At 42.0% G+C, this 72089-nt stretch overlaps 2 protein-coding genes across 5 annotated transcripts; both read left to right on the top strand.

Moving 5' to 3' along the window:
• Positions 1-24860: 24860 nt before the first annotated feature.
• Positions 24861-43424, top strand: CCDC122 (coiled-coil domain containing 122). Of its 3 annotated transcripts, none has more exons than XM_069972302.1 (5): positions 24861-24927; positions 27301-27421; positions 34992-35390; positions 40794-40910; positions 42984-43424. In XM_069972302.1, the coding sequence occupies exons 1-5, from the start codon at positions 24869-24871 to the stop codon at positions 43131-43133; spliced, it is 846 nt and encodes a 281-aa protein (XP_069828403.1). In that variant the 5' UTR covers positions 24861-24868; the 3' UTR covers positions 43134-43424. The 3 variants fall into 3 exon arrangements, with proteins under 3 accessions (XP_069828403.1, XP_069828404.1, XP_069828405.1); XM_069972303.1 differs by lacking the exon at positions 24861-24927 and adding an exon at positions 25420-25476; XM_069972304.1 differs by lacking the exon at positions 24861-24927 and adding an exon at positions 25653-25679.
• A 3774-nt stretch (positions 43425-47198) lies between these two features.
• Positions 47199-65132, top strand: LACC1 (laccase domain containing 1). 2 transcript variants are annotated; one of them, XM_069972301.1, is made up of 6 exons: positions 47199-47242; positions 55508-56118; positions 59387-59568; positions 59823-59988; positions 62935-63160; positions 64870-65132. In XM_069972301.1, exons 2-6 carry the CDS (start codon positions 55524-55526, stop codon positions 65039-65041), a joined length of 1341 nt encoding a protein of 446 aa, XP_069828402.1. In that variant the 5' UTR covers positions 47199-47242; positions 55508-55523; the 3' UTR covers positions 65042-65132. The 2 variants fall into 2 exon arrangements, with proteins under 2 accessions (XP_069828402.1, XP_069828401.1); XM_069972300.1 differs by lacking the exon at positions 47199-47242 and adding an exon at positions 54128-54457.
• Positions 65133-72089: the final 6957 nt, after the last annotated feature.

Here is a 72089-nt window from a genome sequence, read left to right as displayed (position 1 = left end):
GATGCAGGGGCACATGGATGCACCCGCATCCTAATGCAACAGAAATGAAGTTCATCGGGCCAGTACTGCAGTACGATGAACTTCACTGACACAGGCCATTCTGTGACATGGTCAGGTCACAGAACGTCCGGAGCGTGTGAAACCGGCCCTAAAATGTAACCAATTAGCAGTCCCACATTTCACACAGTGGTAACAGGGTAACACTGGTGTTGTTACCAGAGTCAGCAAAAAGGGTTACATTAAATTAGGTATGAAAATACACAGGCTGTTAATATAAACCACAATATTTAAAAGAAATGTCTTAAAAATGGAGGGAAATTTGCCATTGCTTTATAGATGGGGCTATCACAATAAGTTATCGATGGGGAAAATGATAGTAATTTACTTTTATTAACTGAGACCTTATTCTTGGATCCACACTGGGCACTTTGGTTCATTGCTCAACTAAACTACTGTAGTACATTTTCATTTTCGACTATATGGAAAAACACCTACACAATCTTATCAAGTTATAAAGCATCAACAAGAACCTGAGAGAAGATTCTTTTCAGCATTGCTAGGTTTCTATGTTGCAAATGTTAAGAAAGTCCCGAAATAATAACTGCCAACATATAGATATGGTCTACAGCATAGATATGGTGCCACAATGTTTATATAACTTTGACAGATATCTTGAAGCCAGATGTAATAGAATATATTGAGAATAAATCTCCAGGGATGTCAGTTTCAGGGGGAATCACATTTCATTCTGCAGCTCAGCAGAATTTTGTTACATTTTATTTATTCATAAAGGAAATAGTTTGTTGCAATTTAAAGCAAAACTGGTTGAACTTTAAGTGCCCTGTATACATTTTTCAAGGTAACATTGAAGATCATTTAAACCTGGACCTGGATCTATAGAGTATACATTTCTTCTCCATGCAGTTCTCCATTACATGACCTGTCATAGAAACCAGCAAGTACAGATTGTTCTTGGTTTAAGCAACTTCTTTTTATTCATCCTAATAATACTTAATTACTTCCACTTTACTGACAACATGCACTAGTGCAGATGTTCACAAGCCATGTTTTATTGCTGTTTCATAGAGCAATGAAAGCAAAGTGCTGAGCTGGGAAAGAGGCAAAGAAACTGAATAATTTGTCAGATATCTAAAGATATCATGAGTATCAGCAAATATCTTTGCCTGTGTGACCTAGCCATAGTGCAGACTCAGGGAACTACCAATGAATGTTATGAATAATAGCATACCCACAGTACCTGCATTCTGCCTCTGAAATAATTCACACATTTTCTGTGTAAACCTTTTAAAGGGAATCTGTCATCATGTTGATGCTGCTCGAACCAAAGGCAGCATAAACAGGTACAGGCTTCCTTATGACAGTGATGTATGATTCTCTCTGAAACACTTCAGCAATACAGAAGAATAGATATAAAACCAACCAGAAATGGGTTACAAGTCATTGGGGTGGTCCCCAGCAGTATCTCCCCAACCTACTTGCCTTGACTGATAGATGGTTCCCTATATGCAAATAGGAAGAGATCTATCAATCAAGAGTATTAAGAGGGTAAAAAAGCCACCAGGGACTGCTACATGACTAAAGGCCCTATTCCACCGGACGATTATCGTTCAGATGATCGTTAAACCGTTCGAATCTAAACGATAATCGTTCGTTTGAAATGCAGTTAACGATTAACGACCGAACGAGAAATTGTTGATTGTTTAATAAGACCTGGACCTATTTTTATCGTTGCTCGTTCGCAAAGCGTTCGCAAATCGTTCGCATTGAATAAGACATCGTTCGGTCGTTTGCAGTAGATACAAACGCAATAGCGAATAAATAGCGAAGAAAAACTATCGCAATTACGATCATAAGTAACGATTATCGTTCCATGGAAATGAGTGAACGTTTTCAGGTCTTTCGCAATAGCGGTCGTTTTAGATCGTTAATCGTTAACGATTATGCAAACGATAATCGTCCGGTGGAATAGGGCCCTAAGAGGCCCTTTTCTGTGCACTTTTATCTCTGATCCCTCTGGAATGTTGGTGCATAATTATTATAATAAGGAAGTCTGTCCCTGATGTCAGGTTACCTTCAACTTTCTTCCCAAGAAGTTTGTGCCTTTAGCATCTCTACGATTGTTAACGTTGGGACAGAGGTTATTGTATGACAAACCCTATTCATGTGCCTTTTAAAAGAATATAGACATCTGTGAGGCAGAGCTAAAAATCAGTAATTCCCACCAGGCCCATCCATCTCTTGCATAGTTTGCCATGTATTATATGGATGTTATACTATGACTTTTTATGCCTTGGTAATAAAAATGTGAACTTAACCTAAAACATTCAGCAATTTATTTATACCATATATAAATGACAATAAAATTGTAAATGCAATACTGTTATATCTTCCAAGCATATAATACATTAAAAATAATGCTACGTTAGATTACTGGTACCGAGTATAATATACAGAGAAATATACTGTGCAAGTCAATTGACCAAAACAATATTTAACGGGTTGCAGAATGCAGTTAATGGTTTCAATGTTATGGTTGACCACAATTTCACCAAATGTGTGTCTTGCATTTCTTTCTGACACAACCCTATACATGGCAGTGGGGGTGGGGAGTTGGGAGGTTTGTTTAGTTTAAAGCTATCAATATATCTAGATATATGGCCACCTGTTATATTAGTGATCAGCGATTCCTATCATGGCTGTCAAGGCGTGATGGGATTTGTAGTTTTGCAACAGCTGGAAGGCTGAAGGTTCTCCATCTCTGTTTTGAGTCTATGAGTCATACAATGCATGTGAAATCTACAAATAAATCTCAAAAATGCTCCATAAGAATGCATTAGCCCAGATATAGCAACTTCTTTAGAAATTACACATAATTTTATCTACATTTGATTGACATACTTTATAGCTAAAATCCCTGGCAAACAAGAGTCATCTCCCCATCCAATGACAGCTTTTTCAGCACACCAGCCAAAATATTATTTAAACAAGATAATAAATTACTACCTTGCATCGGGGCGACCACTTATGAGAACATGGCAGATTTAAAAAGAGAACAATTATCCTTTGCTCCTTAACATTAAGAAAAAAATATTGTGCACATAAAGTGTTTATAATAACGGTACTACCTGCCTAAAACCCACTGAAACCCAGCAAAAAATAAATTTTTTATACATTTTTTAAGCCACTGCCAGGAGTGGGTCGTATAGTAAGGTGATTATATATATATTAGAGATGAGCGAACTGGGTTTGGGTGCGAGTTGATCCAAACCCGAACGTTCTGTATTTGATTAGCAGGGGCTGCAGGACTTGGATAAAGCTCTAAGGTTGTCTGGAAAACATGGATACAGCCAATGACTATATCCATGATTTCCACATAGCCTTAGGGCTTTATCCAAGTTCAGCAGCCACCACTAATCAAATGCCGAAAGTTTGGGTTCGGATTGACTCGAGCATGCTCAAGGTTCGCTCATCTCTAATATATGTATAAGATTCCACTTTTCCTGTTTTTAATCCACTCTTAACTTTAGTTGCAAAAACAACTTAAAAAATTCACATGGACATACATTATTTTCTATAGCACATTAAATGCAATATTAAACCAATATTTTAAAATGCACTTAGCATTAGCCAACATATTCTAAACATTACATCCACTGTTCCTCTAAGCAGGCACAGATAGAATGAGTCATATAGAACATGGCAGCAATGGTCTGACTGATATATTGCACCTATATGATTATGTCTTTCTATCCTATGCTTGGTTTGTATATTAGTGGATCAGTCTATCATTTCAAGAGAAGGTATCTGTTTGCTGTTTCCGCCTGCCTCTCCTGTTAGCGACTTGGATTGTCTGACCTGCCTCTGAGGCCACCTGCCCTGACTCTTCGCTTTTCTTACTACAATACCTGTCTGATCCCTGGTACTATGCTGACTCTCCTGATGACGACCCAGGCTGCTGACCATGTATACTACTGCCTGGTTCTTGGGAACAAGCTGCTGCTCACACTGGGACCACACTTACGGAGTTACCTGGTTTCTTCTGGTCACAGAAGTCTAGCTTCTGCATCTTGGAGTGGGATAAAGGAGGACGACCTAAAGGGCACTTAGACTTTGCTTTCTGGTGTGATCCAATGCGAAATCGGTTGAGCAGAGCAGCATTAACTGTCTGTTACAGTTCCTATCAATAGTTGTCTATGTAAAGACTCCCAGTGAACCAGCAACAGGTTTATGGATGCCGTAAGCTCAATTATCACATGATTGAATGTAGTCTTTCTTCTCAACAATCTTATGTCAACATCAGGCTCTTTCCTGTCCTATACCAACATTCATACCTCTCCTGTATCTAACAGCCAAGAACATTGACATTTATATGTCCAGGTACAGCAACATAGCTTGGCAGGCCACCAAGCATTGCAAGCAGCTGTCCAGATGACCTTCACCATAAAGGCATTATATACACAGCATAAAAGTGAACAGCATACATGTATAAACAATGAGGAACTAATACATCACTGAGCAGTACCACAGATTTATCAAATAGTGTAAAACAGAATCTGGTTTAAGCTGCTCATAACAATCAATCACTGCTCAGCTTTTAAGTGAAAGCAGACCTGTGATTGGTTACCGTGGGCAATGTATACCGGTTTCAATTACACCTTTTGATAAATCTGAGCCATAGTCCATTTAAACAACTTGCAAAGGATATATCCTTAGTGGATTGAAGGGGTGTTTTATGTAATCTTAGGACATTCTTTGCTTCTTTTCTGTTTTCCTTTTCTCTTGGGCAACCCTTTTAGAGTTGATTTTGGCAAAACACATTATGAATCCCGTCACTTATCCAAGTAAATGACAATTCGTCCTTTAAGCAAATAGATTTGTAGATTTGATGACATGCTCTCATAAATGCATATAATTTTATGGAAAGCTGGTAAACCTAGATCATGATCCCCATCTGTTGGTAGGCATGTACAAAGAGCACCTCCTGTTGTAGAGGACATGTACTGCATTACACAGACAATGCATTGATTTAAAAGGACACTGTGCAATGCCTAATTTTCCTTTTAGGACGGCAATTACTGACAGGTTTTACAGGATTATAGGTGATCATTATAGGTATCAGCAGAGCAACAACTGTGATCTGCTTATTATCAACGGTCAGTTCTAACAACTAAGGATCTGCCATCCTGTCATCACATTCATGCTGCCTGAAAGACACTGACGCAGTCCCCAGTGACTTGTGCCTGCTGAACCAGTCTTGATCGACAGATCTCAATTTACATCCAAACAGAGAGAGATCTATTAGTCGAGGCTGGGGCGGTGAGGAGAAGCCACTGGGGATCAGACCATGATTAAAGCGACACTCCCAAACCGCTTGTACCTTCACATAGCTGCTTTTAATCCAAGACCTGTCCTGTGGTCAGTTCGGCAGATGATGCAGTTATTGTCCTAAAAACAACTTTTAATTTAGCAGCCCCGTGCCCAATGGCCGGGGCTTAGATTGTGTATACATTAGGCTGGCACAACCTCTCTGTCCCTCCTCCCCGCCCTCCTCATCATTAGGAATGCTCCAAGCAGATTTTCTACTATTCATCACCTGTGTCAGCATGGCACATGGGCTGGATTGTTAAGGCACCTGTGCAATGTTCAGACAGGAGAAATTGTTCTAGGGGCATTCCTAATGATGAAGAGGGTGGGGAGGAGGGACGGAGGGGTGGTGCAAAGTTAGGGCACAGATACTCAAAGCCCTGGCCATTGGGCACAGGGCTGCAAGTTTAAAAGATGTTTTTTAGGACGATAACTGCATCACCTGCCCAACGGACCCCAGGACAGATCTTGGATTAAAAGCAGCTATCCGAAGGTACAAGCAGTTTGGGGGGGGGGGGGGGGGGGGTCAGATTGTGGGTACAGAGTCGCTTTAAGGTCTTTCATTGGAGAACCTCCATGCCTGCAAATCTAAGTTTGCCTTTGTGAAAATGTAATAATCGCTTTTGGTCTCTTATGGTGTGTTTACACAGACAGATTATTTGACAGATTATTGAAGCCAAAACCAGGAGCAGACTATAAACAGGTCATAAAGGAAAGACTGAGATCGCTCCTCTTTTCAAATCCATTCCCGGCTTTGGCTTCAAAAATCTGTCAGATAATCTGTCTGCAAATTACAGCAATTTTTTTCACCTTTTCACACATTGTATTATTTCATATGTCTTGGCTTCTGTTTAGTGACACATGTAACTATGTCTGTACAGTATAACCTCTATTTAAATAAATTATGAAAAACATAAAGATGCAAAAAGACAAGCTATTTCAAGTTGATATTTTAACTTATATTTTAAGTTACCTAAATTTAGATTTTTATATATTTCACCTTACTTTTCCCTTAAGGCTCTGTTATAAAGAGAAATAATTATTTAGTGAACGTCTTTTTAAAACCAGCTTAGTTTATGATCATGTCCTTTCGAAATTTACAGTCTACCAGCTGTTGGCTGCAGAGATGTTTTATCACGCTTTTAATGCCCTCAAAGCAGAAATTTTTAGAAGAAAAGGAAAAAATAAGAAAAAACACGTAAAATATGACTTTTTAAAATGTATATTCATAGGACATTACTTGATGGGACAGCGCCATCTGCTGTTCATTGATTGAACTACTTCTGCTAATTATCTTGTTGCTCTTTCTAAAAGTTCTTGGTTTTTTGAGATGTTTATAACATTTCATGCAAACTGCAGTACTATAGAATAATAATTGTATGGATCTGTAGTATAAAGTTCATTATTGTACCTTCTTGTAGCATTTTTATATGCCGACACACATAGAGCCCTTATATGGGGGCATGCGATCACCTATGGGTCTGTACTGCTCCATGTGCTGCTGGGAAAGCAGCAATACCTGAATTCAATGCAGAAATTGGCAAGATACCTTATTTGATATTGCAGTATGCTATGCTTTTGCACAATTTCTGACACACCATCTTTTTATCCTTTTAAGAAAGAACTAAAATTTGATAGATGATTCCTAGATGCTCTTTGCTTTTGCAGCACATCCTCATACTATGCCCCTGTAAATAACAGAAACAAAGAATATTGTTGGCATAAAAAGAATACCTGGGGGTGCAAGCACCTGACACATCAAAAGTTACTGATCGCACTGGGTTTCAATCATTAGAGCCACTGTGATCCAGAGATACAGCTGTGGGGAGAGAGAAAGCATGGCAATCCACTCCTCTCCCGTGTCAGCTAAACATCTGACTTTTTCGCTTCATAAGCTGTAATGAGGAGACACATGGGCTGCTGCGAACTTGTCAAAAGTTACTACAAATGAGAGTAATGCTTTAAGACTGCCATGACTGGTCTTATGGTATGTTTACACGGATCAATAATTCACCCAATTGAACAATTAACTATTACAAAGTTACAATGTGTTTTTTAAACGATCAGCATTTAGACGCAACGATATATCGTTTGAAAAAATCATTATTGCGATCGTTTTAAGATAGCTTAAGCCCATCTCAGATACAGTCTATGTTTACACAACGTTTTTTCAGCTGTTTAAAATTACATCCGTTATTTTGAGTCTAAAATAACGGACATCATTTAGCTGTCTGTCCTCCCCTTAGTGCAATGACTGGTGTTTGTACATTATTCTAGTCTGGGTTACTAATTGGCCTTTGGGTGTGGCTTAATTGAAAAGTCCATTGAATTTAATAGTAAAAACGGAGAAAGAACGGTGACAAAAGAAAAACTGTGTGTGAACTACTAACAAAAAACGTCCGCTGTTTGCAAAAGACATCCGGAAATAATGATTATGTTCATTATTTTGCCGCCCGCAGCAAAAACGTCCCTTATTCAATACACTGTGTGCATTGGATGTCTATCTTCCCATTGACTACAATGCATAGCCAGTTAAATCTCGGTAAAAACAAACGTTTTTTTAAATGTGAAAATTGGCCGCCTTTTCAATATTTTTGATGTTGTGTGAACATAGCCATTGGGTGAATTGATGAAAGACAATTTAGACGAAGCAATCAGCGAATTTTCAGTGACCAATGACGATTTGAGAACATGTTGAAAGATCACAATGAACGATTTCTCTTGCATCGCTTGACTGTTTGCTGTGTTTACACGAGCCGATTATGGCTCAAATTTGATCGTTATCTCGGAAATTTGAACGATAATCGTTCCGTGTAAATGCACCATTAGTGAATCACTCCAGAATGTGTTGCAATTTCTTTATCTGTAATCAGTCTTTCCAGGAACTTCTTACAATCGAGTCACACTGTACAACATGGTGGGTGCTATTATACATTTTTTGGGGGATTTATCATCTGTGTATTTTTTTGTGCAGGTGGAAATATTTGAGCAAAAATTACTTCTGCAAAATTACTGTGCAAAATATATAAAAAAAACAAACACAAAATGCTACAGCTCAAAGACGCTTTGGCTAATAAACTACGTCAGGGTAGGATTGAAGTACTGCTAGGCAAAATTTTGCACAACAACTGAAAGATCACACATGATAAATCTAACTAAAAAAGGAGCTAATAGATAACCATGTCCCCTCCCAGCGCAATAAATGATAAATAGTGCAGTTGGTTGAAAGAGGAAAAAAATAGCACAAATCCCTTTGTGCAATTATACGCCATGCACAAAAACTCAGTATTAACCACAGATCCAACACATTTGGGCTAGGAGATTCAACTACATTTGAGAGGACTGATCTGCAATCGGAGACACAAGCCGACCATGTGCGGCCGGGCAGCAGAGATTATTCATGAAGAAGAGGGAGGAGGAAGGAGTGGTGAGGTGTGCCAGAGTGTGGCACAAACACTGAGACACAACTCTTCATTAAAGTAGGAGACCCGAAACTGTGCATAATCCACAAATTACCAAAAGTTACCATGCTCACAAGTAGTGATGAGCAAACATCCCGATGTTAGGTTCAGGTTCCAAATACGAACATAAAAAAAATGCTCCTGATTGGTTCGTGATCACCAAACATTCACAAACAAATAACGAACGTACAGTAAAAGCATATGTTTCAGTCTACGCACATGCGTACAGATTATCAGGTGCAATGCATAAATTAGGCTGTTCCGTACGCTTCAGTCTAGAGTTACGCACATGCGTACAGGTTATCAGGTTTTAAAAAGCGTAAATTAAGCCATTGCATACATTTTGGCCTAGAGTTACGCACACGTGTACAGATTATTAGGTGCAAATGAAATATTGCTCTATCGATGGCTGATTGCATCTTTTGTGTGGGGATTTTAACCCCTAGACGACCTAGGACGTATCGGTACGTCCTGGAAGTCTGTGCCCAGACAACTCTGGACGTACAGGTCAGGGCCGTTTTAATACACTGGTGGGCCCAGTGCACAGACCTCAAGAGTGGGCCCCCTCTCCTTATAAAGCTTAACTGAATTATATTTATCAGGTATTATCACTGGTGCATTATACTCAGTGCATCAGGTTTTATGACAAGTTATAAAAAGGGAGTATGGTCGGGGAGCATTGCTATGTCAGGTACAATACCCCTAAATCTTTATGAATAATGGAGAGTGAAGCTAGTGGGGGCACGTACAGACCTAATATCACCACTGGAATAGTTTCTGGCTATAACAGGGGGGGGGCACAGGAGCTTACAGACTAGGAGGACTGGGGGCACAGGAGCTTACAGACTAGGAGGACTGGGGGCACAGGAGCTTACAGACTAGGAGAAGGACTGGGGGGACACAGGAGTTTACAGACTAGGAGGACTGGGGGGACACAGGATCTTACAGACTAGGAGGACTGAGGGGGCACAGGAGCTTACAGACTAGGAGGACTGGGGGGACACAGGAGCTTACAGACTAGGAGGACTGGGGGGACACAGGAGCTTACAGACTAGGAGGAGGACTGGGGGGGACACAGGAGCTTACAGACTAGGAGGACTGGGGGACATAGGATCTTACAGACTAGGAGGACTGGGGGACATAGGAGCTTACAGACTAGGAGGACTGGGGGGGACATAGGAGCTTACAGACTAGGAGGACTGGGAGGACACAGGAGCTTACAGACTAGGAGGACTGGGGGACATAGGAGCTTACAGACTAGGAGGACTGGGGGGACACAGGAGCTTACAGACTAGGAGGAGGACTGGGGGGGCATAGGAGCTTACAGACTAGGAGGACTGGGGGACATAGGAGCTTACAGACTAGGAGGACTGGGGGGGACATAGGAGCTTACAGACTAGGAGGACTGGGGGACACAGGAGCTTACAGACTAGGAGGAGGACTGGGGGGACACAGGAGCTTGCAGACTAGGAGGAGGACTGGGGGCACAGGAGTTTACAGACTAGGAGGAGGACTGGGGGCACAGGAGCTTACAGACTAGGAGGACTGGGGGGACACAGGAGCTTACAGACTAGGAGGACTGGGGGGACACAGGAGCTTACAGACTAGGAGGACTGGGGGGACACAGGAGTTTACAGACTAGGAGGACTGGGGGACATAGGAGCTTACAGACTAAGAGGACTGGGGGACACAGGAGCTTACAGACTAGGAGGACTGGGGGGACACAGGAGCTTACAGACTAGGAGGAGGACTGGGGGGACACAGGAGCTTACAGACTAGGAGGACTGGGGGGACACAGGAGCTTACAGACTAGGAGGACTGGGGGACACAGGAGCTTACAGACTAGGAGGAGGACTGGGGGGAAACGGGAGCTTGCAGACTAGGAGGAGGACTGGGGGCACAGGAGTTTACAGACTAGGAGGAGGACTGGGGGCACAGGAGCTTACAGACTAGGAGGACTGGGGGGACACAGGAGCTTACAGACTAGGAGGACTGGGGGGACACAGGAGCTTACTGACTAGGAGGACTGGGGGGACACAGGAGCTTACAGACTAGGAGGACTGGGGGGACACAGGAGCTTACAGACTAGGAGGACTGGGGGGACACAGGAGCTTACAGACTAGGAGGACTGGAGGGACACAGGAGTTTACAGACTAGGAGGACTGGGGGGACACAGGAGCTTACAGACTAGGAGGACTGGGGGGACATAGGAGCTTACAGACTAGGAGGACTGAGGGGGCACAGGAGCTTACAGACTAGGAGGACTGGGGGGACACAGGAGCTTACAGACTAGGAGGACTGGGGGGACACAGGAGTTTACAGACTAGGAGGACTGGGGGGACACAGGAGCTTACAGACTAGGAGGACTGGGGGGACACAGGAGCTTACAGACTAGGAGGACTGGGGGGCATAGGAGCTTACAGACTAGGAGGACTGGGGGGGACACAGGAGCTTACAGACTAGGAGGACTGGGGGACATAGGAGCTTACAGACTAGGAGGACTGGGGGGGACATAGGAGCTTACAGACTAGGAGGACTGGGGGGACACAGGAGCTTACAGACTAGGAGGACTGGGGGGACACAGGATCTTACAGACTAGGAGGACTGGGGGGGACACAGGAGCTTACAGACGAGGAGGAGGACTGGGGGGACACAGGAGCTTGCAGACTAGGAGGAGGACTGGGGGCACAGGAGTTTACAGACTAGGAGGAGGACTGGGGGCACAGGAGCTTACAGACTAGGAGGACTGGGGGGACACAGGAGCTTACAGACTAGGAGGACTGGGGGGACACAGGAGCTTACTGACTAGGAGGACTGGGGGGACACAGGAGCTTACAGACTAGGAGGACTGGGGGGACACAGGAGCTTACAGACTAGGAGGACTGGGGGGACACAGGAGCTTACAGACTAGGAGGACTGGGGGGACACAGGAGTTTACAGACTAGGAGGACTGGGGGGACACAGGAGCTTACAGACTAGGAGGACTGGGGGACATAGGAGCTTACAGACTAAGAGGACTGGGGGACACAGGAGCTTACAGACTAGGAGGACTGGGGGGACACAGGAGCTTACAGACTAGGAGGAGGACTGGGGGGACACAGGAGCTTACAGACTAGGAGGACTGGGGGGACACAGGAGCTTACAGACTAGGAGGACTGGGGGACACAGGAGCTTACAGACTAGGAGGAGGACTGGGGGGACACAGGAGCTTGCAGACTAGGAGGAGGACTGGGGGCACAGGAGTTTACAGACTAGGAGGAGGACTGGGGGCACAGGAGCTTACAGACTAGGAGGGGGACTGGGGGACACAGGAGCTTACAGACTGGGAGGACTGGGGGGACACAGGAGCTTACAGACTAGGAGGACTGGGGGGACACAGGAGTTTACAGACTAGGAGGACTGGGGGGACACAGGAGCTTACAGACTAGGAGGACTGGGGGGCATAGGAGCTTACAGACTAGGAGGACTGGGGGGGACATAGGAGCTTACAGACTAGGAGGACTGGGGGGACACAGGAGCTTACAGACTAGGAGGACTGGGGGGACACAGGATCTTACAGACTAGGAGGACTGGGGGGGACACAGGAGCTTACAGACTAGGAGGACTGGGGGGACACAGGAGCTTACAGACTAGGAGGACTGGGGGACATAGGAGCTTACAGACTAGGAGGACTGGGGGGGACATAGGAGTTTACAGACTAGGAGGACTGGGGGACATAGGAGCTTACAGACTAGGAGGACTGGGGGGGACATAGGAGCTTACAGACTAGGAGGACTGGGGGGCATAGGAGCTTACACACTAGGAGGACTGACTCAGACCTTCTAGTCTGTAAGATCTTGTGACCCCCCATCATACTGAGACTAAGATCCTGGGAAAGCTGGGTGGCCTCAGTAATACAACAATATAAGATGCAGGAAAGCTGGGTGACTTCTGAATGGCAGTAAGTGTTAAAATACCACCTGTGGTCTGTGCCGGGGGCGGGGCTTGAGACCAGGGGGCGGGGCTTATCGGGACATACTCCGGACAGGTCCAGTGGGCAAATCCTCTGTCAGTGGGCCCCCAGCTTCAATTCCCCCCTCCACACACCCCCACCTGGCTACTACTTACATCCATGGTGCAGGTGCTGCTCCCCGGCCTCCACACACTCTGCCTGGGGAGAGGCTGGATGCTTGTGAAGTCGGCACTGCCTCCTGGGCTCCCTGCAGACAGGGCCAGCAGAGCATGGAGTGCAGCCTGTAGCTGCTTCCTGTAAGACCCGGTCACTCTGTGTCACAGGAAGCAGCTACAGTCTTCCTCCTTCCCGACCACCACCAGCCCTGCACTGCTACAGGTGTCACAGAGCGCAGACACTTGTGTCTTCAGCTCCTTCCCCTTCACTGCTCTCCTCAGCCGGGGGGCCCCTGTCACGTGATCTGAACTAGGGGGCCCGGTGCACGTGCACCATATGCACCTAGGTTAAAGCGGCCCTGGTACAGGTACGTCCTGAGCTATGAAGCACGCTCCGGAGCGGAGCACGCTTTATAGCAGATGGGGGCTTAATAGCAATCAGCAGCCGGCACCTCACCATTAATGACACGTTGCAGTGATCGGGCTGCAGCTTGACATTAACTCCTTAAACACCGCTATCGCGGAGCGGCCGCAGTGTTTAAGTGTAAGTGACAGGGGTAGTCCCCTGAAACTTACCGATCAGGACCGCCGCAGTGTGACTGCGGGGGTCCCAATCGTTAAAACGGACCGCCGGAGGTCTCTCACCTGCCTCTGTGCGGTCCCATCGGCGATCTGTTCTTTCAGCCTGCACAGGCAGGCTCAATGAGCAGAGCGCCGATAACACTGATCAATGCTATGCCTATGGCATAGCAGTGATTAGTGATGAAAATGAAAGTAAAAAAAAAAATGAAAATGTATAAAAAAAAGTTAAAATCACTAACACACTACCCCCAAACCCCTCCCCCAATAAAAGTTTAAATCACCCTTTCCCATTATATAAATAAAACAAATAAAAATAAATAAATAAACATATAATATATCATAGCGTGTGTAATTGTCCGATCTATTAAAATAGAACAAGCATCATTGCGAACGGTGAACGGAGTACACGAAAAGAGGGAAAAAGTGAGTGTGATGACCGATTTTATGTTACATTATATATATATAAAAAATTAATAAAAAGTGATCAAAATGTCCGATCTTCACAAATAGGGTATTAATAAAAACTAGAGATCATGTCGGAAAAAATGACACCCCATACAGCGCCACAATAGGTCCATTTTATTATTAAAGGACAAGTGCCATGAAAACCTTTTTCCCAGTAATTGAAGCACATTACAAAGTTATATAACTCTGTAATATGCTTCAATCACCTATCTGCCTCCCTTCACTGTCTTTTCCCCCCTCCACCCCCCACCAGGAAGTGTCCTGACTCACACAGACCTGATTACTGTCGTCACCGTCACCAAGCTCTTCTCTCAGCTCCTTCTCCTGTTAGCGTGGTATTACACAAAGCGATTTTTTTCAATTAACGATTAACGATAAACGATCTCCAACGATCGCAATAGCGGTTGCCTAATAATCGTTCGTTTTACTACACGGAAAGATTATCGGTTATATTGGAGCAACAAAATTCAAGAACACTCCCCTTTCAATTTGCGAATGAACAGGGAACGGCTAACGACATCTTATTCAAACGAACGATGTGCGAACGATGTGTAAAAGACAAACGATAAAAATAGATTCAAAACCTATTAAACGACCAGCGACCAATCATTCGTCGTTTAATCGTTGTCTACTATTACACTTAAAGATAATCGTTCAAATACGACCGATTGAACGATTATTCGAACGATAATCGCTTCGTGTAATACCACCCTTACACTAGCCTCCCCCCTCCCCTGCCTTGTCAGGTGACAGGCTTGCTTAGCTCCCATTGGCTGAACAACTGCAAGCCATCACTTGTCACATCTCACTTGCTTATCTTCCCTCAGACTGATTCCGGCACATAGGCAGCTCCCCCCTCCCCCCCTCCCCTCTCTCCTGCTGCCGTGGACTCAGTGAAGGAGTCATGTCACTAGAGAAGATAAGCTGAGCAAGCAGAGTCACCTGACAAGGAGGGGGAGGGGGAGGCTGCTGTAACTGATGACTCATCCTCACAAGAAGGAGCTGCCTGGTGACGGTGACGACAGTAATCAGGTCTGTGTGAGTTAGGACACTTCCTGGTGGGGGGTGGAGGGGGGAAAAGACAGGGAAGGGAGGCAGATAGGTGATTGAAGCATATTACACAGTTATATAACTTTGTAATGTGCTTCAATTACTGGGAAAAAGTTTTTCATGGCACTTGTCCTTTAACTAATTGCCCCCCCAAAAAAAGGATTTCATAAAAAAAAATATATATATAACATTAGAGAATCTGTGTAACCTGCATATGGTTGTGTTTGGACTGACCTGTAGAGTAATAGTATCATGTCGCTTTTACCATATAGCGCATTACGTAGACACAGGAACCCCCCAAAAGTTACCATATTGCATTCTTTTTTACGATTTCACCTATTTATATCTTCATAAATAATAATTTTGGGGTTCCATCATACATGTTATGGTAGAATGAATGACGCCATTACAAAGTACAACTATTCCTGTAACAAATAAGCCCTTACATGGCCTTGTAGATAGAAAACTGAAAGTGCTAGAGCTCTTAGAAGGGGGGAGGGAAAAACGAAAGCGCAAAGATCAAAATATGCGCTGTCCACTGGGTCATTTTGGGCCTGGTCCTCAAAGGGTTAATCATTGCTAGCTAGCTGCACATCTTCCAATGTACTGTAAATGTGAATGTGCAGCCGACTATGATAAAGTTAATAGGCCACATAATTGAGCCTTGAAATGATTCTAATGAGCAGTGATTTTGTTAATTGCCTCTGATTTGTGGCGTTATTTGGCCCATGAAAAAGGGCCCTTACATTCATTGACTAATAGATTACAAAGGCAAACTTAGGCTTATGTTATGGTTAAATCAGGGTTTTTGAATTTAGACTACACCAGGCAAGAATCTTAATGTAGTGGCCCTTAATCTCCAAGAAAAAAAAACAGATCTTGACAACAAATGTGTTGCAATTGGATCAACACAAATTTCTTTTATCAAACAATCTATATCTTCATCTTCTACTCAATCAATATTATTGACCTTCTTTTCCTCATTTATTTGACCTTCCTTATTAAAGTGCCACTTTATTGTTACCCTCCTAATGAATGAATTTAAATCTACAAACTGTTCAAATTAGTTAAACTCACCGAAAAAGCATAAGGACAACCCTTTCCCTAAAACCGCAAGTTCCTTTTCTATCAAGGAGGACAAAGTAAAAATACCTTTAGCTTTTATTTTTTTTGGTAAATGTAGTGTAGTTACTGATGTCCTGGATTTATTCATTTTGGCTTTTAGTGTGTGTTTACTATCCCATTTTGCTCTTTTTCTGACCCAAGATGTTTGGGCCAGAGAAAAAAAGGGTGGGATCTTGATATATTGGGACAGATTAGACATCTCCAATCTAGTAGTGAGATATTGTATAGTCCATTTCAGGCAAACCCAGACCCACATTTTTACAGCTAGGTTTTATAATATTTATAGAGCTAAGCTCTATTCCATACTGTTTTTTTTCCCCTTTAAACATTAGGAGAGGAATTTATCAGTGGTTTTGTGTAAGATTCGGTGCAAAATTGTTGCAAATGGTTGAGCAATCGTTTATTTCCTTAAAACTTTGTGATGTTTCCTTTTTTTTTTCAGAGCATTGTGCAAATGTTTGCAAAGTTGCGCAACAATTTGTCAACCCCAAGGGTCCCTTTACAGACACAGATTATCTGACAGATATCTGTCGGATTTATGCAGCTAAAACCAGGAATGAATTTGAATAGAAGAAAAATCTCTGTCTTTCCTTTATGACCAGTTCTCTGTTTATAGTCTGGCATACATCGTGATAAATGAGGCACGGGAGGAGGTCCTGCCTCCTTCCCACCTTGAACCAAACCCCCCTGCCCACCCATAGGGCGAGCAGTGGATATGGCAGGTGTATGCCAGGGAAAAGGGGTGAATCTGCGCCCTTTTCTGGTATATGCCTCGTGCAGCACTTTAATAAATGTCCCTCTAAGTGTCTTGGAATGACCTAGTCAAAGCCCAGACCTCAATCTGATTGGGAATCCTTTGCAAGACGTACAAGAATGTTGGACACCAATGCAGCCTGTCTAACCTAAAGGAAGTGCAGCTGTTCAAATGTGCTGAGCTGATAGAAACACATCCCAAGAGACTTGTATCTTTAATTTACAGCACAATGTGTCTCTTCACTAAGTACTCACTTTTAGAGGAGTGAATACTTATGCACATTAGTAAACAGGCTCGGACTGGGCCACCGGGGGGCCAGGGAAATCCCCGGTGGGCCCCGAGCTGGAGTGGGCCCCGCCCCCCTGTCAGGGGACACAGGGCTGGAGACTGCAGCCATGCGGTCTCCAACCAGCAAGCCCAGCCGGGGCCCCGTGCTCCCGGGGGGCTCACTCGGTCGCTGGGTGCCGCACCTTCCTTTTTAACTGGAAGCGATCGCAACAATTGCTTCCAGTTAAATGTAGTGTGCTGATTGACAGCGCGAGAAGCCATAGGCTTCTTGCTCTGTCAATCACTCTTGTGACCGCAAGCAGCATTTGCTTGCGATCACAAGAGTGTTGCCTCTGCCCCCCGCCCCCGACAGATCAGCAGCTTCCTTGTGAAATCCCGGGCAGCACGTCGCCTCTGAGTTCTGTGTGCGCGGTGGCGGCTGGGACTTCCTGCTGGGAGCGCGTATCGGAGGTCCCAGCCGCCGCGCACACAGAACTCAGAGGCGATGTGCTGCCCGGGACTTCACAAGGATGCTGCTGATCTGTCAGGAAGAGAGAAGAAGAGACCTGCGACCGATGGGGGAGCGTGTTGTAAGGTGAGTTGTTTTTTTTTTTTTTTCAGAGGGGGACAACAGAAGGGGGCTATATAGGGGGGGAGACAACAGAAGGGATCTGGTACAGGGGGATAGACAACAAAGGGGGTCTGTACAGGGGGATGGACAACAGAAAGGGCCTGATACAGGGGGATGGACAACAAAGGGGGTCTGTACAGGGGAATGGACAACAAAGGGGGTCTGGTACAGGGGGATGGACAAAAGGGGTCTGTACAGGGGGATGAACAACAAAAGGGGGCTATACAGGGGGATGGACAACAAAGGGGGTCTGTACAGGGGGATGGACAACAAAGGGGGTCTGGTACAGGGGGATGGACAAAAGGGGTCTGTACAGGGGGATGAACAACAAAAGGGGGCTATACAGGGGGATGGACAACAAAGGGGGTCTGTACAGGGGGATGGACAACAAAGGGGGTCTTGTACAGGGGGATGGACAACAAAGGCGGTCTGGTACAGGGGGATGGACAACAAAAGGGGTCTATACAGGGGGATGGACAACAATGGGGGTCTATACAGGGGGATGGACAACAAAAGGGGTCTGTACAGGGGGATGGACAACAAAGGGGGTCTGGTACAGGGGGATGGACAAAAGGGGTCTGTACAGGGGGATGGACAACAAAAGGGGGCTATATAGGGGGATGAACAACAAAAGGGGGCTATACAGGGGGATGGACAACAAAAGGGGTCTGTACAGGGGATGGACAACAAAAGAGGGCTATACAGGGGGATGGACAACAAAAGGGGTCTGTACAGGGGGATGGACAACAAAAGTGGGCTATATAGGGGTATGGACAACAAAAGGGGGGCTATATGGGGTGATGGACAACGAAAGGGGGCTGTTTAGGGGGGATGGACAACAAAAGGGGGCTGTTTAGGGAGATGGACAACAAAAGGGGGCTATATAGCGGGACGAACAACAAAAGGGGGCTATATAGGGGTATGGACAACAAAAGGGGGCTATATAGGGTGATGGACATGGAAAGGGGGCTGTTTAGGGGGATGGACAACAAAAGGGGGCTGTTTAGGGGGATGGACAAGATAAAGGGGCTATATGGGGGAAGGATGACATAACGGGGCTACCTATGGGGGAATGGACAACACTGGGGAGCCATTTATAAGGGAGACAACATAGGGGAGCCATTTATAAGGGGGACCACATGGTGGGTGTATACAATAAGGCATGCACAGAGGGGGTCATATAATAGGGCAGTGATAAGGAACTTTGGCTCTCCAGCTGTTTCAAAACTACAGCTTTAGCTTTGGCTGTCCAGGCATGATGGGAGTTGTAGTTTTGCAACAGCTGGAGAGCCAAGGTTCCCTACCCCTCATATAGGGGATGCATAGAGGTTGTCATCTACTATAGGGGGACTACACAGAGGAGGATTTCTACTATAGTAGATGCACATGGGGCCGTCTATATGGGGGACTGAACAACATATATAATTACATAGTGTCAGGGCTACCCACTGAAAGAGGGAGTAAGGGGGCCAATACAGATGTGCAACGTGTATAGAGATGAGGATGCTGCCAGAGTGAGGAGCCTAATATGTCTGTCTGGCAGATTCTGTGGATTCGTGGCTCGGAGACGTTCTCATAATGGCCCAGGGCAGATGGAGAAGAAGATGAAAACAACTCTGATCAGAGAAGACGTCCCCTGTGAGTCACTAAATATAACTGCACTGTAATTTATATAATGTACAGAACCTGTGTAGAGCTGCGTTCACCTCTATATGACTGAATAAGGTAATAGTGATCTTTGTACAGTGGATCTTATTCAGTAGCAGCAGTGGTGTTAGTCAGTATGTGGTGGTATTAGTCAGTATGTGGTGGTGTTAGTCAGTATGTGGTGGTATTATTTGTTACTTGTAATCTGGTAGTGTGTTTTATTGGATTTAGTATACTGGATTTGGTCAGTAACAATATGGTGGTGATGGTTGTGGTGTGGCGGTAATATTTCCCCCTTGTATATTGGTAATATTGGTCATAGTATACAGGATTTGGTCAGCACCGGTATGATGGTAATATGTATGGTGATAATATTTCCCTCCTATATACTGGTATTATTGGTAATATCAGTCTTGGTATACAGGATCTGGTCAGTAACAGTATGGCGGTAATATGTGTGGGGATATTTGCTCTTTGTATACTGGTGTTATTAGAAGCTGTATGACTTTTGTATCTAAGTATATAGTGTTATCATGCAAAGAAAATTGTCTTATAGCCCGATTACACAGACCAATTATAGGTAATAAATGCTCCTAGGAAGCCCCATGTAACAGTGCCAGAAATCAGCTGACAAGGAAATGCCCGATAGTTGGCATTGCTATTGGCTGCGCATCTCTGTGTATTCCTGCCCTGCTGATTAGCAATTGTTTGCATCCCTACATTGCCCCATATCACGCCGTGTAACTGGACCCTTATTAATGTTACCATAGATAAGTGTGGTGGCTGAAGGGTGGGCCCAAGGGCGTAACTAGAAATGGCTGGGCCCCATAGCAAACTTTTGATTGGGCCCCCCCTCCCGACTGACCACTAAACGGTCAAGTGAAGTCATAACTACAAAACTGCTAGCTCTGGTCAGGAGTGCTTGCAGTTAAAGGGACATTTGCAAAACCCAGGAGACCAGCAGGGCCAACCGGTGCTGCAAATGATGACGGCTCAGGGGGCCCAGTGTATTGAAAGAGCAGGCCATGGGGCCCCCTGATGCGGCGGGCCCCATAGCAGCCGCTATGGCTGCTATAGTGGTAGTTACGCCCCTGGGTGGGCCCCAAGAATGGCTTCCCCTGGTGAGCCCAAGGCAATCCAGTCCTCCGACACTGTTAGTAAATATATATATATATATATATATATATATATATATATATATACTGTATATATAAATCATTAATGCCACAGAGGTAATAATAGGTTCCTAATCTAAAGATAACAATCCAGAATTTTGCAGTAACAACTTAATGCTCGGTTCTTTAGAGTAGAGGTGAGAGGAAATTTCAGTCTACTGGTTTATTTAATCTCACCAGTCAAGTCACAAAACAAATAAAGGCAGGATTTTCCCAATCAAGTTGACAGCCAGCTATCGATTGCACAGCAGAGTGAAGTGAGGCACAAGCAGCAGCGAGGAAGAGCAGAAGAGAGGTCCTCAAGAAACTAATTACCACTGGGTCACACTGCTGCAATAGCGAAAACTAGGGAACTGCTCAAAAATACATCATTTTATTCTGAAATAAACAGATACAACATGATGACATAAAGATTTAAAAAATTTACTTTTTTTTAAACATCCAGAATACATACATATACTAATTAAAAAAATTATAGTTCTGCTATTTAGTTTTACTATTAGGGTAAGTGCACACTACGGAATATGTGACATATCAACTCTTTGGGCAGATGCCGGATTGAGCTTGAGAAATTTGGATGAGTCAATTGGAGAGGCTGGACTTTAAAGGGGTTATCTAGCACTACAAAAACATGGCCACTTTCCCCCTACTGTTGTCTCCAGATTGCGTGGGGTTTTGAAACTCAGTTCCATTGAAGTAAATGGAGCTTAATTGCAAACTGCACCTGACCTGGAGACAACAGTAGGGGGAAAAGTGGCCATGTTTTTGTAGCGCTGGATAACCCCTTTAAGTGGAGTCTGCCGCGGGGCCTCCACTTGAAATTTCCTCACGTATTCCATAGTGTGAACATACCCTTATTGTACTTAATATAACTACCCTCATAGATTATTGGGTATTTCATGTTTATTCGTAGAGCTGTTTAAAGACAGTGTTTCCCGTAGTGTGTGTCCAATCATAGAAATAATAGTTCTCCAGCACTGTTCCCTAATGGCAGAAATGTCAGCTGTTTCCGTTTGGTAATTTGGTTACCTGGTGATATATAGCTTTCACTCAGCTGTGAAGAGTGAGAACAGCATTAAAAAATAAAGAGGTAAAAAACCGAAATCATAATTAAAAGGTAAACCATCAGGCAAGCAGGTAATACAGCAGGTGTACGCCAGGGAGAAGGGGCGAATCTGTGCCTTCTCCCTGGCGTACTCCCCAGCCATAACTTTCATAAATGTCCCACATAAGTTGGGGGATAGTCGGTGTAGTGTGTAATAATGCATATAAGTCTGTTCTAGGATGTGAATATATAAAAGGGATCTGCTCTTAATACATTTAAGGGTCTAAAGAGAAGGAGCTGATTATCTCTCTGATGATGGAAAATGCTATTTTCTGAATGCACTGGAGCTTCTTTGGCTGTACATGGCCTCATCCCTTTATATAGTGGAGTCACAAGGACTCAGGGTGGAAATTTTGTGGTACACATTGCTGGCCAGAGCATGCCTACACCCTGAACTCTGCATCGCTTTTGTTGTGGAACCCCGCTTCCTATGTGGACTAAACTTTGACCGCATTCACCTTACAGACTACACAGCACTAATGACTTCTGCTGTGGACCATCTTGAGTCTATTCTGGACTTGTAAGAATTGCTCCAATTACCCAGGTATATTGATTTTTCAATACACTGGCACAGACTACTCTTTAATTTTCATGGACTGAGTTGATGGATTAGCTGCATCTGCTGTATTTGTGTACTCCATTTATGTGATCATATGACCTCTTGCAGTGTTTGATTTATAGCTGCTATTTATGTGATGGCTTTTATGTGACACATGTATGTAGTGGCTTAGATTGGGCGTTTAAGGACATGAGGGAAGCGATAATTATTGTACTGGAAAAACAGATTCAAGTTAGACATAACAGTTTATTCATCAGGCCAAAGTTGCTAAAAAATGCCTTTTTCAGGCATGAGGATACAGTCTTAGGCTATGTTCACACAACACAAGAGACCGGCCGTTCTGTGACCCCGGCCGGGTCATGGAACAGCCGGTCTCTGCCCGGATCATACTGTCCGGTACTTAAGTAACGGGCTGATGATCTTTCCGGCCGCAGTGTTATGATGCGGGTGCATCAGCGTGCGCCCGCATCAGAACCTCTCACAGCACACAATGAAGCAAGCGGCCGGAGCTGCTCGCTTCATTGTGTGAACTGACAGGGTTTCCTACGGCTGCAATTCATTTTCTGCATTCAGAAAACGCACGGGATCCCAGCCGGAGCGTATACGATGTGTATACACTCGGGCCGGGATCTTATATGTTACACACCGCACAAAGTACGGCCGTTGTTGCCGATGGCAACAATGGCCATACTTTTACGTAGTGTGAACATAGCCTTAGGGTAGCTTCACACACAGTAAAAATAAAAGCTTAAAGCTAAATAAGACTAAAATTTTGAGGGAAAATAAAACAATGTGTGAACAGATGCAAAAAAAAAGCAAAAGCAGGACTTAATGACAATGTTGTCATTAGAGATGAGTGAAGCAGATTTGTTTTGCTTCGTACGAACCGAAACTGCTCCGGTCTCATATCCCTCAGGCTGGTTGCTCTGTGCAGAGGGATTCCTGCCTGGAAGATGCCTGGAAAATATGGGTACAACCATAGCAACATAGCCTAAAACTGAAAAAATTCACTGCTCTGCTCTTGTTACTTATGGATAAAGTTATACTGAAAAACATTTTTTTCAAGTAAAATGTATTAATGAATTTAATATAAAACATTTGCAGTTCCAGAGTGTTGATATATAAATGCAATAAGTAAAATAAAGAATACAAGAGTGGTAACTAACCCAGCAGACACAGACTGACCTTTACTGCCACCTTGTGGCAAACAGTATGCCATAGTTTTGTAGTTCTTTGCATTTATCGGACAATGTGTGTGATATTGAGGGAGTTATTTTTTTTTTAAGTTTTGATACAGAGCATTTTGGTATAATTTGAAGGTTTTTTTTTGTTAGTTGTAAATGCCCAATAATTCTGACATAGGTTTAATAAGCAAGTATTGCTTCCAGTGTTGTACAGCAGAAACATATGGCTACCCTATTAAAGGCAACTACTGGAAATCAAATAACTCTGTGTGATATCTGCAGCTCTGTAAATAAAAGCAGACTGTAAACTACAGGAGCTGCAAGAATCCCATTTGACACAGTAACCAGCAAGCACAGAATCTTTTACAGCTCATAATTCTTTATAAATAATAAAAAATTACAGCTTCTAATTCTGGATGCAAATTGTCAGAAGGGGAGTTTGCTCTGGTAATGTGTAAGAATGGTGTATACTACGTACTATGGAGAGGGCTATATAAAAGCTATCACTGGAAAACTGGATATTACCAGCAGTGTGGTGCCTGAGAAGGTCTCTCTAATAGAGATGAGCGAACCTTGAGCATGCTCAAGTCCATCCGAACCCGAACTTTCAGCATTTGATTAGTGGTGGCTGCTGAACTTGGATAAAGCCCTAAGGCTATGTGGAAATCATGGATATAGACATTGGCTGTATCCATGATTTCCAGACAACCTTAGAGCTTTATCCAAGTTCAGCAGCCCCCGCTAATCAAATACCGAACGTTCGGGTTCGGATGGACTCGAACCCGGTTCGCTCATCTCTACTCTCTAACAAAGAATACGACCCCAGTATTGAAAATGACACATAGTATACAAGTTATAGAATTTACTCTGGGTCCCAGAAACTATAATTTTCACCTCAAATTTATCAGCTGCTGTATGCTCTGCAGGTAGTGGTTTATTCTTTCCAGTTGGACATGTGCTTTAGTTGCCACCTCTGTCCATGACAGGAACTGTCCAAAGCAGGAGAGGTTTTCTTTGGGGACTTGCTACTGCTCTGGACAGTTCCTGACATGGACAGAGGTGGCAGCAGAGAACAGCATGTCAGACTGGACAGAATACACCACTTCCTGCAGGACATACAGCAGCTGATAAGTACCTGAAGAATTTTGTTTTTTTAAAGTGAAGTTATTTATAAATCTTTATAACTTTCTTTCACCAGCTGACTTAAAAACAATGGTGGAGATTTATCAAACACGGTGTAAAGTAGAATTGGCTCAGTTGCCCCTAGTAACCAATCAGCTTCCACCTTTTATTTTCCAAAGAGTCTGTGATGAATGAAAGGTGGAATCTGATTGGTTGCTAGGGGCAACTGAGCCATTTTCACTTTACACCATGTTTGATAAATCTCCCCAAATATTTTTTATCTGGAATAACACTTCATTGATCTATAGGTACTGTAGTGTTTCTTTATTATTCATTATACTAATTCACAAAATTAGGAATACAGGTGCATTGCAGAGGCGTGTCTGTGGCCTTAGGCCGGGTTCACACTGAGCAAAACTAGCGGAATTCTGCAGCGAAATTGTCCGCCACGGAATGCCGTTAGCCTCCCTCTCATAATGGGAGTCTATGAGAGGCGCGCGCTGCTGCTCTCCCCACGCTGAAGAATGAACATGTTCATTCTTCAGCGCGGAGAGGCGCCGTGAGAACAGCAGCGCGCGCCTCCCATAGACTCACATTATGAGAGGGAGGCTAACGGCATTCCGTGGCGGACAATTTCGCTGCAGAATTCCGCTAGTTTTGCTCAGTGTGAACCAGGCCTAACAGTATGAATGTCCTCTGTTGCTCATAGCAAGTTAGTAACCAATCAGAGTTCAGCTTTCATTTTACCAGCACTCATTAATATATGAAAGCTAAGCTGTGATTGGTTGCTATGGGCATCAGAGAACACTCTCACTGTAAGACTGCTTGATAAATCTCCCCCTATGTACCTGAGCAAAGTTTGTATTTCTTTTTACTTCAACTGGCACAATATGGCAGTCTGTAAGCAGTGGCACTGTGAGGCACTGTGGCTCTGTCCATTAAATATAAATCTCTCCTTCCCTCTTTTACAGTTGTGGTCTGCATGCTGTAGTAGTAGCTCAGTGAGTGCCTGACCTGTAGACTCTAATAGCTGGGAGCCATAGTGTACAATAGCCCAGGTGTACAGTATAACAATATTTCTTTTACTGGCCTGTCATTTTATCTGTATGGAAACTGTCTGATAGGGAAGTGAAGATGGAGGGTGGGCAGCAGACTTTGCTTGTGATTGTGTACAGTGATTGGTTTTCAGGATGCAGCATGGTCTTTCTGCAGGGGCGGATTAACTTTACCATAGGCCCCGGGCTGTTCACCAAGCCTGGGCCCCCCCACCCCACTGTAACTATGGCAACACTAGCCTGGCGTTCATAGTACAGGACAGATAATGTCATGATGTCCTGATTTGTGCAAAATTGTCATAAAAAAACAGCGATTTTTTTGCAAATCATGGCGGAAGTGTAGCCAGGAGACAGTACACCACTGAAAGTATAAGTCTTTTTGGGTGGTCATGGGCCCCCCAGGAGCTCAGGGCCCCGGGCTGCCGCCCGAAACGCCCCTATTATAATCCACTACTGTCTTCCTGCCACACACTGGACTTTCTGAAAAAAACACCACTAAAAACACAGCAGCCAGATGTTACCTGAAAGTTAATGTGGAAAAATTAAATAAAATACTCAAATGATGTTTTCAACACTGAAATGTTCTAGTAAAAACACCAGAGAAAAACGCCACGTCTATAAGCACATTGGCATTTTTCAATAGAAATCTTGGAATCATATGATAAAAAGAAGCTGAAAAAAAACAGGGATAAAAATGCCTATAGTAATTAACACTAAAATGAGAAAATGCTAGAAAAACTGCCAAAAAAGGAAAAAAAAAAAAAACAGGAAAAAACATGGCTGCCAGTTTTTTTTTATTGTTTTGTCACATATTTTTTTAAGCTCAAAAAAATTCTGTGCAAAAGTTGTGTCAGAGGGCAGCCATAATACAGCAGCAGCAGAATAATGAGTACTGATCCATTTATTGGAAACACTGTTTTAATCAGCCTTTACATGGCTCAATCAATCACAGAGCAACCACATAAGCAATCACTAGATGGTTCATATGGCCCATTAATTCCAGCAGTGTCTCCCCTTACATTACCCATTTATACAGGGCGATGTGCAGTCAATAACGGCCCACACAAGGGAGGTCAACTCAAAGTCAACACACAAAGTCAACAAATGAGCATTTTCTTGTTTGTTGGCCGATCACCAACACATTTACATGGAACATATATGTATACAGTATATTTATATCACTAGCGTCATCCAGTCACATACTTTTCTACATTCTAAATGAGGACTACTCACTTTAGCTCTGTATGTACAGAACAAATGTGAATATGTAAAGAACAAGATCCTCTGATAGTAATTCTGTATTATATTTAGGTATTGTTGGGCAGAAACTTACATGTACATTAGGCCATACATTTTAGATATTTAGATAACAGGCCTGTTTATCTTGGCAGAGTGTACACATATTCTAAATGGGAAGAAAGACCCTGCCAGACACCTCTGAAGTTGGCTTATCTCCAGGATTGAACATGTTGAAGTCCATCATGCCTGACTGTTCTCTTCTCCCTGTTGCCAAAATTAACTGACTTTAACCTAATGCTTATGGTCAGCTTTAGATGTCAATTGTATTGCAGCACTGTAAGCCATAAGAATGTACATAAGTCATGATGTTTTACAATTATTTTGAAGATTTCAAGAAATGGCGGACCCAGTACCATGCCTAACAGAAGTAGTAATGCAAGTAACTCAGCAGCATCAAAGCCAAGCTTCTGAAATACAGAAAAGCAGACAAGCACTCACCCAGACTCAAGTCAGTAATCACCCCTAAAGGCATAAATATTGTTTTATAATTATAGTATTTAAAACATTGTTCAAGACTTTAAAAATCTTGATAGAATAACAAAAAACATAGTTTACTGTTAAGTCAGATGCCACTCCAGTACTCATGCTTCTGTCTTACCTGTCATTCTTCTGTCATTATAACTTTCAAAATCTAAATCAACAGTAGATGTGATATGAAGCAAGTTTGCAATATACATTCATCATTTTTTTAGTTAGCATGGAAAACGTGTAACTTCCTGTTTTCTAACAAATTTTCTCAAAAAACAGGAAACAGTCAGTAAACAGGAAGTCCTGTGTATCCTAGGCCATCTGAGCGCTCACAGAGAGAAGGCAGTCATGTGATTGATGGACACATTGAGTCGTGACTCTCTGTACTGGCCGGAATTCCTGTGTTTAGTCTGTTTTTTACAAACAGCATCGGTTAGGGCTGTATTAACAGCTGCTGCTGCCCTAGGCACTAAACCTGAAGACGCCCCATCTTCACTCACCAATTAGCATCAGGATTAGCAGATTGGTAGGTAATAGCTCAAGACATCACATTTAACACCGCCACACCAAACCTGAACAATACCGCCATACTGTGACTGGATAACACCTCCATAACAGGCCTGACCAGTACCGCCATACCCCCCCCTGGGTGGTGGGAGACTAGATAAATAAATAAAAAAAAAAGTTATTTTCTTCCCCCTTCTCCCTGGTGCTTCGCCCCTGCAAGGTGCTGCCCTAGGCACCGGACCACAGGTTCCTAGTGGTAAATACGGCCCTGGCACAAGTCAGAAAATCTGCCTTCATGATACTGGGCCTGGATTTCTGGTAAGTTCAGCTTTGTTTTACAGCATGATGACATCATCAAAAATAATGAATGTATATTGCAAACTTGCTTTATATCACATCTACTGTTGATTTGGATATTGAAAGTTATAACGACAGTGACACTTTAAGGCCAGTTCCACACGTAATGTACAGCAGTGGATTATATGCTGCCAGTTCCGAAGTGAAATCCGCTGCAATAGAGGATTTTTCATTCCACTGCGAGAATGTAAAGCCCCTTCCCACTTAACCCACCGCTGCCGGGCTAATATGTTACCTGCTCGCTCTCCCGCTTGCTTCCCAGGCTCCAGGGTGTCTCGCTCAGCCAATCAGTGGCTGTGGTGGGACAGCACACTGATTGGCTGAGCAGGACGCTAGGGAGCTGGGAGCCAGAAAAACAAGCGGAAGCACGGGCAGGTAACGTTTTAGGCACCTGGCAGTGGTGGGTTAAGGAGGAAGGGGCTTTTCATTATCGCAGTAGAATGAAAAATCCTCTGCAAGGATATAAAGCCATAGAAAATAAATTGCTGCAGAACTTGCAGCATGAAATCCACTGTGATACCCTACAAGTTAAACTCAAGTTAAAGTAGCTGTTTTCAGATTTGTTTTTCTTTCTAACTCCTGGAAAATCCCTTTAAGAAAGTTTTAGTGAAATGAAGTATTTCTTGGAATGTTGTCTTGACAGCAATATCTTTAACTATCTGGGGTCTCGTGACTAGAGAGAAACAAAACTTCAAGTAAAATAATACATTTGCTTTTTTCCCTTATCAGTTTATCTACAGGTAAAGAGATTTTCAAGGGTCGACAAAAAGCTTTATAAGGCTGTAAAATGGAAAACTAATAAACTTGTTATGTACTTACTGTGCCCTTTTCTGTGCATCTACTCACATACTGCATTACTATATCTCCCCTGTTGGTCCTCTGTTAACATTCAATAGCACGCTGTCTGATACATTCCTAACAGTTTACTAGGGCTCCTATAATGCAGTGTTCTACCCAAATCAAATGACTCCATGGCGTCTGGCTACACTTCTCAGAATGCAAATCACCAGAGTAAGCTCTGTGCAGTCATTTAGCCAGCAAGGAATGATGAGAAATTTCAGTTTTTAAGTCACCTGAATTGAAAATGCAGCACTAAGCTATAATACAGACTGAGGCCATATTCCCACACAGTATTTTGGTCAGTATTTAAAATAATAGATATGATATAAAGCAAGTTTTCATATCACATCCATTATTTTATTTTTTTTATCATGGAAAACACTGGACTTCCTGTTTTCTGACTTTTTTTTCTCAGAAAACAGGAAACAGTCAGAAAACAGGAAGTCCTGTGTATCCCAGGCCATCTGAGCGCTCACAGAGAAGGCAGTCATGTGATTGATGAATGCATTGAGCTGTGACTCTCTGTACTGGCTGGAATTCTAGTGTGGCCAAAAATGTACAAATCCTCTAAGGTGTAGATAAGTGAAAAAAAGAAATCCTGATGCAGCTTCTGTTTGGCCCCTTCTCCTGTTTTCTGCCTGCATTCAAGAGGAGAGCTTGAAGCAAGACCTGCCTACTCAGTGGGTCACCGGTTCTATCTGTGTTCTGTCTTGGCCACTGATTGGCTGAGCTGTCAAGTCCTGCTCCGAGTTCTTGTTTCAGAAACAGGCAAAAGAGATCAGCAGCAGGGACTATAACCAGATGAATGGGATCAGATATAGATAAGTATAGCTTTTTTTTCCTTCCTTTCTCTATAGCCTCAGGGATACAGACATTTTTTGGCCACACTGGATTATCTCTCTAAACTTAGGATCAGCGAGTAATGACCTTACAAAGGCAAATGGTATTATAAGTGTCCAGCAGTGCCACAGTTAGTAAGCACTCAGCACTTTCAGATAGGTAGAGGGGCACTCAGGGCTCTCAGGAATGCAGGTAGGCACTCATATTTAGAAGGGCAAGGGCAAGCCCTCTCCTTTGCTCTTTCTTTGCGCTCTTCTGAGAATATGTTGGCTGCAGGCTGCACTCCAAGAGCTCCTAGTTAGGTCTTAAAGGGGTTATCCAGCGCTACAAATGCATGGCCACTTTCTTTCAGAGACAACATGACTCTTGTCTCCAGTTCAGGTGCGATTTGCAATTAAGCTCCATTCACTTCAATGGAACTGAGCAGCAAAACCCCACCCAAGCTGGAGACAAGAGTGGGGCCATGTTTTTGTAGCGCTGGATAACCCCTTTAACCCTAGTTGTAGAGAGTTTCTTGTGCTTCACTAGTGACTGCCACCAGCAATGCAACCACATCTGCCAAAAAATTTTATAACCTCTGGTACCACCTACTGGGTCAGAAAAATACATGCCATAGACCTTGATATCTGTATGAACTGGCTGTCACTATCAGTGTTACTGGTATGACTTGGAAGAGGGGGAGCTTGGACAACAGTTTATAGCATTGTCCAATATAGAAGCCCCAGACCTTGGCTTCTGGAACTTTCCAATCACTACAATTTCTGTTAAAACTAAATAACATATTTAAGGTGTTCAAAAATAAGGTGTGATGTACCTATCCATCCCTACGAGCTCTATAGTTCTATAACTGTCATATTTAGCATGAGACCCAGTATAAAGTATTTCACAATAGTCATTTTTCAAAGCCCTAGAAAAGTAGAGGTACACTTTAAGATGTTCAGCATTTTATATAGATTAATTATGTATGAGTTTAAAAAATGGTCTTCAAAGGTGAACATATTCTTTTAAGTTTATGCAAGTTTAAAGTTATATAGTCTGAACAATTTTTACTTTCTTAGTGGGTAATTGAAATCATGCTACAATAAAAGAAGCATGGCTAAAACATTATTACCATAAAACATATGGTAGAAAGCTTATCCTTTATGAAGATTAAGCTGTCCATTGAAGAAGAAAAACCCAGATGGATAAGTTAGAGCAGCAGTCTGTGCAGCCTGCTTCTTAATCATTGCTGTTCATGCATCACCAGAGAGTACCTGGGAAACGATTTGTGATATCTCAATTTGCATGTCCTCATTTCTTTCTTTTTACCACTGCTAATACTCAACATCATATTAAAACACAAATATACATATTGTTACATGAACGCCAAAATGTTCCCAACTACTTATTTATCATATTATAACAACTATGCCACAATATCAACAAATTCTTCAGCGGGTATACCTATGTTACAAATTTATGGCATATCCACAGGGTGCACCACAATTTCCTGACAAGCATACTTGATTCAGCTGCCAACACCTGCAATGGAAAATCTATTTCTCCCCTCTCAGTGCTCAGAGGCATGAGTGTGCCAAACATCCATAGCAATTGCAGAAAGCATCCAGCACCCGATACAACAGTCCAAAATTTTTATTCCGCACACAAAGTTGAAAAATACCTAGCCAGTCCCTAAACAACCAACCCAAAACGCAGCTATATGTACCTAGGTCCTCAATTCTTATTTTATAGAATAACTAGTCATATTTGTTATCCAGAAAAAAATGGGTTACAATCCCCAAAAAAGCTTTGAATTAAAATTTCTAAATTTACCTAGCAAAATTCTAAATCTACCTAGCTAGGCAGAATTACTTTCAGGGTCCCAGGAGAGCTGTGTAACAAACCATGTGGAGGAGTAAAAGAGACGGCTAAACATCAAACCTTCCTAGATAAACAAAAAGATCAAGTAGAAAAGTTCTCCTCTGCACCACCAGGGCTTAATCAGTATACTGTATGTGCATATCAAGTTCACATACTGTATGCATGCAGTATACTGTTGAATTAAGATGCTGCACTCACCAATTCAGTCCAATTCAGCAAAACTTTAGGCCTTGAGTAAAATCGTGGGATAGAGACTCAAGGGCAACTGAATGTTTCACACACCTAACATTGTGCACTTCCACTAGGCCCCTCAGAGGCCTAGTGAAAGTGCAAAGCATTTGGTGTGTGAGGTGTCTTCCTAGAAAAATCCTCCTTGCTCTAGGCAGCTTAGCCTTTCATGAACCCAGGAAAGCTAGGTAACTCGCACATCGTCTAACACTATCTATATGGACAGTGAGTATAGCTCCACAATACTTGGAAACCATTATACATAAATAGGCAATATTGACATTAAGGCACCTGGAAAAGCAAGTTTACACTTTCTTTAACCCCTTCAGGACCAGGCTAATTTTCGTTTTTGCGTTTTCGTTTTTTCCTCCTTGTGCTTAAAAGGCCATAGCAGTTGCATTTTTACACCTACAGACCCACATGAACCCTTTTTTTTTGCGCCACTAATTGTACTTTGCAATGAAAGGCTGAATTTTTGCATAAAATATGCTGTGAAACCTGAAAAAAATTATATGCGTGGGGAAATTGAAAAAAAAAAACCACACAATTCTTTTTTTTTGGGGGGGGGGGGGGGGGGGGGGGCTTAATTTTTACACCGTGTGTCCTATGGAAAAACTGACTTGTTATGCATGTTCCTAAAGTTGTTATGATTTGTAACATGTATAACTTTTCTTGTATCTGATGGCTTGTAAAAAATTTAAACCATTGTTAACAAATAATGTTCCTTGAAATCGCTCTATTCCCATGCTTATAACGCTTTTATCCTTTGGTCTATGGGGCTGTGTGAGATGTCATTTTTTGCGCCATGATGTGTTCTTTCTACTCGTACCTTGATTGCACATATGCGACTTTTTGATCGCATTTTATTAAAATTTTTCTGGATTTGATGCGACCAAAAATGCACAATTTTGCACTTTGGGATTTTTTACTGTACAAGATCTGGAATGTGATAAATTCATATTTTGTGCGATTACGCACGCGGCTATACCAAACATGTTTATTTATTTTTTTTAATTTATAACATGGGAAAAGGGGGGTGATTCAAATTTTTATTAGGGGAGGGAGCTTTTTTTTTATTTTTTTTATTAACAACAACACTTTTTTTCTCTTTTACACTTATACTAGAAGCCCCCCTCGGGAACTTCTAGTATAAGCACTCTGATCTCTCATTAACATCTATGCTGTATAGATATACAGCATAGATCCATGTAATCAGTGTTCTATTGCTTTCGGCTGCTGCAGCCAAAAGCAGTAGAATGCCGAGCCGGGATCAGCGCCATTACAGCGCAGACCCCGGCCGGCACCAGACACGGAGATCGCTCCTCCGCAATCTCCCTACTAGACACCAGGGAAAAACTCCAATGAAGTTTTCAGATGCAGCTGTCAACTTTGACAGCTGCATTTGAAGACTTAATTAGCGGGCACGACGATCGGACCGTGCCCGCTAATAGTCGCGACCCCGGGCTACATGCGGCACCCAGGACCGCGGTGGTTCAGAGCGGGGTCGCCATGCGGCCCTGCTCTGAACGCCTCCACCTGCGCGAGGACGTACAGTTACGTCCTCGTGCATGAAGGGGTTAAGGACCAGTTCACTGGCGGAATTCAATGTCAATTCTTCCGAGTGGAGAGCCGCGGAGAGAGAAGGGGCGTGAGCCCTCCCATATACTGCCTGAATGACATGGAGGCTGGCGGGATTCCACGGAGGAGAGTTATTAACGCTGCGAGTCGGTAGGTGTGAAGGCACCCTAAACAAGGAACAAATAATACTGCCAGACCATTACAACTGCCATTACCACATACTGTTACTTAATAAAATCACTATTCCACTATTCCTCTACACAGTGGCCATATACTGTTAGAGTAAGGGCATTTCTTACAGATTTGAGGCAAATCCACATATCCCCGAATATGTAAGATGGAAAGTCGTCTCTTTGTAGATACCCAAAGTAATGAAACCAAATTTTTCATTTGCTGAACTATTGGTGTATTTGCATATCTGGTGGGATTTCTGTAAACTAGCCGATGTGTCACAGATCGACAGGAAATTTTCGGGGGAACTGGCATTTCTGAAAATCTTGCAATTCCACTGTTTCACTCTACAAGATTAGGGAACCTTTCAGTGTAGTTTACTCATGATGGCACTGCAGTAGATTAGGTTTAGTACTTTAGGAAGTTTTCTTCAGTTCTATTTGGCTGGCTTAATACCACTAATACATCTAGGAACCATGGCAAAAAAACTAGGATACCTGTAAGCCTGCTGCACTACTGTCATAAAAACAGAAAAAGGTATTCTGTACTGTTCATGCAATCTTTTTCCTCTACAGACATTGATAAAGGAAAAAACTGCATGCCTCTGTGCAATTTTGTGATTTTACTACCAATAACTTCAGTAAATAACCTCCCTGCGCTCCCTCTTACCAAGCTCTCCTTTTCACCCAACATGGTGTTGGCTCCAATCCCAGTTGCACTGTCAATTCACATAGCACCTGTTACATGGACTAAATGTATCTATCCCCATGTAACTCTATGAGCTGCTCAGTGAGTCTCATTGAGTTACATTTTGAAAGGGATCTTCGGTTTACCCCAAAACCCCAGTGTGAATTGATTAGAAGCAGTGGGAATTGGAAGTAGAAAAAAATGTAAATAGTCATCCTTCCTGGTGCTGGATATCACAACATCCTAACCACTTACAAAAGCAGTTTTTCGTGCTTGTTTGCTCCCCATCTCTTTTCTATTTTTCTTGTGTAATTTCTCCACACCCTTGATTTCTTACATTGTAGGACCTATGGACAGTGAATGTTTGCACACTTTTGTGGCTCCCCACTGTGGCTGCCACTATCATACATTGACCCTTTTTATTATGATAGAAATTAATTATGGCCTACGTAGGCTCCTAAATGGCATTGTCTTCATTTTAGACAGAGCTTTATGAACTTGAAACAGAGCTGAAGTCTGTTATACTAGAAACAAAAGATGTTGAAAGAAAGATCATCCAAGATGAAGACTCAATAGAAAATACTATGCATCAATGTGAAATCCTGGAGACCCAAAACCACTCCATTTATGCTGAGATCATCAAGCTTAAACTAGAAGTGGAAATTCAGAGAGAAGATTTGGTATCCACTTTGTCCAGAAATAATGGCTACCGGAAAAGAATTGCAGATAGTATTAAGGAGTTTTCTGCTGCAGAAAATAAACTACCTTTCATGATTGAGCTTAATAAGAAACGGGCTATGGTTCAACTATTAAAGAAGCAGAAGGAGGAGATGATCCTTGACCTGCATAATCCTGGGAGTGCTGCTGTAAAACAAGTGCAGGTTGGTAATGAAATTATGATGAAACGTAAATAGGGCAACATTACATAGTATATTAAGGAGGATGATTAATAAGTACAATATATATAGCAATTTAAGAAAGTGTCAAATATTTCAGATTTTGTCCATTAGTTGACTGGAAAAAAACATGTGAAAGAGAATTGTGAAAGTTCACAAAAATAACAAAGTGACTTAAGTTGTGGGGTATGGTTCCCCTTTGTTAGTGGTCTTTCCCAGCCAGCTGCTGAGATTCGGTTGGTTTATCTTATCACGTTACTGCATGATACACTGTCGTGACGAAACTATTCATGTGCAAACGATGACCAATGTCTGCTAAGGAATCCCCACTTAGTAGATGCTTCCTGTTTCTGACCACTATGTTGTATCCTAAACAGATCAGTGGTTGCAGTAAGGAACCACTGTCAGTACTATACACATTACTCACTTGTAACATCAGTTTAAAAGTAATTTTAAATTTGAAGGTCTAGGCCATAGGCAACTTGTAGAAACATATCAAAAGCTTTAAAGGGGAACTCCACATAAGGAAAACTTGTTTTCTATTAAAAGTACATTAAAAGTTATATAGATGTGTCTATACAATGTATTACTATATCTGTGCGGTTCTGTGCCACACTGGTAGGTGATTGTCATCCAGGAAGTGAAAAAAACTGGACTCTGTGCCAATCCACATTGTCTCCTGCTTCCACTGCTCTCACACCTTAGGAGACAAATATTCCATGCCTCTGTCTCACATTTTGTGTGTTTACTGAGATAAGGCTGGTGATGCAGACAGAGGGCAGGGCGTGATGTCACAGGAGGCTTGGCTGGATTCCCCAATGCCCTGAGTGATTCACCATCTCTGTCCAGTCAGAAGCAGGTACTGCAACTTCACTGATTGTGCAAAACTGTGCAGTGAGATTAGGGCGGTGTTCACACATGCTGGAGATTCATTACAGAACTACAGCTTATTCACAAAAAAGATGCAGTAACACAATTAAATTATGCTAAACGGCACAGAGGATCAGAGCCAGCACTGCCAATCCCACCTTGACAAAAAACAAGGCATAAACAGTATATGTTTATGTTCTGTGTAAGAAGGTCATGTGGCTTTCCCATGTCAGGTGAATTTATACCGTTGTATACTTGTAATATGTGCCATGATTAAGACGTTTCACCTCGCAACACGTTGGCCTGTTTTTAAGTGTTTGTTTTAGATGTTGACAATTTAAAGGACAACTCCCACGAAAATTATTTTTAGCTTATTTAACACACATTACAAAGTTATATAACTTAGTAATGTGGTTAAATACCCGGTCTGGCCCCCTTCCCCCACTTTCGGACCCCCGACCCCCCCCCGCCCGGAAGTTAAAGAATATATACATTACCTATTACGATCGTCATGGTCCTCTTCTCCCGGGCGGCATCTGGTGACGACGACGTCAGAGCCGGGGGGGGGCGGTCCGGGTCTTCTTCCTCCTCGGCGTCTTCATAGAGAGTGAATGGGACGGAAAAGGCTGCTGGTGCACATGCGCACCAGCAGCCTTTTCATTGGCTGGAGCGCATCACATGGCTTCCAGCTTCGTCAGCCCTGATTGGCTGAGGTTGCTGGAAGCCATGTGATGCGCTCCAGCCAATGAAAAGGCTGCCGGTGCGCAAGCGCACTGGCAGCCTTTTCCATCCCCAGGACCCGGAAATCAGAGACATCGCTGGACGGCGGACGGCGGTGACCGTGAGGCGGACGGCGGGCGAATGGAGTGGTGATCGTCACCGGAGGGATGGTGAGTATGGTGTCTGTGTGTGTCTGTGTTTTTTTTTTTTGGGCGGGGTCCCGCGGGAGTTGCCCTTTAATAAAGGACTTAAATTTTATGAAGCTGGAGACCGACAACTTCCTTTTACTTTGTAAACAGTATATCCTATTTAAGATAATTGGATGAAATCCTTATTGTGGAGCTCAACTTGAAAGATAAAAGATGCTTGATTATAATATGTGTGTGGAGATAAAAAGAAAAAAAATTTAATTAAATTCAAAAAGTTATTTTCTTTATTTCAATATTAGTGTTACAGGTAGAGAATACAGCATGCTGTGTGGTGTTACAGGTAGAGAATACAGCGTGCTGTGTGGTGTTACAGGTAGAGAATACAATGTGCTGTGTGGTGTTACAGGTAGAGAATACAGCGTGCTGTGTGGTGTTACAGGTAGAGAATACAGCGTGCTGTGTGGTGTTACAGGTAGAGAATACAGCGTACTGTGTGGTGTTACAGGTAGAGAATACAGCGTGCTGTGTGGTGTTACAGGTAGAGAATACAGAGTGCTGTGTGGTGTTACAGGTAGAGAATACAGCGTGCTGTGTGGTGTTACAGGTAGAGAATACAGCGTGCTGTGTGGTGTTACAGGTAGAGAATACAGCGTACTGTGCGGTGTTACAGGTAGAGAATACAGCGTGCTGTGTGGTGTTACAGGTAGAGAATACAGCGTGCTGTGTGGTGTTACAGGTAGAGAATACAGCGTGCTGTGTGGTGTTACAGGTAGAGAATACAGCGTGCTGTGTGGTGTTACAGGTAGAGAATACAGAGTGCTGTGTGGTGTTACAGGTAGAGAATACAGCGTGCTGTGTGGTGTTACAGGTAGAGAATACAGCGTGCTGTGTGGTGTTACAGGTAGAGAATACAGCGTACTGTGCGGTGTTACAGGTAGAGAATACAGCGTGCTGTGTGGTGTTACAGGTAGAGAATACAGCGTGCTGTGTGGTGTTACAGGTAGAGAATACAGTGTGCTGTGTGGTGTTACAGGTAGAGAATACAGAGTGCTGTGTGGTGTTACAGGTAGAGAATACAGTGTACTGTGTGGTGTTACAGGTAGAGAATACAGCGTGCTGTGTGGTGTTACAGGTAGAGAATACAGTGTGCTGTGTGGTGTTACAGGTAGAGAATACAGCGTGCTGTGTGGTGTTACAGGTAGAGAATACAGTGTGCTGTGTGGTGTTACAGGTAGAGAATACAGCGTGCTGTGTGGTGTTACAGGTAGAGAATACAGTGTGCTGTGTGGTGTTACAGGTAGAGAATACAGCGTGCTGTGTGGTGTTACAGGTAGAGAATACAGTGTGCTGTGTGGTGTTACAGGTAGAGAATACAGCATGCTGTGTGGTGTTACAGGTAGAGAATACAGCGTGCTGTGTGGTGTTACAGGTAGAGAATACAGCGTGCTGTGTGGTGTTACAGGTAGAGAATACAGCGTGCTGTGTGGTGTTACAGGTAGAGAATACAGCGTGCTGTGTGGTGTTACAGGTAGAGAATACAGTGTGGTGTGTGGTGTTACAGGTAGAGAATACAGCATGCTGTGTGGTGTTACAGGTAGAGAATACAGCGTGCTGTGTGGTGTTACAGGTAGAGAATACAGCGTGCTGTGTGGTGTTACAGGTAGAGAATACAGCGTGCTGTGTGGCATTACAGGTAGAGAATACAGTACGCTGTGGGGGTGGAAACACAATGAAATGATAAAAGTACTGCAAATAATTCAGTAACACAATAAAACCTAAATGTGTGAACATAGATTAGATGTTCTGCAACAGATTTGGGCAGGGAATGGGCAGGGTGGAGGACTGTGATCAACAGCTGAGGGAAAGCATTGCATTCTGGAACCAGTAGTGCTGTACACAACTGCTCAACCAGGAAGTACAACCACACAATACAGAACAAAAACCCCAAAACAAATAGATTTTTGCTCATTTCCAAACTGGGATAGATAGGTAAGTAATGCTATTTGCTTCTGCAGAAGTTTGGAGTTCCCCTTTAAATGGTGGGTTCTTGGTGTTCATACCCCCACTGATCACTGGAAAGTGCACTGCTTATCCTTGCAGTGTGCATGCAACAAGAGTCAGGTCAATAGACTTTGTGGGTCCTGTGTATGGGTCACATGGACAAAGCTGTTAGAAAATGTGTGCTTATTGATTTGTTCTAGTGACTTTTGGGGGTCTGAACATGCAGACCACCCACCGATCAAAAATTCTGATATGCCTGAATGACATGTCAATTTTTTTTAGCAAGTGATAGCGCAAGTAGCACTCAGCACTCTCCCCCAACACCCCTCAGTGAGGGCTTGCAGGCCCTTCTTCTTTCCCCATGGCTTTTGAAGACCATAAATCAGTATCTTCAGTGCATCTCTATAAGAGCTTCTTTAAATGCCCTTAATAAAGAGAACCTTTTAACTGGTTTGAAATGCTATGTAGCAATGGTTTAGGGTCCAGTCTCAAAGCTGTTTTCATGAAGCCTGCCCAGTCCAGCAATGTAATACAATATGACCTGAAACAGAGAGCAGAGTCTTGAACTTGCTTTAGTCTTGATCTTCTCACCAGTGAAGCCAAATAGGACATGCCTTATTATACACGAATGAAGCTAGATGCATCAGAAACTGTGAATAAAACAGGTCAAATTGTATTACATTGGGCTTCATACAAGCAGTTTTGGGACAGTAAACCCCAGTTGCATGCACTGGTGGTTTAGCGTTCCAAAACTAGTACACAGGTTCCCTTTAACTATTTTGATTGTTTTAGCAATGTAGAAGTCATAACAATAAAACAGTAAAAGGTAAAACATATCTGCAAATATCAATCTACTATATAATCTAGAATGAAATTAAACCTGCAGGAAACAATCTGTTTGATTGCTACTAGCAACTATTCTCTTAAATTTATGCTAAAACTTTTTCATACTAACACTTTGTAATACTCCATCTCTATAAATCATCACACAATCCAGTACACTGTAAAATACCCAGGGAAGATTTGTAAAACTAGTGCGAAAGAAGAAGATGACTTTGACCTTTACATCCGATGAGGATTATAGAAATCAAAGCAATAATCTGGAATGGTTTATCTTGGTTTCAGGCCAAGACACGTTCAGTATCAATAAACCATTGTATATTTTGTGATCTTTGTATTTCAGAGGAATGAGCCTTGGACATTTTATAAGTTTATACAGTTCAATATGAAATACGCAAGCAATTCTCAGGATAGATTCATTTAAAAAAGGTCAAACCAATAACAATACATTAGTAGCACATAATATTAACAAAAGTTTTCGAAAGCAGTAAGAATTTAAGTTAAATAAGGATTTTCTAATAAGGTGAGTGGGTGACTGTCAGATGAAGGTTTCCTGTTCCTTATTCTCTAAATGCTTACTGCTTAAATAAATAGGAGTTATGAAAGCCATTTATTGTGAGCACTTGGGTAGTTATTGCTTTTGGCTGAAATCTGTTTTTGGTCAGAGAGTAAATCTTACAACTATATTATTGGGAATCTACTTGACTCTTACCTGTTTGTAAAGTAATACAATAATGTTTTCCTTCCAAGCCCAAGTGTCATAGAGGCAATGCTAAGACAGATTCCCTTTAATATTTCCTATATACAGGAGGAAATACTATATATAAGTGAGCAAATCAAAGCAATAACAGAGTGTATCAATGCAAAAAAGAAGATATATGAAGAGGAAATTGAAAGGCATGCTGTGCTTAGAAAAGACATACAGGCAAGTAATGGCACTTTTTAGTTGACATAACAAAGTTGCTGTATTTTTTTGGAGCTAGCATTTTCTTGTCAGCCTGCTTCCTCCTCTCCTTATTTCAGGTGCAGAGATTTTCAAACCGCATTTGAATTACATTTTCAGTACTACGGGATTCCAGTATAGTAATAAATCTCAGGAGTCCCCAAGATGCCCCCAATTTTTTTGTATATAATAGATAGCTGTACAACTAAGTAATCTACTATTAGCATAACCATCCTGGAGCTACATCTGAACTGTTATTATATTGATGTTTTGGGTTTATTTGCAATTTGCAGTTTACAAACAACCTCTCTGTCGACCTTTCTCAATCAGTCAGATTGCTTAGATTGTTACAATAACACAGAATGTAGGTTAGAGAGAAGTATGTTGTATGGCTGTAGCTGTGACCTGCACTTAGGGCTGTCGACACAGCTATATTTCTACCTCTTGCCAAGCTCCCACTGTGGCTGGCGCCACACCCCGAAAGTCAGGGTACATGTCCTTTGCAGTTTGAGACACAAAAATACAACAACTTTACTGAAGAGCTTTGAGAATACAACAGTACACGTTTTGTAGGCAATACCAATCTTTACACAGACTTGAGTGCTTGACTTAGTGCTTGAGGTAGGTGCTTGGAAAGAGTAGAAGCAGTAGTGTTTTGTAGAAGGTAGAGAGAGGAGGAGAGGAGTTTGCCAGAGGAGCTCTATGCCCAATGTAGCCCTTGTACTTTAGTAGAGATCTGTAGTAAAGTAATACTCGTACTCAAGTCTGACCGCCTTCTGCCTCCTGGTATCATCGAACCCTTCCCAGGTGGGTAGCATGAGCCCCAGTCGTTGGTTATCTGGGTGTAGCTAGGTGTCCAAGGTTTCCCATTTACCTGCACTACACCGTAGGATACGTAGACCTTTATATAAATGTAGCTTTGTCCTACTGGGATAAGCTCCTATTGCTTCAGGAGTCTGTCCTACACTTTTTTGACACGTTCCTGGCATGGGATAGGGTATTCCTTGGTGGCTGCTCTCCCCTACTTGTTGCTTAGCACTGCATAGTGTAAGTAGTAGTTGCTTTGGAAGAAATCTTTGTGACAGCTAGTCTCTCCGACATCTGTTCACACTGAGTACTTGGTCTGAACTGAACTACACTTTCTCCCACACAGAGCTCACTCCTCCTACAGGGGGTAAGTGTGCAAGAGAGCAAGAACAGGATAGGTTAGAAAAGAAAGAGCAAATGGGGAACGGCATACTTTATGCACTACTTGTTTAACCTGAGAACTTTAGGACGGGTGCATAAGAGAAAACACCAGTGGTGGGACATCACATATGCAACAGTCTGCCATTGCAGTCTTTTTTTATACATGACTTTATGGAATAAGAACCATACTTGAGCACCCCATTAGGAGTATTATATGATATAGTGAATTGGATTATCTATATATTCTGCCTGTGTACATGTTAAAAAGTTATTTCAGTATCAGAAGATTATATCTCAATAAATGTATAAGCACAACTTATATAACATTGACATATATGTTTATGGCCAATAGAAATAGTTCTGCTAGCTTTTACCACCTCTACCTTGGGATGACGTGTTGTCTCAGGAGAAGGTAAGTGGGAGATAGTTGAGAAAGACAGAAGGCATTACTGTTGCCTCGTACCATCAGGCGTGAGGAAGCCGGTGCTGCGGTCCTTTTTTTGAACCGCAGCCTGGCTCTCGCATGCATATTGCATCAAGCCTGGTAAATAGATATAACAGCAATCTCATTTTAGACATTCGTGGTGGTCTGAACAACCCGACCAATCAAAACTTTTGACCTGTTTTTGTGACATGAAAACGTTTTGCAAATAACTGGGACACTTTAAAAAAGATACCTCCTTGTATCTAAACACTAGCTATTAATACAAGAATCACCCAAGAATTACTTATTATTTATCTTGCACATCTTTTAAGGAAACCTATTATCTATATCTAATTGTAATAAAGGATATTTACTATTATAGTATGTGATAAGACAAGACTGCAGAATAATTCTGTTTTATGTTATTTCAATTGGCATAACAGGTGCAGAAGAAAAGATACCATGCTATAATAAAACGACTCCATTCTCAGTTAAATAAGGCACAGCAAAACAGAAGACATTATCAGTGGAAGATTGAAGAGCTGGAAAAAACAGCATCCGGTCTAAGGCAGCGTGTTGGGATGATCCTGTGATATTTTAAGCTCTCTGAACTGCTGCTGTTTTTTTTTCTCTCAAATTTTTAAACAAGTTTATTGATTTGTAGCTATTCCATTGTTCTAATTTAACTTCATTGCCTTTCCCTTTTATTGCTTTATTTTACCCCATACGGTTCCGGATCTGTTCAGCCGTTGACTGATTTGTTACTTTGTGCCCCTAGATGCATGAACCACAGCTCTTATTAAAATCTAAAAATCCTAGTAGCCTTTCTAGTTCAGTTCAGTACATGAATATGCAATGTGAATATAAGTTATAAGTGTGACTGTTTGGATGTTGATATTTTAATAAATCAGTTATTTTTCTATTCTGACAATTGGTTCTTGTTTTTTGTGAAAATTTGTTATAATTAAAATAATGAGATGCGTTAACACAGAACTGCCTGCAGGTAACAACACAAGGTATTGTCTACACTGCATAAATTACAATACAAAATAATTGCAGCCTTCAAAATGGGTAATGAAGACATATTACAAATTTGCTGAAGCACCAATTTAAGTCTTTGTTTATATTGCGGTTTGCCTATATGTTACATGCAGTGGCAGATTAAAAGTACCCTGGGCCCCGGGCTGTCCACCCAACCTGGTCTCCCCCCCCCCCCCCCCCCCCCCCCCCCCCCCCCCCCCCCCCCCCCCCCCCCCCCCCCCCCCCCACGCTGTCCCCAATAAACACTGCCTGCCTCCCCTCCCTGCTGGCCCCAATAAACATAATGTTTGGTCCCTTGCTGCTACCCCCAGTAAGCATTGTCCACCCCACCTCCACTGCCCCCAATAAACATATTGCCACTTGTTCACCCGCTGTTGCCCCCAATAAATATATTGCCACCTGGTTTCCTGCTGTTGCCCCCCCCCCCCAGGTCACAGCTGCACAGAGGTTGTCAGGAGAGGAGGGGCTGATCTTATAGGGGAGGTCACGAGGTCACAGCAGCACAGAGGATGTCAGGAGAGGAGGGTGCTGATCTATAGGGGAGGTCACAGCAGCACATTTACAAGAACATAAAGGCATGTGCCTCTTCAATGTCCAGAAAATACCTAGTGACTATGGGGGACATTTTTCAAGGGGTTTGCGCATAATTTTTGGTGAATAATTGCATTTTTCACCCATTTTTGGTATAAGTTCTATTTATGAACCAGTATTTGACAGGTGAATATTTTTAGATGCGACTTTTTTTTAATCTGCCTGTTTTAAGTATTCACCCAAAAGTTCGCATAATCTGGGATTTGCGACTTTTTAAAAAGTCACATAAACAGGCGTAAGCTTATGTCTGGTCAGAACCAGGTGAATAAAACTGCGTAATTTTTTCATAGTTGCGCCTTTTTTGCGCCTTTTTATTTAGATGCATTTATTATGGCAGTGCTACATGTTAATGAATAAGTCACAAGATATTAGAACAAAATACACACCAATCCCCATTAGAATAGTTGCACTTATTAGACTCCTTAGTAAATGACCCACTATGTGTCTTGACTTGACCCTTAAAGTGTGGTTTATTGCGCTAGTCAAAACATTTATATGTTTTTCCTCATTGACTCTATTTATTGCTCAGTGACTTTGTACTGGTATTAGCCTCTCCTGGTTTGACCCTAGCTTGCTGACTACCCGACATTGTGTTTATTTGTCCTTGTCTTATAATTGTCTCAAGTTTGTCTCGTATTTGTCCCATGTCCTGTTCTACCTATATTAGCATAGGGGACGTCTCCAAGTTGTCCTAGTTGAGGCAAATAGGCAGGGGCAGTGGGCATGGGGTAGCATCAGGGCTGCACTTGTCTCTGCGTCACCTGTCCTGTTCCCTGACCTGTCCTCACAATAGTGCTGTACATACATTTAAACAGCATCATATTAATACATACTTCAGAATATAGAAGGTTGTGGGGGAGTGGATCAGCTCACCTGGGAATGGCAGACAATAGGCTCCCTGGATGTTTGGAGGGGGATGGGTGGGTGCACGGATCCCACACGCGGCCGAGCGTGGATTCACAGTAGAAATGGAGGAAAGAAGAGAGGTATACGGTCCAGCACTCCAAGATGTTCGGGAAAAATGGACTAGTAAAACATAACTTTTAATCTATACTGTTAAAAATAACATGTTAAAACCAACGCGTTTCGCGCCATGGCGCTTAATCATGATTAAGCGCCATGGCGCGAAACGCGTTGGTTTTAACATGTTATTTTTAACAGTATAGATTAAAAGTTATGTTTTACTAGTCCATTTTTCCCGAACATCTTGGAGTGCTGGACCGTATACCTCTCTTCTTTCCTCCATTTCTACTTCAGAATATACAATGCTACTTAGGAAGAATATTTGTTAATACAGCATTATTATATTACTGAAACATGCCACTATTTTTTTATAGACGGAGGTGGCAGCATAGAGAACTGTGTCAGACTGGAAACAATATACAACTTCCTTCAGGACATACAGCAGCTCAAAAGTACTGGGTGACTGGAATTTTTTTAATAGAAGTAAATTTTTTCCCGCTGAAGTACACCCCTAAAGAGGTTTTCCAGGCAAATTAGACTAATGAACTATCCAGCACTGGCATTAAGGTAAAAACTGGCAGCGATGGCAACAGATTAATTGCTTACAGTAGCATAAGACATTTGAACAGACAGATATAGAGAGAAGACCGAATGATTCTACTATAGTTATTGCAGGTTGTGAACTTTTCTGAAGGAATGGGGATTCAGGTTGCAGGAGAAATCTAGAAGATAATGATATAAGGCGCAGAAAAGAGGAGAGCAGAAAAGAAGAACTTTTCAGGACTAGAGTACAGTCTTATATATTATTGATATAAAACTGAATACAGTGATCAATGGGTTGCCAGTGAAGGGAGGAGAAGTAAATTACCTGAGCAGCAGAGTTGGTGGTGGATTAGGAGGGAGCAAGAATATTAAATGGAAGTCCAAACTTAAGGATGTTGCAGTAGTCTAGGTAAGGAATTATCATGACATTCACTATTATTATTTTTTTTACTCAAGTTTGAATAAACTTTTTGTTGTTGTTGTTTTTGTGAGATAGAAAATCCAAGGAATGGTAAGGGTTTGGAATTGTGGTTTGAAAGATAAAAATCAAATAATCAAAAATAGAAAATTGCTGCAGCAAACTGCAAGTCAGGACCGTATATACTCCCCCCGGCATACACACAATAAAAACCTGTTCTAATTTTAAAAAGTTAGGTTTTTAGTAACTCATTTGTTTAAATAGAATGTACCAACTTACCACTTTAAGGTAAACCCCAAAGAGGTGGACCCTACGCTTAACTAACTGCCTCTCTTGGACTATAAGTCTACAAAACTGGGCTTACAGGATCAACTATACTCTTTGTACAACACCCACAGGAGCTGTACATTCTTTTGATCAAAAAGTTTGCTAAGAATCTCATTTTTATAAAAGAAAAAACAAAAACAAAAGCTCAATTTTGTGCACCAGGGGGAGTATATACAGTTAGTCCTGACACATGCAGTATGCTGCAACAATTTTCTTTTTTGTCTGTTTGTTAGCCACAGCAACGATGTGAGTGGGGTACTGGCTATTCATTTGCTTTTTGTCTCACATGTGGCTACCTCCTTTTAGCTGTGTACTCCACCTAGCTCCTGTGGGTGTTGTAAGCAGCGTATTGTTGATCCTATATGACCAGTTTTGTAGATTTATAGTCCGAGAGAGACAGTTAGTTAAGTAAAGGGCCCTACTCTCTGGGGTTCACCTTAACATGGTGAGTTGGTACATTCTATTTGATCAAATGGTTTGCTAAGAACCTCATTTTTTATTCTTAAAAAAATTAGAACAGGTTTTTATTGTGTGTACACCAGGGGGAGTATATATGGTGAGTACTAACACATGCAGTTTTCTGCAGCCATTCTCCTAATACGCAGTAGAATAAGATTCTTGCCACACTCCTCCCCCCACCCTCCAGCTGCTGATTGACAGTTGACTGACTATAAACAGCATGGACAGATAACTGCCAATCATCAGCTAGTGGGTGGAGTTTTCTGCTTCTCATGAATATTCAGGACTACTGGGCTCATGTACATAATGGAGAGGACTACTTATTGTCTATAGTATTCAGAAGGATACCTCTAATGCCATGTAAGTAATTAATCATTCTGTTCAGCTTCTCTGTCAGTATTTTATGCTACCCTGAGATAGGACCGCATAAACCTACTGACAGAGTCTCTTTAAAGATGTTGTTCAGGCAAAATTAACTTGTCCCCTAGCCTTCGGAAGAAGCTGAGTAAATAAAAGGTTCTGTGGAGTCATCAGGATGAAGCTGTGTTGACAACGGGACATGTGAGGTGCTTCTACCACCTGAACCCCCTCCCTTCACACATGGTAAATTTTTTTTATTGTATTTTCATTACTCTTTATCCATGTTGTGATTAGGGGTCAGTTGTTAGTGTATCTCATCATGGATGTTGATTTATGCATTTTAAATGCTTTTAACCCTCTCATGGTCTCAGTGTTGGACTGGCCCACCAGAGAACCGGAGGAGCCTCCGGTGGGCCCCCAGCTTTAGAAGCTGCACTAACACTGACTGACATGTGGTTTCTCACTGGTTCTTCATTGGTGGGCCCTAAGGATAATTTCCTCTGGTGGGCCCCAGATACCCCAGTCCGACACTGCATGGTCTTGTGAGAAGGCTTGTCTCCTTTTGTCTGCTTCTTTTAATAGTTTTGTATATCTATGACTAAATAAAATATTGTTTGGATGGGTAGCTCTTGTGTGCATATTTTTTTGTATTTGAATTATCCATAACTGCATTCTGTTATATAGTGTGGGGCCCACCTTCTTGCTTGTTTGTTGTAGAAGATATAGATCTAATCTAACCTAGGGGCATATCTTCATGAAAAGTTCTAGTATTAGTTGCAAAAGTAAAATATACTTGTATACATTAATTTTACAAAGTGTAGAAAGTTATGCTAGTGCAACATAAACTGGAATGAGTAGAAAACAAAACTTACAGTGGTGAAATATGATATGTGCATATATACTTGGGAAATTCCACAGTGAGAACAGGTAGGGTCTGATAAGCAGAACAGGGCAGACGTGACATCACATGAAACAAAAAGGTTAAGTTTAGGACTGGATTTTACCTATGGATAGATCATCAATATTATAGTCCCAGCAAACACATTTAGAGCCCTTTTAATGGTACGTTCACACATTCATTGCAATGGATGAAAACAAAGCCAGGAACAGATTTGAAAGAGGATAAATCTTAGTCTTTCCTTTATGACCTGTCCTCCATTTATAAACTGATCCTGGCTTTGGCTTCAGCAATTGCAAATGTGGTGTGCCCCCACAGTGCTATGGCGGAGGTACGGTCATTTGCCAGATGGTAGAGTGTGACGCCACTCCTGTGGTGGTTGGCCGAGATATAGCCGGACCCTAAAGTATTGTGTCATGATGCCAGTGCTGGTTGGGCACACCTGCTTTTGTTTTGGAGGGCCTGATACACCTTGTTCCCCTGTGGTCAGTGACCTGCTGGGCTGCTGAGGGGTCCCTTGGGCTGTTATCATGGTGGCCCGGAGTGGAGTAGTGACTCTCACAGACTATTGGCACTGCCACCCACAGAAAGGGGAAATGTCCGAAGGAGTGTGTGTATACTGTGTTGGTGCGGGGCGAAGAATCACAGAGTCTTTTTACCATAAATAATATTTTGTTTACTCTGAAAGTACTTGTGTGCAGCAGAACATACAGCTGTGCCTTTACAGGATACATTACACTTGATGATACACTTGATAATACAGGTTCCAGATCTGTGATAGGAGTATAGCAAGGAGTACAGTTGTGCTGACTGGGTTGCGTGTTGAGAGATACGTAGAAAAATCAGAGGAGCAGAGAAGAGGATATTGTGAAAGTCCCAACCCAAGTAGTAATGTGCTCTGCTAAGATGTTGGAGGATGAGGTAGAAATGTAAGAATACTTGAGACAGAATACTTGTGCCCGTGCATCGACCTTTGTCGGAATGAACCACCTGTTGCTCTACCAGTGTCGGGAGACCCATCCTAGAGGGTGACACAAGCCCCAGACCCTGCTACCTGGGATGAGCAGAATGCTGAGGGTTTCCTACTGACAACCACGCTGCGAGATAGAGTTAATAGGCTTCTAGCAACTTTGCTCAGGATCAGTTCCTAGCTTTTTGCTGTTGTGGATACTGTCCTGCACTGTGACTCTAATAGTCCACAGCATGGGTTGAGATGATCTCTGAATTGTCCTCTCCTGCAAGGGTTTTAACACTGCATAGTGCTGAATAAAGTTACTTGAACAAAAACTGTTAGGTGCATCTTGCCTTGCTTCCTCACCATACAGTAACCTGACTAAGACTATGTACTAAGGCTGGGGACCTGGCAGAGGGCCAGGGCCCAAAGGGACCACTGTAGGGAGCATTCTAGCTTGCGTCCTTCCCCTACAACATCCAGTACAGAGACCTCTACATTTCCTCTACACACGTGATTTGCTATCTACAGCTCCCTGTAAGGTGTGCTGTGAATGGGTGAAGAATGCATAAAGAAGAAGTAGAGAAAGAGATGATAGGACAGAAGAAGAAGATACGCCCATAGGTTCACAGATCCACGTGACATATAAGTAAACAATAACCCTTTCCATACTTCAGCCGTGCAGCAACTGAGGACACATACCTAAAATAGCGACATCTAGTGGCAAAACTTTATCACTACTACCATCACTACTTACAATAAGTACAGGCTTTTGCGAAGGGTGTAACCAATAGCAACACCCGTGGTGGGACACCATACAAATAAAAACCTGACTGTGTGAATATGCCCTCAAGGGAAAGTGTCATCAAGATTTTTTAATGATTAGTGCCACGATCTCTTTTTTTTGGGTGGTGGCCATAAAATGTATTATTTTAAAGTAACTGACATTATTTCCAAATAACACACTTTATTTGGTCACAAAATGGCGCCCCCCCCTTAAAATGTCTCTATTTTCTGTTGTACTTTTTTCTTTTCATTTTTGGACAATAGTTCTGCTTTATTCAGGTTAACAACATTTAGAAATATGGTCTGAGTGTGCAGCACGTCCGCTCTCCATTTTGTGTAAGCAAAAAGAGCCAGGCTCCGTAACTTACATTATGAACTCAATTCCTTTTTCTAACTCTAAGCAGGTAGTGGATGCGCTGCAGTGAGTCTACTTCTTGCTTGTTCTCCTGATTAGACCCGGACGATCAAAACTTTTGACATGTCTCTCTGACGTGTCAAAAGTTTTTCAAAACGACCGTGGAAGTTTAAGTAGGGTAGCAGTTGCTACATTCTCGTAGCGGAATGAAAATCTCCAGCACGAATGCAGAGCCATATGCCATAACTGTAGCAAGCATCCCAGCTAAATCTGCTGCAATGCGATATGGGTGAAAGTAACCTACAGCTGGATCTACCTCTATACGGTCACTGCTTAGAGGGAATATTGCTCTTTATATAGTAAATATTCTTCGGTGACAGCATAGTGGTATTATCCAGTAACTGCATGCTGAGGGTAGTGGTCATGGTAAATTTGTCCTTTGTATACTGGTATTATTAGTAATACTTTGTTTGTATAGTGGATATTATTCATTGAACAGATAGAGCACAGGTGTCCAACTGTGGACAACCAGCTGTTGCAAAACTACAATTATCATGAAAACTAAAGCTTTGGCTGTCCACGTGATGATGGAAATTGTGGTTTTGCAACAGCTGGAGGGCTGTGAGTTTGACACCCCTGTTACAGTGCTATTAGTCATTATGTAGTGGTAATGGTAGTAGTCATTGTGGTGAGGAATTATTTGTTAATTGTATATTGGTAGTATTGGTCTCTGTATTCTGGGTTTGGTCTGTAGCACTATGGCAGTAACATGTATGGTGGTGATATTTGCTTCTTGTATACTGGTGTTATTTGGCAGCTATGATGCTATTAAGAAAATTGGAATGAGAATTTTTTTTAGGTTTTTTTTTTTATATATGCTAAAATTGCTGTAGCCTATAGCTAGTATATGTGCCTCATGCCAGGCCATCAGCTGTGGCACAATCCTTGTGCTGCCTAATAGATATTAGACAGATAAATATGGATAAAAAGAAAGAAGAATGGATGGATTGATGGATATAAGATAGATAGATGATAGATAGATAGATAGATAGATAGATAGATAGATAGATAGATAGATAGAGATATAAGGTAGCTAGATAGATCCAGTAGAATCCATATCTAGCAGCTCATGGGGTATCTTGTATTGCACACATGTATGATCGCAACATAAGAAGACCACCAGCTAACACCTTGTAATGTCTAAATGTTTATTACCTACACTGCCATTATGTGTAGGCAGAGAAAGTCTAGTTAAGGGGGTTCTCCAGGATTAAAAATACATAGTTGCTTTTTTCCATTACCAGCACCATACCTGCCAGATTGTATGTGCTATTACAATTCTCTTCAGTGGGAGTGAGCTGCAATACCACAGGACAGGGGTAGTGCTGTTTCTGGAACAAAGCAGCTTTGGTTTTCTAATCTTGCATAACCCCTTTAATTTTTATGTGCTTATATATGTGAAAAGTCTTTTACATTGCTCTTAATCCTTATTCACTATGAGTAATGGAGGAGAATATGCCCTTATATATTTGGAAAGCAGTGTTGTCTGCTGAGGTTCCCTGTGGGTAATATAATCGGTGGGGAGCCCACTCAGACTCACTCGCCCTCCCTAGGCTAAACCCCTAGCTACGCCCCTGGATGATACATTCCCTTTAGGAGACTTTGACTTCACAAGGCATGTACACTGATGAAGGTGAAGTCTCTCCGCGACACAAGGATCTCATTAGTGCTAATGCCATACCGTGAGGACAAGGTATTAGATGGGAACTCATGGAACACTGTTTTAACATGTATATATGTTTGGATATAACAAGAAAGTTCTGCAATATAAACTGGTGTTAGTGATCATTTACTTGTTGGACTTTGACTGGATGACTTGGCTGTGGTCTTGTATTGAGGTCAATGGTGTGACTTGTGACCTGCGACCAAAAATCCATCAAAGATGCATCCTTTGTAACTTTAGTGTCACAGTTGATCCATGTTGCAGCCACAATTTTATACCATTCACTAACATTACATTTGATATTCTGCAATCTTTAGGCCATGTAGCCATAGCCTTTAGGCTGGGTTCACATATATTAGACCAGTCATGTCAAACTCTGGCCCAAGGTGTCATTATTTTTGGCCCACCAGGCAATTCAGAGTTTTAATTACATCTGGCCCACCATGGTTACTATATAAGAGACTATGGGGCAGGGCTGGCTACTTTATAAGAGACTATGGGGGAGGGCTAGCTACCATATGAGACTACTGGGGGAGGCCTGGCTACTATATAAGAGCCTATGGGGAGGGCTGGCTACTATATAAGAGACTTTTGGGGGAGGGCTGGCTACTATATAAGAAACTATGGGGGAGGACTGGTTACTATATAAGAAACTATGGGGGAGGACTGGCTACTATATAAGAGACTATGGGGTAGGACTGGCTACTATATGAGACTACTGGGGAGGCCTGGCTACTATGTAAAAGATTATGGGAAAGGGCTGGCTACTATATGAGACTACAGGGGGAGGCCTGGCTATTATATGAGACTACTGGGGAGGCCTGGCTCCTATATAAAAGATTATGGGAAAGGGCTGGCTACTATATAAGAGATTATGGGGGAGGGCTGGCTACTATATGAGACTACTGGGGAGGCCTGGCTACTATATAAAAGATTATGGGAAAGGGCTGGCTACTATATGAGACTACTGGGGGAGGCCTGGCTATTATATGAGACTACTGGGGAGGCCTGGCTACTATATAAAAGATTATGGGAAAGGGCTGGCTACTATATAAGAGATTATGGGGGAGGGCTGGCTACTATATGAGACTACTGGAGGAGGCCTGGCTACTATATAAGAGACTATGGGGAGGGATGGCTACTATATAAGAGACTATGATAGAGGTCTGGCTACTATATAAGGGATTATGGGGGAGGGCTGGCTACTATATGAGATTACTGGGGAGGGCTGGCTACTATATGAGATTACTGGGGAGGGCTGGCTACTATATAAGAGACTATGGGGAAGACATGGCCACTATATGAGATTAGTGGGGAGGGTTGGCTACTATATAAGAGACTATGGGGGAGGACTGGCTACTATATGAGACTATTGGGGAGGGCTGGCTACTATGTGAGACTATGGGGGAGGGCTGGCTACTATATGAGATTACTGGGGAGGGATGGCTACTATATGAGATTACTGGGGAGGGCTGTCTACTATATGAGATTGTTGGGGAGGGCTAGCTACTATATAAGAGACTATGGGGAGAGCTGGCTACTATATAAGAGACTATGATAGAGGGCTGGCTACTATATAAGAGACTATGGGGGAGGGCTGCCTACTATAAAAGAGACTATTGGGGAGGGCTGGCTATTATATTGGACACTTGGGGGGGGGGGGCTGGCTACTATATGAGACTATTGGGAGGGCTGGCTAATATGTGGGGCAATTTTGGTTGGGTTGGCTACAACATGGGTTGGGGTTTAATCATATCATAGTAATTTATCATAGTGCACATCGCTGGGAGACGCACACCACTGACAGTGTCAGGACCGCTGCATTCGCGCTTCAATAATTTTCAAGGTTGGCCCGCAACTTTGTCCCGTTTTTTAATTTTGGCCCACTGTGTATTTCAGTTTGACACCCCTGTATTAGACAGTCTGGCTTTCTCCTTTTACCAGAAACTGATGACAACTGATGCCACAACTGATGGCAAAAATGCATCAGGTGTCATCGGGCGTCCTATCCTTGATTCATTACCCATCAGTTGTTAGAGGTGACGGAGGAAAGCTGCGTTGTTCGGTCTAGCAATCCAGCAGATGAATGGATCAGTTCAAACATCAGTTTGCCTCCAGTGCTTTGCTACTGTACTAGAAGGAAACAGAGCCCGACCGTATGATATATGCAAAGGGGGCCTAAGTAAATTCAGAATTTGAAGAAGAAATCAGTAACAGTACCCGTAGCTAACAAATGGCAGTGTGTTACAGGTAAAGGCTTATAGTGCTGAAGTGTTTCCCTGACTTTCTTGACTGTGAAAAATTCCTGAGGAAGTAAAATCTTTAAGCAATTCTACATTACACCTTACGCAAACAACTGCTATGCAGCCTGTGGCTATTGTGGGGAAAAAAGGGGGAGGGGATTGGACTGTACGTGCGTATTGTGTCATCCTGAACTCTTGTACTTAAAGGAAGTGAATACTGCACGCACTGAAAGCTTAAGATCTGCATATCAAAGATCGGTAAGTAACATTACTTTTTTATGAGGTATTTATGTGCTCCACTATAGCAGAATACTGCTGGTCTCACAATGTTTTCAGGCAGCATGTGAGAATACAAAGTGAATGGGGTGTGGAGCTTGATATAGATGTAATGCATCTGTATAGACAGAATATGGTATTAAGCTCACCTGTTCTTGTGCTTGGATGTATACAGATTATGGTACGCTTTGCTACAGGATGAGCATTTGAATAATGTATAATCACTCATACAGTAGGTGAGCCTCAGTGCATTGCAGCCCCTATAAAATGGAGATACTATACACTCATCATGAATAACAAATTAGCTAAAAGGAGCTATTGTTAGAAATTGACTCTTTAAAAATTAGGTATCTAATGTGCATATATTCTTTCAGCTGCCTCTTGCAGAAACTGTGTCCAATATATAGATAATGTGCTGTCTGTCTGGAATGGGAATACATTAGTAAGAGTAAGGGGAATTTTCAAGTGGCTGACAGCGTCCATTTCAATGCTGACCTAGTCATTATTCAGATGAGTTACATCCATATTGTATGCTACCTAACTGCCACAGACCTTAGTGGCATTTCTCTAGAATACACCACTAATGGCCAATTGACAATAGTATGACAGATTCCAAGCACCCTCATCCCTGGTGATTGATGGAACAATAGCACTGTAGCAAACTTTCAGAAGATCCCAGACCAGCACTGAGCAGTCTAACAAGTGAATCCAAAGTCTGCAAACTGCACTGGCTGCTTCTCTCCTCTACCTGCTCACTCATTCCCCATTGGCCCCTCCCCTTTCCATAGACCATAGTAGGCAGTGCAAACCTGTCTTCGGTCTTCTTCTCTGTGATGTAGACAGCTTTTGCTTGATAATGAACAGATAAGAAGTAAAGGAGGAGGTGGGAAAACAGCCTTGTGACTACAGAAGGAAGCTTTTTTGCCTAATAAACCAATTACAGAGTATCTTATATTCAATGTTTCAAATGAAAGTTACACTTGCAATGTTAAGATCTCAAAAAATTCCAGATGTACTAATTTTGTATTTCAGATATTGCAAGACAAACATGGTTAAAGAAACTTGCAAGGAAGAACTAGTACTGATAGACCTTTCTGACTATTGTCATAGAAGTAAAAGCTCCAACAAAGACAAAGCTTTACAGAACATCTGGAGTATAACTGAAAAGCATTATGGCACCAACACCCCATTTACTTACTTTATGTGCTGTCAGGATCCTGTGTATGAGGGAAATAACTCAGATAGGCTGTCTGATATACCAGAAATAGACCTTGATCATGTAAAAAATGGATATAAGATTGTAAAAGACACAAATATGGCTGCTATACTTTATACCATCAAACACGAAATGGATGAATTAGACAAAAGCACTGCACTTGTTATTTTGCCCCAGAAGAGGAAAAAAGAAATGGATGTATACGTGGACCAACTTTTTACTGATGTGTACCAATTCACATTGGAATGTTTTAATTCACAAAATGACAATGAGAACATTTTACACCTGTGTGGTACAGAATCAAAAAAAGATGGATTGGCAGATGAGGACTCCATAGAACTCGCAAGCAGAATCACCAAGTCCTATCTCCAAGGCCTCCCAAGCTTAAAGGGGGACCTTGTCATCCTTAAATCACAGATAATCCCAGGTAAGTTTTGTATGAATACTACAAACATTATAGGATGTGCTACCAAGTTGAAGAATAAAAAGGTGGAGCTTATAGTGTCACTTTTTAAAATAACTTCTCTTCATTTAATAGCTAATGTAATGCAGGATAGAGAGCACAAGAGCTATGTACTTTTAGTGTGTCAGCTAGTCTAAAGATGATCCTCACTGTTCCTAAGGTAGACCAAGGCTTGCTATGCTGTTGCTGTTGCCCCTGCTGTGTCTTTACCTTCTGCTCACATACCACCAAACCCAGTGCATCAGTAACCCCTTCTCCAACCACAAGCCATCTAGTAAGGTACTGTGTAAATCATCAGTCCAACACAGTGCCATCCTGTTCAGTCCAGCGCACTACTCTAGCTCTATGCCATGGCATATCAGAGAGAAGCATGTTGTGCTGCCCTGAGACTGACTATACAAACAAAAGAGGAGCCTGTGTGTACTATACTAAACAGACCAACTCTTGTGCTAACACCTGAAATGGAGCGAATAACAGCTGTACACATATTGGGGACTCTCAGGAGCCTAGTAACAGTAGTGACATCCCTATAATCACTTTGTCACCACTCCGACAAGATAATCTATTAAAACAATAGTAGTTTTTAAAAATCTTTTGATATGATGGGGTATGCTTTAAGAAAAGACAGATTGTTTCCAGACTCATCATGTCATCTGGGAGGCTCTTACTGGAAGGTAACAGAGCTTTAGTAATTCATGACAGAACTGGTTTATCTAGCCACATTGAAGTATTGGCAGGCATTCACTCGCATGGGCATTGCCAGTATAGTTTTTTATTGGTATTATACTGTTTCTATATCACCTAAAGGCACAGGTTACAGAAAGAAGGTCACTTACAGGAAAATGTGATAATTCTGCTTGCCTGAAAGGCGTATAAGTGATATTTGTCTTGCCTTTAATATAAAGAAGAAAAACAATCCTAAATAATAAATCAAATTTGTGCAGTGTATATGCTGCAATGTGAACATTGTAAATCTAGACATTAAACGGTTAGGTTTTCTATGTGGCACCCGCAAACAGCTTATTGGTGGGGATGCCAGGAGTTGGCACCTAGTCTGTTTCCTTCCATCAATCGCAGTCTAAATGTTGCTTCTCCCTGACATGGCAACAATATCCAGTTAGAAGCACTAGCCACCTTTGCAAGCACAAAGTACTCTTTTTTGTTTCTTCTGCTTGCTACCGCATATCCTCCCTATTAATCCTTTTAAATAGAAAATGACATGTTAAAGGGGTACTTCAGAGCACCATGTCAGACTGGGAAAAATATACCACTTCCTGCAGAACATACAGCAGTTGACAGTACAGTACTGAAGGCCTCAGTTTTTTCTTAAATAGAAGTATTTTACAACAAACCACTGTAGGGCAGCTTCACATGTAACGTCTCCGCAGCGGATTTCTCCCGAGTTTGCAGCAAAATCCGCTGCAGATGCTTGCCTATTCACTTCAATGGGCTGACATACTCGCAGTGGGATTGTCATTTCGCTGCGAGTATGTCAAAATTAGCGCCTGGAAACATACTGTACTGGGTCCCTGCTCCGGCTTGCTTTGGGGGCTCCCGGCGTCTCCCAGCGGTCAGCCAATCAGTGTGCTGCGGCGGGGGATAGTGTTGGTATTGAGTCACACATTTCTAGTAAGAATAACAGAGGAACGTCACATCACAGAGCTATAACAAAGTTTATCCAGAATTGTTATTTTATGGGCATAGCATGTATTTGGGAGTGGTAAGGGTTTGATTTAACTTGACTTTGTGGATTGCATGGCGAACTATGCAATCATTTCTGGACGTCTTCCTGAGCAGTGATTTCCAGTAGAGAATAGTGCCAGTTTTATTGCAGTGCTGTCTGGGGGCCCCTAGATCACAAGCTACCAATATTGACTGTCGACCTTGTCCCTTGTGCACATGGATTTCTTCAGGTGCTCTGAATATGTTGATGATATTATATACTGTAAGTGGTGGGATATTCAAATTCTATGCAAGCTTATATTGAGAAGAATAGTTTTTTTTTTCTGGAAACTGTTTCACAATTCCAGTTTGTTTGTTTGTTTGTTTAGCAAATTTGTAAATCTCTTCCCATCTTTGCTTTGTTTATTTATTTATTTTATTAACATCACTTTTCCAGCTTGTCCCTGTCTCAACTTTTTATTGTCATAGTAAAATATCTCACAATCAACATCTGTGTTCAATTCAATTGTGGATACAATGTGGGTCTATGAGATTTGTAAATCATTGCATTGTGCGTTTTTTTTAAACAATAGTTTATTAGGCACAATTTCAGTTAACATCATATGTACATTGATCAAAGAGGAATTACGACAATACATTCTATACATCCTGTACACACATTTTTCTTGCCTATAATTTTTTTTATCTATATAATAATAAAACAGTAGTATAAGTGAATCATTGTCAAAATCCAGCTTGTCCACAAAGAAGATGTGACATATAAAATCTCTGAAAACAAAAACCAAAGACACACTAGACATATAGATTGAAAGAAATATATCTTATAGACAGGAATAAGTGACTACATGCATATCCCATATATGCATTGTGTTTTTATTTACATTTAAGACAGCCTCTTACCTTTTTTAGACCTAGGGTTGTAAAATACAGCATACTTGCCGCTTCTAATCCAGCTCTGGTCTGCCCCAGTGCCTCTGTTTACGTGCTTTCCCTGCCTTACTGATTGACATTCTGAACACACTGTAACCAGTGTCTGTAATTCCTAAATGGTTTATGCCATGTTGTGTCCATTTCTAAATACTCCCGGACCTAGCTTTGTAGTACAGCAATACATTGACACCTTTGGACCCTATCGGTCACTAAGGGGTGGTTGTGACTGCTCCCAGCTACCTTCCTACAATTAAAAAAAAACAAACTAAATTACCAGGTATATAATGTGTTTCTTTGGCTAAGAATTATCAAATGCATTCTTCTTAACATCCTGTAGATGGTGCTGTTTAACTGTAAGTGCTTTTAACAGCTCCCCATAGCTATAGACATCAGCTCAACCAGCTGTAAAAGTGGTATAGTACATACTTGTATTTAAAGCTAGTAATGAAAATAATCTTTATGTTTGTACCAAGTACACTGCTAATAGAATGAAGGCAGGTGACTGTGTGTTCCTGAAATCCACCACATTAGAGAAGTGTGTGTCTTTTTTTAATGGAGAAACAAGTAATTGTTGCATTTTCATTGTCCGTTCTTTTATCAAATTCCTATCTGTTTACAGAGGATCTCTTTCTTCACGGGTTTACTACACGATGTGGTGGAGTATCATCTATACCGACCCTCAGTTCCTTAAATCTTTTTTGCAGTTCAAAAAGAAGAGACCCAAAGGGGGTTGTTGCGGAAAACCTCCAGCGTCTTGGAAAAGTTGCAGGTTTTGATCCTCAGACATATTTTCCTATAAAGGTATAGTAACTTCATCTCTTCTTATGGCTCACTTTAGAAATGACAAATTATGGTATGATATTAGCTATAGTGGCCATTGTGGCACCAGCGATGTTTATTTAATTCCTTAAATTAACTTCTCAGCTGCTGATGTGAATGATCCCAATCTCTGTACAGCTTTGCAGGATATATTGGCACAGGAACAGCAATAGGAAATTGTTGCATGTCGCATGCTAATCATTACATTACTGTGAGTTTTACACTGCTTCTTGCAGGTTGACCACGCTGACAAGGTTTGGATAATGGGAAAACCAGAGCCTCTCTACTATGATGGGATAGTAACCAACCAAAAGGCTGTGACTATCGCAGCTCCTGGTGCAGACTGTATACCAATCCTATTCTGTGATCCAGTTAAAAAGGCGTGTGGAGCAGCCCATTCTGGTAAGATCCTTACTGCTTTGTCCTCTTGTTTTACCAAAGTAGTAAACTTTGAATCATGATGGAATTAAAACCCTACCAAAACAACAACAAAATAAAGAAAACCTTAGCCCTTTCCCTCATGTAAAATGATAGTTCTAAATGTGAAGTATCCAGTCATACAGTAGATGGCGCTGTAGATACACACATGCCAGCAGTGCTGTGCTGTTTTTTGTGTGCTATTAGTCATTTTGTTCCCTGATATAAGTTGAAATGCCCCATCAATGCCTCTTAACATTGCATAAGCATCTATGACTATAGAACCACTGGGCACCTTTTCTATGTAGTCATTTTTCAACAATTCTCATCAATAATCATAATGGTTTCAATGTGCATCTGAAATCCCCCCAAATTACAGTAATTTTTTTTCGAAAAGATATTTTTGCCAGGAAAGAGACATGAAAGAGTCATTTTACTGACCACTGTGTCTGTAGAATGTCAATCGCCCATGAATGTCTACATGACAAAAATGAAAAGTTGTGGGGACATTGTTTATTAGTCATTCAGTAGTAAGAGAATATTTCTTGGGGCCCGATATGCCTTAGCATCCAGTGGCTGGTACACAGGTCCAATAAGATGTCGTGGTAACGACATATTGATATAATCACTTCAGAAGATTCATCTCACTGTAATATCTAGTATAAGTTTAATGAGGCACAGAGCTCTTTCTGTGTTCAAGGACAGGCAGCAATGCAGGAAACATATATAATACAGTATATACTGCTTACTTTAACCACTCTCTTGTAGCAGTTAAAACATATTGGATGTTAATGGGACTATCTTACAATAAGATTCTTTTTGTTGCCTATAGCTCATACAGTAGCTAAGCTTTCGTTTTACCACAGGTACATGGGAAAGAGAGGCTGAGCTCCGATATGGTCAACGAAGGGAATCTTACTATGAGACCGAGCAATAAATCTCATAGTTTACAGCTGTCAGTCCCAGTTGCTCTTAACTTATAAGGAAGTGTATCGCCTCACGTTTACAAAAAAAAAAAATTGGTTTCACCCACATATGCTGTGTATTATGTGGACATATTGCATATGACATGCAAATACTCAGTTCTGCAGAGGTCATTTCTATGAATAAATAAGGTATACGTATTAACTGGGTACAGTTATGAAATTTGGTAACTAAGGCCCAGATTTATCAAAGGGTGTAAAATTTAGACTGGTGCAAACTGCCCACAGCGACCAATCACAGCTCAGCTTTCAGATCTGGTAAAAAGAAAGCTGAGCTGTGATTGGTTGCTGTGGGCAGTTTGCACCAGTCTATATTTTACACCCTTTAATAACTCACCCCTAAATCTTTATGGATAGCAGATCCAAGGTTGCATTATGCAGAACACTGCTCCACTGCTCCCATGCCCCTATGCTCCTATGTTCCCACTCTGTAAGACACCGTCCGGTGTCAGAAAAGATAATCCCGGCCAGTACTGCAGTACCGGCTGGATGATCTTTACTGCCGCTGAATTCGGAAGCGAGCGCATCGCTTCATTGTGTGAACTGACAGGGTTTTCTGCGGCCACAGAAAACGGACATGTCAGTTTCTTGGGACGCTGCTAGTGATCCCGGTCGGAGTGTATTCTATTGGGGAGATTTATTAACAACATAGGCCATTTTTTTAGAGTGAAAATGTCGCAAAAGTTTGCGCACCCACATAGCCACATTTCACCGACTTAGGCTGATCATGCCTACTTAAGCTTACACAGAAAGTAGGCATAATTTATCATGTGCGACTGTCTAAAACAGTCACACATGTTTTGCAAACTCATTTCACACTAGAGGTGGTGGGTTGGGTGCAGTGCACCCGGTCACGGAGTGTAAGGGGTTAAGTAGTGATGCAGCAGCATCACTACTAACCCTCTGGGGCTGTACAGTTAGGAGGGGTGCATAGCACACCCCTCCTTACAGTACAGGAGCAGGGAATCCCCTAATTAAGCTGGGATTCCCTGCGCTACGGGGTTTCCCACCCAGAAGCAGAAAGCAGTCTGCTTCTGAGTGGGAAATTTAAAATCCCGCACAGAAGTTACAGTCTGGCTCCCAGGGGCTTAAGGTGAAGGTAGGAGGGGTAGCAAGTGGTTGTTTTTGTGTGGTTTTCTTCTTTAAGAGGGGTGTCAAACTAGCAGTTCTCTAGCTGTTGTAAAACTACAATTCCCATCAAGCCAGGGCAGCCAAAGCTAAAGCTCATGCTGTCTAGGCATGATGGGAATAGTAGTTTTGCAACAGCTTGTTTGACACTGCTGCCCTATAATATCTGAAATCCCAAACATGTCTGATCTAAAAACACTTTACTGTAAGGCCATGTTCCCACACCATATAAACAACGACCGTTCTCTGTAAATGGCCATCGTTTAACGCTACCTAACAGGATTTTTAATGTCAGCCGTAGGTAGTGTTAAATGATGGCCGTTATTTCTGCAGCTTGGGAACATAGCCTTAAGGTGCAAGTCAGCTTAATAGAAATCACAGAAAGCCTTTATGTGGAAATTTAAAAACTGTGTAGTGACTTCTCCAGTCATTACTGAAGGGGATGCCACTGACTCTGATGGCCTAGGCACCTAAAGCTTGTACCCCCATTTCACATTAGGCAGTATTCTTTAGTCCCGCTGTTACTGTAATTTTTGGTCACTATACTGTAATTGTCATGTGGTACAAAGAGGTCAATAGAAGGTACTGCACAGGGCACCATCCAACTCAAGGCCAGCCCTATCTATTAAAAAAAAAAAAAAAAAAAAGGGACCTCTTACTCTCTTTAAAATATTTTGGATTATTGAAAGCTGATGTATAGAGTGTGTTAAATTCTTGCAAGTGTAGTGCATAAGTGTTAATGGCAGATAAAGTACAATCCTTTAATGTTTCTGATCCTGTTCTTCATGTAGTTACAACTAAATGTCTATTGTTTTAATAGGCTGGAAAGGTACCTTGCTAGGAGTCTCCATGGCCACAGTGAACGCCATGATATCAGAGTACGGGAGTGATGTGAACAACATACTTGTAGTCCTGGGCCCATCAGTAGGACCATGCTGTTTTACATTAACACATGAGGAAGCCAGAGCCTTTTATGACCTCGACCCACAGTGTGTTCGTCAATTTGAGTCCCCTAATCCATATGTTGATATAAGAAGAGCTACACGGTAAGCCAGTCCTTGGTGCTTGAAGCATATTATGAATGTTATATGAACATGGCAGCATATAGCAGTACTTAAAGGAGAAGTACAGCGAAAATTTTTATTAAAGTTTTGTATTGCCCCCCAAAAGTTATACAAATCACCAATATACAATTATTACAGGAAATGTACATAAAGTACTTTTTTCCCTGCACTTACTACTGCATCAAGACTTCACTTCCTGGATAAAATGGTGATGTCACGACCCGCCTCCCAGAGCTGTGTGGGCTGTGGCTGCTGGAGAGAATGATGGCAGGAGGACACTGAGGGGCACAGGGCCCTGGAGAGACACTGAGCATCCCTCTGCCATCATCCTCTCCAGCAGCCACAGCCCATACAGCTCTGGGAGTCGGGTCGTGACATCACCATTTTATCCAGGAAGTGAAGCCTTGATGCAGTAGTAAGTGCAGGAAAAAAATTACTTCATGTGCATTTAATAAGTGTATATTGGAAAATTGTAGAACTTTGGGGGAGCAATACAATACTTTTAATAAAAATTTTCGCCGGACTTCTCCTTTAAGAGTCTACTAGGGGGAAAAGACTGTTAAAATGCTGCGTATATAAGTACTACATACTCCAATGTTGCCAGTTGCATTTCATTCATTTCTCTACTTTCCTTGTCATTGTTACCTGGAATGTACTGGCAAATCCTTGTGAAGTATGTTTGTGTGTAATAATTTACAGATTTTGAAATCGAATAACATGTGTGAAGTGTATTCTACAATAAGAGGATTGGGCACTTTATGACTGAATCTTTCAGAGTGTCAGAAAAACTGCTCTAAATGGGTCATGTACTTAAGGGGAGGATTCACAACGCTATATTGTTAGGTTGTGTCAATAATTCATGACCAAAGTTCTCCAGAGGAAGATGTTTTATTTAGCTTGGAGAACATTCTGTACAGGCTTCAGTGCTAAAAAATATATTCATCTCCATGTTTTACATTGGTGTTTCTATTGCAGCACTGTTTACTTTGTCTTTCAAGTTATTGCTGAAAATGGTTTCAAAGTGGTTTATGAAGCTTTTATCTAGTTTTGCTGGGCCAACTATAGAATAACCAGACGTGGCGCACTAGGCTTTAAACCAGGAATGGGTAACCTTTGTCCCTCCAGCTGTTTCCAAACTATAATTCACATTCCAATTATTGGCTTTGTCTCTCCAGACAGGATGGGAATTGTAGTTTTGCAAAAGCTGGAGGGCAAACGGCTCTCCGGGCAAGACACAGCATTCTATATATGAAATTTAGTTATAGGAAATCCCCTAGAACTCTACCATGCATTGTTTTCCAATGAGTTGAAACACATCTGCTAGAGATCTGCTTTGTATGTAAAGTTATTAAGGCCACATGCACACGTTCAATGAAACACGAAAGCAATGGACTGCGCAGTTGCACAGCTGGATCACAGACCTCCCGGCATCATGTATCTTTATAATGCCGGAAACAACAAAAATTTTAAATCCTGACGGCACTGTACTGACACAGCTGCAAGGCTATATCAGTGCAGCCCCGCAAAGATTTAAATACTTTGAATTTGATGTGTAGCTTCACAGTCCACAGCTTCCGTGATTCACAGAACATGTGCACGTGGCCTAACACAGAGCACTAATACTAACAGTATTTGAAAGTAAAACTCATATGAATTGAATGATCTGATTTAGTTTTCTCTTTCTTTTAAAGGATTTTCCTGGAGCGTGGTGGTATTTTGCCACAGAATATTCAAGATGATACCTCAGTGGACAAGAGTCAGAATATCACACTCTGCACCTCCTGCCACCCTGACAAATTTTTTTCTCACGTCCGGGATGGAACCAATTTTGGCACACAAATCTGTTTTATATCTATCAAGTAATGAGCTTTATAATTAAAGCAATGGCTGGCTGAGGGATTTAGAAGGACTACATACTGTACATGCTAACCATAAAACTTTATTATAAGCTAAATGCTACCAGCTGTCCATTATTGAGTCTGTACTTACCGTGTAGATAGATAAAGTAAAATAAAATATTGGTTAAGTTCGCACACCATCTTCTTTTGGTCGTTTGATGGCTGTTGCTTTGGACATCTGTCATTTTGAGGCCAAATACCATGTCTGTTATTTCAAAATAATGGATGTTATTTGGCCTCAAAATGATGGATGTCCAAAATGACGGTCGATACCCCAGGCACATTTTGGCCTATTCTAGATTATACCCCGGGTTAGATTTAAGCCATGTTAAAGGGAACCTGTCACCCCAGCTGCCGGGCTGAAGCCCCCCCCCCCTAACCCCCTGGTGGAGCCCCTTATAATTATCCCTTTCTCGAAGCCCGGTCCCAGACCCTGTCCCGCTGCTGAGGAATCCCCATTGGAAGCTGTGTGCGCGCTCACCAGAGATGAGTCCGACGCCCATAGAGAATGACTGGAGCAATCATTCTCTATGGGTGTCAGACTCATCTCTGGTGAGCACACGCACAGCTTCCAACAGGGATTTCTCGGCGGGGGAACAGGGTCCAGGACTGGGACTTCTAGGAAGGGGTAAGTATAAAAGGCTCCACCCGGGGGGTTGGGTGGGCTTCACCCCGGCAGCTGGGGTGACAGGTCCTCTTTAAGGTCCTTCAGTATGTTCTTTAATGTTACTAAATTGTCTCCTGGCTACAGTTTTGCACTGATTTGTGCAAAATTGTGGTAAAAAAAAGCGGTGATTTTTTTGCAAATTATGGCATAACTGCAGCAAGTAGACAATACACCACTAAAAGTATACGTCTGTTTGGGTGGCCATAGGCCCCCCAGGAGCTCAGGACCCCGGGCTACCGCCCGAAACGGGCCTATTGTAATCCGCTACTGTTCCCTCTCTACCTGTGCTGCGTACCCCTGGTGATACGCATGCCACAAGCTGAGAAACAGTAATGTACATGATTTTGCGGGAGAGGGTTAAAACACACAGTTTTCTTGTATTATTGCTATCAGGTCCAGTGGTATTTGACAGCTAGAGTTTCTTTCATCATGAATCTACAATAAAGCTGGGAATGTTAATACAGTGGAACAAAGTGCTGCAGCTTTCTCCACAGAATCCTACACACATTTACAGTCATACGGTCTTCTTATGTTCACAGTCTGCCTCTGTCTAACCTTCCTGCCTGTCACCTGTCAGGCTGATATGAAAATGAAAGTCTGACATCCTTTGTTCTTTTCACTATAAGAGTACATGATAAAAACATCTTTTAAATCACATAAAAACAGTCACTTAATGGCTTGTTGTAATGTAATGGAAGCGCCTTTCTAATTGTATTTAAAGAACACGTGTTATGGACCCATAGGTGGAGCTATTGGAATTAGAACTCATCTCAGTATGAAAGCAAGCTTTTCTCTTGTGTCACAGACACCTGCCATTTGTCTTCTCTATGTATCGCTGATTGTGGTTATAGAGGTGAACAGTTTGTTTGCACATTTCACCCCTCCTTTATTATTGCACTTTTAGTTAATGCATCATGAAGCAGCCCTTACTACATTCCAGACAGCACGTAGGCACAACACAATAACCTTTGTTAAATGGAGCAATAAAAGCAGGTGGATTACTTAGTAACATTATAAACAGATGTTAACAGAGCAGGTACCACACTGCCAGGCATATCAGATAACAGGAAGATTTCTGGTGTATAGGCAGTCTATTGGATTACTGTACTCACCTGGCTTCATAGTTACTACTGGAATTCCTGTTTCCCTACTGCAGGATACTAAGCAAACAGTTCTGTTATATCTATATGTATATAACACACAATATAAGACTATGTCCCAGGGCAATGTAATAACCATTTAGAGATATTGTTTATCAGTTAACACTGATCTTATCATATAATGTCCACAAACACACAGTAACAAGTCCTTACAGTTTAGAGAACTAAGGATATCATTTATATCATATATGGGATTCTCTCAGTTGTCACAGTTAAAGACACCTGTTGTGTTTTTAAGTAATCATTATAAAAATGCCTGGTGCCAGAAAGGTGAAACTCGCCTGGTGCCGGCTAAAGGATTGCCCGCTCAGCAAGTCAGTGACTGGGGTGGGACAGGCCTTTTCCCCCGATTAGTGACGTCATCACAACTCGGGGGGAAAATGCCTTCCAGTGGGGTCCCGCCGCTCACTGCGGGCATGGGGAGAGGTACGTTTTGTAATCATTTTCTCCCCTGCCCCTGCCAGCTGCTGTATTTTACTTCTTCTTTAATAATTTAATTTTTGAAACACAGTTCTTTATACACAACTCCATGTACATTTTTCAATCCAAATAAACACCCTGGGGGACTGGGACTTTTTCTTTTTTTCAGGACCAGCTGCCCATTCTCCATGCAACAAGACAATTAAACACTCCACAAAATGTGTATTTCTAATAATTTATGACTTCATTATAATCTCATCAGATTCGCCCCCTCTCCCTGGCGTACACCTGCCGTAGGAAGGTGCGGCAAAGCAGGTAGGAGGCATAGCTCACATGCATAATTTATGATCCAAATCCACACCTGCTGGAAACAGTACACCAGTCTTGATAATAACCCCCCCCCCCGTGTCCATTAGCCACCCCAGCACTCCCCAGCAGAGAGGGAAGACAAACAACAACAACAAAACTGGTGCCAGAAAGTTATACAGATTTGTAAATTTTATTTTAAAAATCTCAAGTCTTCCAGTACTTATCAGCTGCTGTATGTCCTGCAGGAAGTAGTGTATTCTTACTAGTCTGACACATTGCTCTCTGCTGCCACCTCTGTCAGTGACAGGAACTGCCCAGAGCAGTAGCAAATTCCCATAGAAAACTTGTACAGTTATAACAAAAAAACATTTAATAAAATCTTTTAAAAAAAGAAAACGTTATCTGCATTGGACAGTTATTGTCATGGACAGAGGTGGCAGCAGAGAGCACTGTGTCAGACTGTAAGCAAAACTCTCCTTCTTGCAGGACATACATCAGCTAATAAGTACTGGAAGACTTAAGAGTCTTAAATAGAAGTAAATTACAAATCTCTGGCACTTTCTAACGCCAGTTGATTTTAAAGATTTTCTTTTTGCTGAACTATCCCTTTATTTTGGGTGTATTCCACCTACTTTTTCATGTTTAATTGTATAATAACATTGAATCATGAACTGAAAAGGAATGTTTAATGTCAACGTGATCAACTTTTATTACAGTTAATAAAACCCTAAATAACTGTGTAAATGTTTAGCTCTTCACTATGACTCACCTAACTCATCACTGGAATACAGTATATAGGGAAAATTATATAGCTGATTAAATAGGGGTAGGGTCCACACTATGTTTATGGCCATGTAGTTGGTAATAGATAATGCTCACCTGTATGCAAAAACATATGCAACTGTATTTACTTTGATTGCGAAATAAAATTATGGCTACAAGTCAAACATTCACATGTTTCTATAGCAACTGCTGACATGTCCCATACAGCTGCGGCAGGATGACCAATTATCATAAAGGGGGTTAAGAAATTTTTACCCATTGCTCTGTAGTCACATGCAGTATCTTCTATGTGACATCATCCAGCAAAGTAATATTCTAGTTCACAAGAATACAGACTGCTGAATCATTGTGATGTAGATATTTTTATTAGTGGTTTTGTATTTCAAACAAGCAAAATCAGCAGAAAAGCTTGAAAATAAGTGCCTGTCCTAAATATGAGACATGGCTAATCAGATGATAGTACACGTGGATTCTACATCATGACCTCATCTGACCTTAAGGGTATGTTCTCACTGAGCAAATACGGTGGAATTCTGCCACAAAATCCTGCCGTGCTCAGTGTCCCGCTGTGACTGAGTGAGCGGGCGAGCTCCTCCGCAGCCCCGCTCTCCGCTCAAAGAAGTGACATGTCACAGCAGAGAGCGGCGGCAGCGGAGGAGCGCGTGCTCTCCCATATATGGGCTATGGGACACTGAGACAGGCTGGATTCCGTGGCGGAAAGTTCTTCTGCGGAATTCCGCCTGTTTAACTCAATGTGAACATACCCAAACAGTAACGACAAATGTTGGCATTAATGTTGGTCCTTCAAGCCGAAATATATCCAATTTAAGTTATTACTTTTTCTCCTTTAATATGTCCTGTCCTGGGACTCTTAGCCTACATTCACATGTCCGTATTGCAGTCCACAGTCGCTGGCTGCAGGCTGAATGTGCATCCGTAGGGCTCTGTGCTTCACAGAGCACTACATAAAGACAGCAATCCGTGCCGCAAATGCTGGTCCACACTACAACCTGTGCTTTTTTTGCTGCTAACATCGTGGCCCCATTCACATGTATTATTTACTGTGGGCCAAATCTACCAAGGCTCTATACCAGTTTTCTGGCATAAAGTCAGAAATGTTCACACAAGCCCTGTTTGTGCACAGAAATGTGTGACTTTTTGTTGTTCTTCACCTACACCACTTTGTTGTAGACACTTTTAGGCTATGTTCCCACACAGTATTTTAAAATTGTGTTGCAGTGTAAGCAAACTAATAGTTGGTCTAAAGCTAGACTATACAGTCTAAGGCTATGCTCACACAATGGGCCTCATTAACTAACAATGCATCAATTTTAAGCTGTTATGCTTTCTATTTTTTGTTTGTCAAATTCATGGGTCTCCAAACTGAGGCCCTCCAGCTGTCGCAAAACTACATTTCCCATCATGGCTGGACAACCAAATCCAAAGCTTTAGCTGTCCAGGCATGATGGGAGTTGTAGTTTCACAACAGCTCCAGGGGCGCAGTTTGGAGACCCATGGTCAAATTCATTAATGTAGTGCACCCACTTACTAAATTAAACTAAAGTTTTTCACAGGACAAAACTAAAACCCGACCATACCACCACACTAGATGTGTCTGGTTTGTAGACTAGAAAACCTGTCAACAAAAATAATGTAAGGCTAGCAGTAAGGGAGTAAGGCTGGGTTCCCACTGCATTTTTGCAGTCGTTTTTTTTCATCCATTTTTTTTAATAGTATAAGTGAATGGATAAATAGATCAAAACGGATGCACATAAATGCATCAATTTTTCCATTCTTTTTTTTATCTTTTTTTTTTTTTGCAAAAAATAGAAAAAAGGGACTGCAAAAACCCAGTGTGAACCCAGCCTAAATCTGGTTGTTGTGCGTTTTAAAGGACACACCCATGACACCCCCACTTGGCAGTTTTTTGGACAAAAATAGCGGGTTTCTTAGGTATTTGGAAAAATTGGGTCGCACACCTTTAGTAAATATGCTGGAACACTAAACCAACAGGGAAAATGGACAAAACCAGACAATTTGCAGTTAGACTTTAATAATTACGGCCATAATTAATGATTACTATTTACGGACGTAATTATCAAATTATGGCCGTATTTTTGCGTCAAGAAAACTTTGCATAAACCTAGCATAAGAATGCAAAATATTCATCAAGCTGACCGATTTAGTAATTCTGGGCCACTGTGTGGACTTGCTGTGGATTCTACCTTAGTACATTGTGAAATCTGAAGCACAATTCACACATGTAACAGAGACATATTTTGATGTGCATTCACCCTGTATGAACTTGGCTGTAGGTCAGTAAAAAATCTTAGACAATCTTGCTAAAATCAGTCTGAAATATCTTTAAGCAATGAGGGCATTTACCTGGAGCTATTCACCACAGCCTGGGGGCACACTCTAGGCAAATATACCTTCTCAGGCACATGGGATACAATTCTTCCACAGTTTCTTCCTAATGACCTTAGTGCTCTCAATGCAAATTGCACATGAAAAATAGCAATGCAAAAACATTCAAACTACAGTAGATTACATAAAACTTGTCAATCTTCTGGAAGAGAACATACAGTACCTCCCGAACAGAATTTGTATAAGTGGTCACCTAGCATTCTAAACATTAAATCTGCATATTACTATGCGCAATGTCAACAGAACGATGCAGTTTTACATGACAGACATCTGCCTTTTATACTGCCTGTCATTGCTTATAAAGCAAGACTATGACCCTGTAAGAAGAAAGTAAACAGCAACTTTTGTAAATAATCAATATACAATCATATGCGTCATCGTTACCCCCCATAACAAGCTCAGATAACGTTCTGTAAAAAGCATCTTTACACAGAAGCTGTGGCTGGCATAGGGCCTAGTCACAGAACAACCTAAGGCTAGTTTCACACACACTATTTTGAGAAAACAACATATTCTTTGTATAATTTTTTATGGTCAGAAAACTTTTTGGTTTATGGCATGGTGATTTTTTAGTTTTATCTCCAAAATACAGCACGCTCTGTATATGAGGGTTTTTTTTTGTGTGGCCTCCCTATAGCCCCCATAGGAGTTGAAAAACTTAGGTAAAAATTACACCAAATACAATTTAATTGGTCGATCCCCAACTCCTGATCTCCTGCAAAACGTACTATCTGTTCCTGTCTTCACCATGACACAGCTAATAATATCTGAACATACTCATGTCATAAAAATAATCATATCTCAGCCAGAGGTAGCCTGGAACCGTCTTTGTGTCTGTCACTAAACATAATGGCCAACCCAGTTCCTGCTCCATTCTTGACCTTTTTGTCTTAGATCTCTTCTTCACACGCATGCCTCTAGGATCTCTTTTTTTATCATTTTATTTCTGTGAATTTTCTTCATGGATTTCTTGTACACTTGTGTAATCGTATATATGGATATAAACCATTAAAGGTTTACTTTTGCAGCTACCAGAAACTTCAATATAACAATATGTATTATATGACTAAGACATAATTTTTTGTATTTCCTTTTCACTACCAACTTCTTTTTTTAATCCCCCTAGTCCTGTAAATAAACCCATATTTTTTTAGCATGTAGCAACCTGAATATTTCTAGATACTTAAAAGATACACATTCTAAGGCCCCGTTCACACTACGAAATTGGTGCCGAGATTCAGTGCAGA

Source organism: Dendropsophus ebraccatus, chromosome 5 (genome assembly GCF_027789765.1).
Source record: "Dendropsophus ebraccatus isolate aDenEbr1 chromosome 5, aDenEbr1.pat, whole genome shotgun sequence".
NCBI lineage: Eukaryota > Metazoa > Chordata > Amphibia > Anura > Hylidae > Dendropsophus > Dendropsophus ebraccatus.
Note: the sequence above shows the minus strand (reverse complement) of the source record. Positions and strands in the feature narration are given on the sequence as shown.

Excerpts from the sequence above, each read along its gene's own strand:
- CCDC122 (XM_069972302.1), top strand. The coding sequence starts at position 24,869 with ATGTTTGATAAATCTCCCCAAATATTTTTTATCTGGAATAACACTTCA. Across the intron at positions 27,422-34,991 it reads AAGCACTCACCCAGACTCAA|ACAGAGCTTTATGAACTTGA; the intron begins GTCAGTAATCAC and ends TCTTCATTTTAG. Across the intron at positions 35,391-40,793 it reads CTGCTGTAAAACAAGTGCAG|GAGGAAATACTATATATAAG; the intron begins GTTGGTAATGAA and ends TCCTATATACAG.
- LACC1 (XM_069972301.1), top strand. The coding sequence starts at position 55,524 with ATGGTTAAAGAAACTTGCAAGGAAGAACTAGTACTGATAGACCTTTCT. Across the intron at positions 56,119-59,386 it reads TAAATCACAGATAATCCCAG|AGGATCTCTTTCTTCACGGG; the intron begins GTAAGTTTTGTA and ends ATCTGTTTACAG. Across the intron at positions 59,989-62,934 it reads GTGTGGAGCAGCCCATTCTG|GCTGGAAAGGTACCTTGCTA; the intron begins GTAAGATCCTTA and ends TTGTTTTAATAG.